We start from the raw sequence: 57,316 nt of genomic DNA on the forward strand, positions 1-57,316 counted from the left end.
TGTGAATGACAGAAGTTGCCTATGAAACAAGCAATAAAACTATTTACACCCTAAACCCTGAAGATTGCTCGTCAGTACACATTAAACTGCTTTTTATAAGCAACACGTTGGATAGTGTTGCTATATTCATATCAAACATGTTGGATTAAACATGAAGTTTGGTTACATAATCTGCTTGGTGAGGCAATTTTAATGCCTGCATCTTAGAGAGAGCATACTGAGTCCCACTTATCAGGTTACTGAAAAGCAAATATAAGTTCCGTTTAGTTACGAGGTTAATTTACAGTGGTACAGTTTTAATTTCAGTGGGTATGTTAGTAGACCAGCCATTCTGTTTTCAAACACATATTTCAAATCGTGAATAGACTAACTGATCCAACTAATCCAACTAGGGCTGCGGTAAATGCAATAGCCTGTAAGTTTTGCCAATCAAACATTGGAGGCTTGTTTTTAGCCATAAATGATATATCAACGATTTTTTATAACTGTTTCAAATTTTGGCTCATTATCTAAAAAAGCAACACAACAGACTTGATAACTTTATACAATCCTTTGAGTAGCTTTTATCTTACTAGACCTGTTCAAACACGGTAACCATTTTTAAAGGTTCATTGCGGTAGATTTGCAATACAAAAAAAAAACGAATCGCAATCACTTGCCACTAAGTGACAAGATTTGAACAAAAGATTTCTGATGGCCAACTTCAGACATTTTTAGCAGCTGCCGTAGCTAATTAATTACATGTGGTAGTGTATCTAAAACTATCTATACTAGCGAAATATGTAGTTCGCAGCTCTCTACAACTTTGACATTCGGTTGAGTCATAAACAGAACTTTACTTCATGCAACAATTGACAGCTTCAAACTTTCCCTTTTACACATGTAGGCATGAATTCCCTTGTACATGTGGATGATCAATTCCATTTTAAGTACATCAACTCCTTATAAGGCAGATTAACTTTTATAGTCATTGATTTTTTGAGGAAACATTATTTTCTCACACTACGATTCAATCTCCAATATATGATTTCATTTCCCGATAGGTAATCAATGCGTTATGAAGCCAATATTAACCAACAGAAAACAAAGTGGTAACTTGAGAGAAAATGCATAGGACTAAAGGCGCGCAACTTGTACCGAAGAATCCAGATCTTAAAATAATTGACCATGAGACAAATACAGACCTCAGAAATCTTCCCAGGTATGCAGCATGAGTGTTTGGCTTACCAAATGTAAAATGTATTTACTTATTGAAGCAGCTAGCAAATGAGCACAAGGGAGACAATGCAGAATAACCATGTCAAACATTTACAGAAAAAAATGGTAAGCTAAGTGCACAACGAGTTCTATGAAATTGAAGGGTCAATCTTCAATACTAATAAGCGCACCAAATAATCTTTGAATAAGTTTGAAGCATCTCCAAGACCATGGCTAAATCGTCACATGAGACAAGCGTACAGACTATGAAAAAGAAAAAAAGGAACCCAGCATGCGCAACAAAAAACTTGATGAACATTTTAGCCAGCCCCGATACCTAATTCAAAAAAATGCATGTTAGGTAGAAGATAAGATGGCTGGGCTATCTGGCTATTATACTAAAATATCTGTTGTACATCCAAGGAAAAACAAAGGGCAGAAAGTACACGCTAATAAAAACCGACTGGACATTAAATTAATCGCAAATATACACATCCCATCATTTTCATTCCATTCCTTTATCAACAATCTACATTGCTGTTTCAACATCACAGCACATGCACACAACACATGCATTCATTTACGCTCTTTCATACATACACCATACCAATTTCACATCATACCTCTTCCTCTGTTCTCATACCACTGGGCCATTTCATACTGCCAAAACAAGATTGCTCGCTCTTGCTCATTTTGAAACAACCGTATCATATCATAGGTAGATGCGTCAGCGCGCGGATTCACAAGCACACAAATCACAGGGTGCTGCCGCGAGTTGGAGATGACAGAGTGCCATGGGAGGCAGCACCGTAGGCCGAACAGCCCAAAGATCTCAGTCATTCACTCTCTCACAGCTCACAACTTTCACACCAGACATTAAAAAGCAAAGTCTTTGCCGGGTGCCTGTTGGCTCGGAGGATCAAACTGAAAAGCCACTTCACTCTGTTCAGGCGCTATAGCGGGATCTTCTTCATCCTGAAACAGATGAGAATTGAGATTACAAGAAGGAAATCATACCCTATAGAGCCACGAGGAAAGATGATTTATGCTATGCACAGCGCAGTGAGCATATTTCACAAAATATGTGCAGCAGTTTCTCCCAAAATGCATTACATCAAATTCTTATAAGAGAGTACGATAATTGTGAGTCACATAACTGCATCCCGAATATAGTCCAACATCTACACCTACATACAAACTATAATTGTAAAGACATCTTCTTCCTATGTTAACACACCATGTGCCAGAGCTTTTAAATATTCTGTTACACGACTTCACTACTGTCTTGATGCAAAAGCGGAAAAGACTGGAAACCCACATTTGTGGTTTACTCTTCAGAATTTTAGATTTCATTAGATTAGTGCATGTTGACCAATTTTTTACGTTTTTCAGTGTTACACACAACTTTATAAACTTAGTCCTAAAGTAAGATTTTTAATGCTTTGTGCCTAGTTTGACAATGAACATTATGAGTATATGCTGAGTATATGCTGAGTATTTTTAAGAGCTAAACTCGGATGAAACCGAGTGAAAGTGTTCGAGTTATCAGAGCGTTCGAGTTATCAGAGCGTTCGAGTTATCAGAGCACTGTCACAAGTGCACGTAATTATCAGTAGATATTGGCAAAACTTGATCGCGGTCAAAACGCTAAAAAAAAGGCATCTTTTTCTCCTGAGCGTTTTAAACAAGATCAATTGTGCCGATTTTACTCTAGGTTCATCTAAAAGTTACCTTGGGTTGCCTTGCTTTCGAAGGGCCATGGCAAAGCGGATGTTTGGTAAAATTTGATATTTTTGCAAACCTTTAGAAAAATCGTTAACGAAAATATTTTGCCGATGATGGTAATAACGACGCTTAAGTACTAAAAGTTGATGTTTATCTCTATGGCTTGGAATAAAGTGACAACAACCGTCTCGGTAAAGCCAATGGGCAAAAAACTGTTGGAGTTGATAGAGTTCAGGTAGAGTTATCTAAAGCAATTTATCATTGCGTGGGAGCGGACCAAACAAATCCATTCGAGTTAACCAAGTGTTCGAGCAATCCGAGGGCGAGTTATCCGAGTTTGACTGTACTTAATTGCTAGTGGACTTAACATTTGATGAACTATTTCATTGTTTTTGTTATATGTGAACTTCTGCACTTGGCTCTCAAATTGATTAAAATTGTTGAAATATCCTACGTTTTACAACGAAATTCATGTCGAGTGCTGCCTTGGTATTTTAAGAATACTTACCATGTAAGCTATGCGGAATAGGTTTGTGCTGGGATGAGCAATCTTATGCTCCAGGAACAGTTCAGTAAAAGTAACGTAATTACAACAGATGTTTAATTTTCAATGAAGTTAGGTATATGGCATTGTCAATAACTTGTACAATGTTGCCTGTCATGTATAGAAATACATGACTTCATATACTGTAGAGGCGCTTATAGAGATTCATGATCTCACATACTGAAGCTTGAGTCAAATTCAAACTATTTTAGCTTAAATATTGCTTCAAATTTTATTTTTACATGTTCAGTAAACGGTCCTAATACGTATACCTTCTATAACGTAAATTCCAGATAACGAAGAATTATGTGAAGCTTTTGCTTTGTACCCCGTAAAAGATTCCATACAACGTAAAGTCAGATGAGTTCTCAAATTTGACTTGAAATGTTATCTATCTTAACGCACATGCGAGAGAAAAAACGCTGTGCGCACAGCGGTATATCTTTTTATATACAACTTCTCTGACATTCTAATTCGTCGTGTTAACTCATTCGCACCCAGGCGCGAGTTAACTCGCATATTTATAACGTAGCTATGCACCCAACGCGAGTTAACTCGCGTCTGAAATTTACCAACTCCTTGCATCGTTATTTTTAAATTATAAAAGAATATTTTTGATTAGTTAGAAAGAAAAATTTATGGCCAATCAGACAAACTTTAAAATATGCCTCTACGACGTCTCCGGCGAAAGTTATGACCAAATTAGTACACCCATCTCAGTTTCTATCAAAACCGGAAATCGTCATGCCGACTTGAAATTTTATCGTTCGTGATAATTTTTTTCAACTCCAGAAGTAAATATGCAGATTCAGAAGTGGTAAGACATTCAAAGACTGCATAAATCAAATCAAAACATTATTTTTAGTGTTTCAAAGTTTTTATTAACTTTTAATTTTGCCAATTTGTATCGTTATGCTTGAATAAAAATGCACTCTTCATGCTGCCAGCCGTAGTCGGACTAACGTTATCTTTCAGTTTCGATAGGATCATATTGATTCTTAGAGCTGTCTATGAAGTCTGAAAAGTCAAAAACAGAGTTATTGAACATATTTTTATTATTTGAAACATTTTCATGATGTTTTATTTGAGTTATATTGGCATATAGATTTGCTATGATTTTGTTTGAAGGATGATGCTCGTGAGGAAAAGTTCGAAGTTAGAGTTTCATGATTTTCATGTTCATCACTAACTGCATATGTATGAATAATAATCATAAATATGTATTGTCTGTAATAAATGAGTAATCTCAGTCAAACTTTGTATATTTTGTAATTTTTATGGTGCAAATCTAACTTTGTTTCAGCAAATGACAATTTTTTCAAAATTGGAAATTTCCTGAAACTACCTTCTTTGAGGCACGGATCTACATAAAAGTGATACAAGGTGTCTATATAAATGTAATGTATTTTGAAAGAGGAAACTTGGTTGGTTCTTTTGAAATTTGATTGAATAAATTATCTCAAGGCTGTCTCCTGTAGTAGTAATTTGAATTACGACAATTTTCTGAAAAATTAGCGGTATCTGGGGCTGATCGCCTAGAAATTCGTCGGGTGCGAATGAGTTAAGTCATAGGAAACATTGACAAAACAGAGAATAGGGTAGCTGTGCAATTGTTAATAAATACTTAAAGGTGATCAATTGGTGCAGGTGTTACAACATCGGTCCACCAATCTGAATGTCGCGAGATGGGAGTATTGTCAAAAGTCATCTTTTATCTGAACTTTGAACCCAGGATACAGATAAACAATGAACAGATAGTACTGATCTTGTAATAGTAAAAAAAACATTTTTTTTTAAATATTTGTTATTAATTTTACTTTGCGGTTTAGTAAAAATAAGCAGATTGTTGTATATGAACAACAAAAATGTGCACCCCAACCAACTTGATGTAAAATTACCGCAATAATTGTCTATAAAACCAATTAAAATAATAAGAAAAAGGAGAAAAGTTGTCGATGCAAGCCAATAATACTGCAGTTACGGCACAGCTCACCAATTAAAAAGTCAAGTCCAGGTTTTTCTTTGTGCATGGCCAAAGGGGTGAGTTTGAGATAATCTTGGAACAGATTAGGCAATTTCCATGTATTTTACTGTTCGTAAAATGTAAAATCCTATAACGTAAACTTTCCTGGAACGGATTATTTACACGTACGTTGTAGGAGCGCTTACTGTAATTTTACATATTTGTGATATGCTATTGAGCACAGCCACCTAAACTCCATCAGTCTTTACACTTTCACTCATAAAACATCAATGCTTTGAAAAATGTCAAGTTCTGTACTTTGAAAACAGCTTTGAATGTGGAGTCAAAAAGCTGTTGAAACTTTATCTAGCATTTCGGCACACTTGGATACTGAGGCTATCATAGGTAGAGGTTTGACTATAGTTCTATGTAAAGCATCTAAACTGGGGGAGATGTGGACTACGCCACCAAATGGAGTCGATTGATTCAAAACCAAGCTCGGTTATTCCAAGTCACAAACCCCCAAGGTTATAACATGTCCACAACTTCAGCGTAAAAAGGTTGGCCGGGCCATCTCAGAGATGGCTTTAACCTTGTATAGCAGTACAAGAAATTAGCACAAAACAAGAGATGATGCACTCACATCACCAGAGAAGAAAGTGTCGATGATGCTGAAAGCCATCCTATAAATCTCCTGATTGTCATGATTCTGCAAGGCCTCAATTTTGTCGAGGCCACCACACTCCTCAATAAGGGCACCCACATCTGGACTGTTCTCATCGGCAGTGCTCGGACCGGCAACCTTAAGGATGTTGTTTAGACCGTCCAGGACCACCTGCACTATCTGAGAGTCCTTTACGGAGAGCATGTTGCAAAATGGCAAAACCACCCCCTGGTTGACAATATAGTCCACCTGCTCCTTGCTGCCGCTGATGGCCAGATTACTTATTGCCCACGCAGCCTCCTTTTGGGTCTGGAAATCACTCTGCAAAAACCTCAGTAGAGTAAAAACAACGCTACATCTCTTACCTGATATTTACTTAACTCACATCTCAAAGCGCGAGTAAAAATAGATGAGATGAAGAATCATTGAATAACCCAGACTATAGCTCAATGAAAGTTTGCCTCTCATTGATGTTGTACATATGTATCTGTAAGGCATTTGGCTCTCCAGTAGTCCACCACTTAGCAAGACAACATTACACGGGAGTAAACGTTTACAAGAAGATATATACCTTTGAAAGATGATGTATGACAAGAGGAATAAGCCCTGAGTCAATGACCAGCTGAATCTGATCCCTGCTACCGGCTGTTATGTTGCTAAGGAACCAAACAGCCTCCTTGTTAATCTTCTCTTTGTGATGCGTGAGGAGGGCAGGGAAATGTGTGAGGGCTCCGCTATTAAGCACATGCTGAGTCTGGTCATCAGTACCAGTAACGATGTTTCCAACGGCTCTCAGGGCAGCAGTCTGCAGACAGGAGATTCCAATAACCGTCTTTGAGAATACTAATATTTGAGAAGAGCTCAATAAAAAGTGTGTTAGACAACCGCAATTATTTTAATTAAGTAGAGTTGATTGGGGACTGCCATATTATAAACACAATATAATAAAATAATAGTTTTCGCAAATATCTCTCAAATTGAAGGTATTGTTCAAATTAGTTGAGCAGATAACACAAGTGTTACCATGTAGCCCTGCCAGGGCTAACTTCACATAAGGACGCAAAAGAAATAAGGTGACGAGTGCCAGTTTTACATTTATGCACGGCGCACCAACTAAAGTAAGCTCAATGTTCTTACTATCAATCGCTTACAAACAGAAACAGCTGAAATTTTAGGAAAACTAATAATTCCCATTCCGAAACAGTTTTAGTTATCGAAAATGCTACCGAAAGAGCCAAAATCATCATTTCAAAGTTTGTGCAATACCCCTACAATTTTTATTATTCATACAAACTTAGCTTTCACTAAGATGGGTTTTAAAACTTGTTTAATGTGCTCATATCTATTAAAAGGCAACAGTTATGGCTTAGAATAAGGGCAGCAAGAATGAAGCGATGTTGAGCATACACTCTTGGGCTACAGTTCATACCCCCTTAGTCTATAGTTCATACCCCCTTGGTCTACAGTCTATCTGTTGCTGCTCACACGAGAAGTTGAAATTTACACAAGGAAATACTCCACACAGGCTACACCTTCATCGTACATGATACAAACAGTATATAAGCTACATGTAGATATTGCTGGACTAATGATTCACAAATCCTGTCTTTTTTAAATAGTAAAGATACTACTACGCTAAAAAATTTAAACTTCGTGGCCTGTAGGTCTGGTCAGTTGTTTACGAGAAAATGTGTTTGAAAACTACTTAACTAAAAATACAACCTGAGATGTATAGTGATACCTGATAGCAGAAGTAGCCGACAATTAGATAACTATGTAGTTATGCCTTGACCATTAAAATAATATAGGATAAGAGCGAGTGAAGAGCCAACTATGATTCTTAAAGTTTGGAAAAAAACAAATATTGTGATCTACAACTGCGATAGACATACCTGTACTTTGACTTCAGGAGACGCTAGAAGTTCAACAAGCTTTGGTACCACTTGAGAGTCGATGACAAGCTGAATATACTGGTTGCCTGCGTCTGTGAGGTAGGAAAGAGCCCAAACTGTGTCCACAAGTATCTGGAGAGGACACCGAGCCAACAGTAGAATATAGAAACCGAATGATCAACCAACTTCAGACTCGTTTCAAGCAGTTTGAACGCCGATCTTAGCAAGTTAAATATAAAGAGCATAGCCATATTTATAATGATGAAGCCTGTCACCTACATGAAATTTGATATTCTGTTATTCCTGAAACACAGCCAGAACATTCTTGAATGTTTTTATTGTCTTTACACTTGAAGGTTGACTTGCAACAAAATTTACATTACAGTTCTTTGGTATCAAAAGATTCACCATGTCTTACTCTGTTGAGCTGTAGGTGCAATATATGTGGAAATGTAATTAAAAGCTCTTAAAACTTCAAAAACGAACAGTTAATCACAGCCATCACGAAAATGTGATAAGTTGGAATCTCCTTATTTCGACGACGTACTCAAACTTATTGTTTTGACACGTGATGTTATCACGTGAAATTAAAGGTTCAATATAAAACATCTCGTAGCACTAGTTTATGACAAACAATTTGGATTCTACCAGAAAGCCCATACCTAATATAGATACTCGCTACTTTACAGTGTCGTTTCAGCCTGGTATAATTATTTAGTCGTAATCTGACCATGTGACCCATACTTCTGTCAAATAGCGCGAACAATTTCTGCAGCATTTCTCGACTATCACAGGTGACCAAGGTCTCGACATGTTTGTCAGAGGATGATATGCACTCCTTCGAGTTAAGGTTAAAAAATTGAACGAATTGTTATGGTGGGTTTTGAGATATCAGGGCTCAAAGTAACAGCATTACAATGATGATGAAATAGATGCGTAAGAACAATAGACATGGTTTTATTGAATGCATGAAGTATATTTGTGAAAATATTTTGACGAATGAAGTTGTATGAAAGTGTAAACAGAAGCCATCGTTCAACTACGTCCCATTTGAGCCATTTTGAAAAGGTATTCCACTCTACGGCGTTTCGTGATGGCTGTGTTTTTGTGACATCATTATATCACGGTCCGCCATCTTTGTAGACAACTTTTACCATTGAAAACACGAAGCTTCTGCAATTAATTTTTGTGAACAATGCTGTTGTTCGCAATTTTGCATCGTGACGCTGAACACTTTTTTTTTCGAAATCTCAATATAATATCAAAATAACACACAAAATACTATTCAATAACGTAAAGTGAATCACGATTTTTTTGTCTACAAATATGGCAGCGTTTCCGCGAGCAAGCGCATGCGCAGACGAATTGATGACATAAAAAAAAAACGATGGATAGTTCTAAATGAATCTCTGAAATCTCTTGCTCATACTAGTCAACACTTACAAGTACTTTTGTGTTGACACTTGAAAACTGGAACATGTTTCATGAGCCTACCCTTAACACATCATTGGACTTCAACAAAGATAAATTTGATTTATGTACTGTTTATAATCATATTAGCATGTGAAGACCCAACAAAATGAGCTTACAATGAGTAGCAGTAGTAATCTATATATTATTCATACATGTTATTATATATATGTTATTATATATGTTAATATATCTTTTATTACATATTTCATGATATATTTATTATATATGCTTGTAAATGAACAATTTAGTATATTATCAATCTTATTTATTAAAGAAACTCAACATCATGATTATCTTAGTTCTGCCGCGAATGCCTTTTGTACATCGAGAATACAACTCCAAAGCCCGCTAGAGCGAGAGAAAAGAGCAGAAGAATAGACATACATTGGTGTCAGAGTGGTTGATGAGTACGCATAGAGCTGGTAGTAGCCTAGTAACTGTTTCTATTGGAGGTGGTGGTTCCTTGTTTCTGCAAAGGTTAACTATTACCCATGTGACGTTCCTGAGAAAGGTCATAGGAATGGCATCGTTGATGAACTTGAGCAGTGGCTCAACCACCCCTAACTGTATCACATAATCTCTGCACTGCGGACCATCTCCTACAATGTATAATACGAAGTTGAGCACGTGAAACAAAACACTGTGAAACTCGGATAACTCAGACTTCACGGGACCGAGCGAGAGCGTTCGAGTTATCAGAGCACTGTCACAAGTCCATGTATTTATTAGTAGATACATGTACATATACAAACTATACATAAATCAAAAGCATTGACTGCTTTTTACAAGTTCAAGGGCCTCTCATTGGAAGTTTTAAAAATTTTTATCAGAAAGTATAAATATTTTGCCATCACTTGAGATTTGTTGTTTTAGGTGATGTGACTGCCAGGCCGTTCTCAGGTTAAAATGGCAAAACTTGATCGCGGTTAAAACGCTAAGAAAAAGACATCTTTTTCTCCTGAGTGTTTTAACCAAGATCAATTTTGCCGATTTTACTTTATTATTATTACAAATTTATCCGAAGGTTACCTCATTTTTCCTTGCTTTGGAAGGGCCATCGGGAAGCGGATGTTTAGTAAAATTTGATTTTTTTTGCAAAATTTAGAGAAGTCGTTAACGAAAATATTTTGACGATGATGATAATAACGACGCCGAAGAACTACTAAAAGTTAATGTTCATCAAAGTGAATATCAGAATAATCAGAATAAAGTGATATTCTAAAGTGATAACAACCATCTCGGTAGCCGTTGGGCAAAAAACTGTTCAAGTTAACGATGTTGAGGTCGAGTTATCTAAAGCAATTTATCATTGCATGGGAACGGACCAAAGAATCCGTTCGAGTTAACCATGTGTTCGAGTTATCCGAGTTTGACTGTACATTCTTGAAACTTTGTCAAAGTGTGAATTACGAAGTACACCAAAATTCTGCAAATGACTGCTTGACAGAAAAAAAAACTAGCAAAGAACTAGCCATCAGGAATCTACCATACCTGTTAGACTTGGACCAAATGTGAAAATGACTACTCAAGTGTTCTGTGTGCACAAGTATTAAATGATTTAGATGAGATTGACACGCAGCAATCAAGTGTTTTTCGAGAAGACAACTCCACAAAGAAAAATATTAGGCATCAAATGTATTTACTATAGCAGTAAGAGTGCATATAGAAGAATTTGCAATGACCAAGCCTATGAATGTGTAAAGCAGCGGAAATGCTTTCAAAATAGACAACCTTATTTCACTCTGTGATGACGAACTAGCGGAAAAATGATTTAAGGCACAGGCTATACAAACAGTAATGTCTGTGGTGCCGTTGTTCTTATAACTGCTTAGAACCCTAAGTTTACTTAATTGGAGCTGACAATACTGAGCTAAATGGAAACACCCTCTTACCGAGTTCAAATTTCTTTAGCTGCATATTGTAAAACAATAGAGAAATGTTATGCCTTGTCATAGTTACAAACCATTTTCTGTTAGCATCGCAAGAGTTTCAATGTCATAGATGCTGATTAACTGATCGTTGTCTCACACTATTCTTTTAACATAACGCTAGATGTTTAGCAGAGATGTTTATGAAGCTTTGAAAGACGCCTCGATTAATTTCAATTCGTATCAAAAAATTAACAATTAAATTTCCAATTCTTTTGCATCATGTCGTGTAAGAATTGATGCAATTCATAATTAGTCGGAAAAACATCCCAATTCAACTCTCAATTATTTAGCTATTTTAATTTCAATGATTCAATTCTCTCAAATAAACTAAATAAACTTTAGGAATTCTTACAAAAATTGACACAATGCAATATAACAAAATAACAATGAGCCACAATCGCTAATTTAGCTAAACGCATTAGCTCAGTCTATAGACTGTTTGTGTAGCAAATATCAACTGTTTCACTAGGGATTTGATTGCTTTTTCAGGTGGAATTCAGTCGTGTCTATCATTTTTTTGCGGGCATACACTCAGTACTTTTGCTGTAAACGCAGAGTTTCTGTCACATAACTATCAATTTAAAATTTTTAGAACCAGCAAAATTCTGCACAAGAATCAATGCGTTTGAAAAACTAAAGGGATGTTTAATATTTTTGTATCTTAGAGAAACCGGCTGCAAAAGAAAAACGCAGTTTGCCTTTGCGGTTTGACCAAAATGCCTTTGTAGTTTGACCAATATGTCTTTGCAGTTTGACCAATATGCTTTGCAGTTTGACCAAAGCGCAGACACACATTACAGTAGACGCTCCTATAACATATCTCCTATAACTTAAATTCCAGGTGACGTAAAAAAATTATGCAAAGTTTTTGCTTCGTTTTACGCAAAAAAAATTCTATATAAGGTGAAGTGTCAAGTAGGGGCAACTTCTCAAATTCGATTTGAATGGTAATATTCCCTTCCTTGAATGGAAACTTCCTAAATTTATTGTGGCAAAGTTTTGGGTGGATCTGATAACTCTGCAATCTGTGATCATTGTTTTTGCATAGATACAAAGGCAAGTCATTATAAAGGCTTTTCAGGAGAATGAACAATATTCGTGAGCAACTATAAAGCCTATAAATAAGCTTGTCAGTGCACAGACAAACCATAGAGCGAGTGTGTAGTAAATATTATTGACCAATAAAACATGCGGGGCGATTTCAAAGTCTTTGAAAACGTGTGCCGCGGGCAACATGGGATTGCAGTGACATCGTCGCTTTGGCGCACATAAAGTAACAGAGTGTGTTACTTAAACATCACTGTCTGCGATGGAATTTCCGTCAACGCGGTAATTATAAAGGGAGGGGCTGGTGCATTTTGAGTTGTTTTGCTAATTGAAAATAGAGAATCGAATCGATTGTTCTATGGTGACAATAGAGGACTCAATTCTAACTGGTAAGATGCTCTGACTCAATACAATTCTACAATAAGTATAAGATACCAGAGAATCAATTATTTTCAATATATTTGTGAGATGAGCATTAAGACTTGCTCGAGCAAGCATCTTAACTCGAGTGTCTATCTCTCATTGTTAGCTCTACAGAATTATCCACACCAACTGTATATGCACACCGAAAGAAAATTCTTCCAATTCTAATTCACGTAAGAACAGAAATTGTGTGTTTAGGCTCTAAGTCACCTTGAATAAATAACAAGTCCCTAAACCACCATGATGCACCCGTCTTACAGCTATGGTTCTGGTGTTATAATGCTGTGCAAGTCTAGGTGATGCAACAGGTTTGGCAAATGAGTGACAGTTAGGAATGGTGTCAATTTAATGCTGTAATATTTGCACATTATCTAGACAACTTCCTAACCATTGAGAGATAAATATATTTCACGTATATAATACATACCGTACATGTCAGTTCCAGTATGCACATGAACTTTCCAAAGCTATATTTTACTGACCAGATTTAATTGGAACAAAATTTTTTAAATTATTCCAAAGTAACTCATAGCAACAATAATTAATAGCAAACTAAAAGAAAAATTTTCAAACTTAAAAAACTTTGTTGTTGTTAGTAGCCTTTTTGTAAGAGAAAAATGAGTAAACAACTCCAATTCTGTGTTACAAATAGTCTCAACTCATTCGAGAATTTCTCGGCATACAAATGTCATCAAAAATGTGAAATTTTAACAAATATTTGGCTAGTTTTGTCAGTTAATGAGAAAACGCTGGAAAATTTAGCAACAAAAAATACGCAATTATAGAAAAATAAGACATTGACCAGCTAAGTTTACTTGAACTGGACCAAGTTTGAGTAGGAGTGAGTCACACCTCAGACCTACATTATCTACCACCATACCTACCGAAGCATCGTCTACAGTTTTGCAAACGCAGCTCTAATAAAAATCAGCAACGAAATCCTCTTTTCAATGTTTAATTCCTCGTCAATTTACTTTCTCATGCTTTACTTGTTTGCTCTCACGCACCACAAGCCAAGAGAATCACGGAATGAATTAACTTAATGCGCAGAATTTTCTTCTACACTACAGAATATTTTGTTTGATATAAAGTATATAATTTAAGGTAGTTAAAATAATCATTTACATAAGATTTTTTAGTTTTTAATGTTTTGTTGTAACTGAATGCGTACTTTCCGGTTAGCGAGAGAACTATTTATGAAACGGATTCACTTCTACTAATACGAGTGGCCCCTAAAGCTGTGCAGATATATTCTGTTCATTATCACTGATTCTAAGTCGGCGAACCTTTTAATCAATTCTGCAGACAAACTAAAGGTTCGCATTGAATAGCAAATGGAACAATAAAATTCTGACTAGTTGTCTTTGGAACATCAGAACAAGATTATTTTCCAGAAGAATTTGTACATATTTTTGGTGCAGTAATTTCCAGAGGTTTATGCTTTGAGAATTTTAAATTTTAACCCTTTCGCAGGCGATTTTTCTTGGGCTATTTGAGACCCCATGGGCAAATTAAATTTTCACAAATCGATTTAAAAAATCATTGATACATTCTTATTTATGATATTGTAAACAGGTATTATGTTTTTATGATACAGGTAAATACAAATAAACATGTTTCATGTTAATTCTTCATATAACTGTTTCTCTAGCTAAGGTACTTTTGGAAGCATTTGACATTGCAGAGGCCTACATCGCAGTCTTGACACCATGTGCTTATTTTTGTTTCTCTATAGCCTTGCCTTTAGCTTTTGGAGGATGCCATGACAGTAAAAGAAAGTTTTTTGCACTCTTTTTTTGCAAGGAAAACATTCAGAAAGCAGAAACAAGCTAAAAACAAAATTCCCAATTTTATCTAAATACGTTTTTATTTCAGATTTTTCATTCATTTAGTATTGCAAAAACGATCGTTTTTTTTCTCAGAACGGCTTATTTTTTATTGTTAACAGAGACCAATCTAGTTTACTGGTGAAAATAAATTAAGCAAAAAAGACAATTAGCTAACCAGAAATCAATTTATAAAAAACGTTTATGTGGCAACATAATAGTCGCTCTGCCCACTAGCGTTAGTATCGCAAAACACCAAAAATGTCACTTTGCCTGCAAAAGGGTTAAATAAAATTTGTAGATATGTCGTACAAGAGAAGTTGATGGGACGTATTGACAGCCATTTGATCTGAAGCTCCATCAGAGAATGAGATCGTTACACAGGCCTAACTTTAATAAAAACCAAGACTTACCTATAATATTTCCTAGAGCCCAAACTGCTTGCTCACAAACATTTTGATGTGGAGAGTAAAGCAACCTTAAAAACAGCGTTACGGCACCACATTCAACCACAGCCCGCGTCTGTTCAGATGTACCCGAAGCTATGTTGGTGAGAGCCCAGGCTGCCTCAAACTGTAGACTGGCGCTGAAAAAGAAGTTGCTCATAGAACTAATGTATGAAGATAACTGTACTGCTCATAGAAAGAAAACATCTATTTTGAACATTTCCAAAATATCTCCGAGACAAAAAATCACAACTGAATAACGGTGGCAGAAAGAACTGCGAAAAGCAGAAAAATGACCAGCAACTACAAACTTTGATAGCAATTCTGAAAGAATCGTATAGCAGTTCTCCTTTGGTTTAAGGCTCGTACACACCGTATCCCGGTATATCGACAGTAATGCCACACTACATCGGTGATCGCGTGTGAGAACATCGTTTACACTATCACAAACACATCTGTGTTTACACCAGCGAATAGTCTGAAGCATAACATTTTTATTATGCAATGGAGTCGGAGAAACAATGAAATACTGGTCTCGCAGCCGCTATCATGAAGGGAAATATAGATCAAACAATCTGTGACAGACAACCGCCATCACACCGCTGTTGTGGATGCATATTGCACTTGCTGTTGTGGATGTATATTGCACCTGCTGTTGTGGATGCATATTGCACCTGCTGTTGTGGATGCATATTGCACCTGCTGTTGTGGATGTATATTGCACCTGCTGTTGTGGATGTATATTGCACCTGCTGTTGTGGATGTATATTGCACCTGCTGTTGTGGATGTATATTGCACCTGCTGTTATGGATGTATATTGCACCTGCTGTTGTGGATGTATATTGCACTTGCTGTTGTGGATGCATATTGCACTTGCTGTTGCGGATGCATATTGCACCTGCTGTTGCGGATGTATATTGCACCTGCTGTTGTGGATGTATATTGCACCTGCTGTTGTAGATGTATATTGCACCTGCTGTTGTAGATGTATATTGCACCTGCTGTTGTGGATGTATATTGCACCTGCTGTTGTGGATGTATAATGCACCTGCTGTCATGGATGCATATTGCACCTGCTGTTGTGGATGCATGGTAAAATATCAGGAAAGTTAGAGAGCTGGAATGTAACCCGACATATTTGCAATGCCATTGGTCTACGGTGTAAAGGTGTATGAATAATGGCCGAAAGTGTGTACCAGGGATACAGTGTATACCAGCCTTGAGGAAATTAAAAGTGGCTTGGAAAAGACAAGGCACTGAAAATAAAGGCATTTGTCACACAAAACTAATTGTATATTAGCCAATCAGCTGCCTTATGACGACAGCGCCAGACAAAATAGTGGGGACCCAATCAGCAATGTATGGCATTTCATCTTTCGACATGAATTACTTTCCAAGTCTTTACAGATAGATCCCAAAACTATATAGATTCTGATTCCTTATACTGTTAATAATCTAATGAGTATAATTTTATTACTTTAATCAAGTTAAACACCATTCAACTGAGCATTTCAACAAGCATCACCGATTGTAATAGTTTTAATAAAAAAGTTTCTCTAATTAGAACTCACTAGTATTCTTTTTCAGACCTTTGATCAGTTCTTTGTAATATGTTGGCCTTGAAAAAGGTCGCTGGTGTCAGGAAATTAGTTTTAGTATTTGGTGCACTAACGCTTCAACAAGTGCCTGTTGACAATCCTCCAAAAATTTGAGTTACAATGAAAATTGTTCAAAAAAGAGAGAAGAAATTGAAAAAAAATTTTTAAAACAAGATTGCTTGGGTTCCTTAGAGTCTAAGCATTCTATTGATATATGAATATCCATAATATCTGGACGAAAGAAACCAAATATATTGAGATAACAAACTTGGTCTGCATTGCCTATCAATAGCATTGCCGTTACAATAGTATTTTAACAGACTGGAACTGTTCTTGAAAGTGCCGAGCAAGATATTTTCCAAAGATTTAAACATTTATGAGATTTTCATGACTTATTGATTTCATGTACAAGGGAAGGCCAATGATAAGCATGTAGATTAACCAGTGCAAAGAATTCCACCTCCACCCAATTAACATGAGCCAGCTTGGACAAAAACCTACTTGTCATCCTTGTTGAGACACGCGACGAGGATTGGTAGAATTCCTGATGCAATCAGCTCATCTATTGGTGGATTCCTGTCACTGGAAAGCAGCTTCCTACATACACATAAAAATGTGAGTTACCAACAACTGCATACCACCACCTACTGAAGCCTAGCATACAATACCTCTACACACGCACGGAGCGCCCCACCAACCTGGCACTTTGAACTGCAGCTAGCTGAACTGACGGATCATCACTAGAGGCGTTCATGACAATATCAGAGAGCTGAGGCCTATCTCCAGCCTCATCTACCTCATCAACATCTCCCATCGGAACATTCCTCCTCTTGTTAACCGTCTCATCTCTCTTGTTCTTTCTCAACTCAACACTCGTCTGGGTTCGTTGCTGCCGGGAGGACTGCAATTAAAGTACAGTATAGATTAAATACTCTATTATGTAATTTAATTAAACCTCCATTTATGATCAGCTTTACGACTAAAATTTTCAACAAAATTTCTCTCGAGATGGGAAGTAGTTTAAAAAAAAGGATAAATATTGGGAGTGCTGCTCCAAATAGTACACCAAGTTGCTTATCCAATTGCTATGATAAGAGAAGACAGGTACGAGCTTGATGTTTTATGATTAGCAATATATTCAAATCAATGAAATTGCTTCCTTATTTCATTTTAAGCTCCACACTTTTATGTTAGCATCACCTTAATACATATATCTATATATATAATGCATATACGAAAAATAATGGTAAAAAGGCATGTGATAAATTTAAATACCACAACTATTAATAGTCACTTCCTGTAGACAATCAATGTTGTAAATGACGTTAGCCAACTACCAGGTGGTAGCAAATTATATTGCCACGTCACATATGGTAAGTTATGATGTTATTTTATCATTAATTTAAGGTTGTTGTCCTTACATTAGAAGACCAATTAATTATTGGAACCTTAATAAGGCAACACGTATCTCAAGTGTACATATAGTGGTATATTTTGTTACAGGGTAGCTCTGCATGATTACATGATACTGGCCAACTTCTCTAGTATGAAGAATAAAAATGGAAACATAAAATGGATTTCATACCGATGAATAGAGAATACCTGATCCCATGATACTTTCAAAGAAAATCTGCTGACAAGATCAATACGATAATGTAAGACTATTTATATACGCAAGACAACTTGTGTTAAAAGGTAAATAGACAACTAATGTACAGTGACAGCATAACAAACAGCAAATAAAACCAGGTTGAAACTGTGATTGGGCAATCAATGAAGTGCTTTGCCATAGCAATTCTTCTAAAAATACAATTATCTCTCATTTGTCGCGGTTAACAGGGAATTGGGGGCCTCGACAAATAAAAATCCGCAAAATAGAAACTAATAGACTCGCATGTTATGAAGTCACCTTTTCATTAATCGTAAGCATTTCTCTCTATTCATAAGATTCATTAAACAATTTGAGGGTCAAGGGCGTTTAAGAGACGTGACACACGCCTTGCGGTTAACGAAATGGTAACAAGAAAACTGATGACCACTAACACAATTACGCTCATACAGAGATCTCACTAGACAGAGTATAAAAACGATTTATGAACTATAGTTTTTTAGTTCTTTTTTAACAGCTTCCAATTTTTTTAACATATTTTACTCGGTGGAGTATCGAAACCACAAAAGCTGAACCCCGTAGTAGCAAGGGATTACTGTTCCAATTTATATTGTTTTGGAAATTCTTAAATACTGACAGTAAATCCCAGCAAGAATGGGGGCTATTAATTTCAATTAGTAACAAAAATAGTAACAATTAAGCGTTTCAATTAGTAACAAAAATAAATGGAGACTGATAAGATAAAGAGACAGGCCAATAATGTTATCAAACAAAACTGAGCGACTCACAGAGTTATCCTTTCCCTTGTTTTTAAAGAAAGCGCTGCGGTCCTTTGGATCTGCCATTATGCTGCAACAAAATGCATAGATGAATATCCAAGCGATAGGTAGATCAAAGTCACAAAACATAGTCCTATAAATTTACAACAGGTAACTGCTTTCAAATTGCAAATTTGAAGTCTTCACGCAGCTGATCAATTAAACTGCCACCTTATTCCGGTTCTGATAAGTTTTCAATTATATATCTAAGAATACATCTAGGGAAAAAACTGTTTTTTCACCCTGGTTAACCCATATGGGTGGTAATTTCTACTCTAGCTCGGGTCTCTTACCAGAGACCTGGGAGTTTGAGCACTCGCCTCAAGAACTTAGCTGTTCCCAATAGCGCACTTTTCTGCAACTCACCTGAGTTGATTACTGCCGGTATCTGGGCAAGCCACATTTTATGTGCAGGTGTTAGTGCGCCCAGTGCCCCAATGACTACTGGAATTACAGTTGTTTTTACATCCCAGGACTTTTACTCTCTTCTCCAAAAAGGAGATATCTCTCCACTTGGAGAAGAGATTGAATATATATCTTATATATACATATAAGATATATATTAACATATATATATAGTATAATGTATAATATGAAGAGTACTTTGCTGTTGGTAATCCAAATAAATCTGTTTCGAACAGATATTGGTGTGCTCCTAAGTTTCAAGTTATCAAAAGCTTTTTCAAATTATCACCTAATGAGAGCTGAAGTCAATGTCACATCAAGGTCCACAAAATTGTCATGAACCTTCGTGTGACATAATCCATGCCATGGTACAAATTACCTCACAATACCAGTATAAATATCTTCCAGAATTTCCTTTTGAACTTATATAAAGTTAGTTTAATTTGTTTTGTCAAATTAATACACATAAGCATAAAACTATACCTGACATGAGAATACTGAAAAGGCACTAAACTTAGTATAACACCTTTGTTTTAAATTTAAAAATTAGTTGACTGAAGAATAGAAAAAACATAGTTTATTAAAAAAATAAAATAAATTGAAATATTTTACCTACGCACTGCACAAAGAAATGGTAAAGGAAAAATAATGACTGATATCTTCTCTGTATATAAAATCTGTTCAAAACAGATCGGCCGTGATTACCAACAGCTAAATACTCTCCATTGTACATTATATTATTATTCACTCAACACATAGTGTATTGAGTGCTTTTTATTTGTTATTATTTACGAAACTAGCATTTTTAGCGATAATAAGTATACATAGATATATATCCCCAACAAAACACAAGTTGTACAACTCGCAAAAAATGCAGTATACGGAGCAAGAGATTTGCAACAGCATCAACCCATGCACAATGAACATTAGCCGTTATTTCTGACATTTTAAAATACATGTACTACATTTGTCAAAAGACCAGTTTAAACTACAACCAAAATAAACAAAATGTTACTGTGAGGTGATCCATCTAAAAATAATTCAAGAAATGTTTGGCGGTTTATTTGCTTTAATTTAATTAATTTAGGGTGCGAGTACATGTAGTTGTCATATGTACATGCAGATTTTGCTACATCTCTTGACTGGATAATAAGACAGTTTCAACAATTGTTGTTAGTGGCTGTCCTTCTTAAGCAATGCATGCTTTGCATTTGCTACATTTTAGCAGGTAGTAAAGCAAAGTTCATGGAAATATACTTTTATGAACTATTATCGTAAATTGATAGATTATCCTCAACCATATTCCCAAATTATATTTTTGTTGGTTACCATATTTTATCTTTCAAAGTTTTTCAATAATGAATTGCCATCTTGAAGCAATTAAATCATCAAACGTTTCTTGAATTCTTTTTAGATAGATCACCTCAGTAAAATTTCATTTATTTTGGTTTAAACCAGCTGAAAAAACCAGTTTTTATTTTTGTGAAAAACAATATTTTCATTTCCAATTGGTTCCTGTGTGATAGAAATGCAATTCTATGTAATTATTAGCTGTGGAAGTTCAATTAGCACGTAGTAGTAAGGTGGTGGTAGTAGAGCTCCAGTTGCAACTACATGAAACTCTAGCACAATGAATTATTGAATCGCATTTTCAATTGCTTTTATCAAGTGATATGATGGTCCCTTTACAGGTGAAATATGAAAACCGTATGAAATCTAATAACCTCATCATCGTCTCAAATAATGAATGAAAATTTGCTCACGTCTGGCCAGTGAGAGAGGATTCCTTATAATTCGAAATCAAAATAACAAAATCCTTCTGGGTAAAACCTTTAGGTTTGCAAACTAATATTTCATTTGGTGGACACAAGCCAAAGTTTATGGATTGTTAGAAATCAGTTTATCTAAATTTTTGCATTTCAAAAAATCAACTCTAGTGCTGGCATTGAGCGGATATTATCAACATTTGAGTTCATTCAAAAGTCAGAAACCAACTGGGCACAGACAAAGCTGCTGGAAACTTGTATTTATTTATCGTATGACCAATACCTAAGTACATATTCAGTCACACATTTTATACCGCTACGGATTTACAATTTTTTTGCTTCAATTTTAGCAATAATTGTATATCATTATGCTCTACTTTTCACTACCGCACAATTAGTCACTGGGAGTAAAATTTTTACTTATACATAGAGCTGTCAGTAATATATTCACTTTGTGTGATAAGATTTCTGCTCTGTATTACTTCATTCATGTTTAATTGAAGGTTTTCTCTGAAATTCCCACGGTTTCTTTCATTTTTCTCATAACAAATCCCACAGTACCATCTTTAACAGATGATTCCACATATGTATGTTCAATACTCAATCATGCAGCTATAGTAAGTGATGTTAATTAGACTTGAAATTACAAAAACCATGGTAAAATTATATAAACCATAAAAACTGGTGCAAAAAAAACCTGGTTTATTCGTTTTTTTTTCATAAAAACCATGGTTCTTCCCAAACCTGTTAGTGACGGAGTGACAGATTTTCGATCATCACAACTACAGCCTGAATCGAAGTCACAAAGAATACGGAGATCTTAAAACGTTTTGATCAACAATGAGAATGCTATTTAGGAACACTGTATGATGTAATAATAGCCATTTTTAGTATGTAAGTCCAAAGCTTTACAGTTTTTTCCTAAATCTTTGAAAGCAACGTCATAGAAACAATTAATGACTGTATCCGTCTAACATGTTCTACTCATAGCAGTTCCTTGGTTAACTCAGTCTGATACTTAGACGTATATGAAAATCGGTTTAGCAAAAATGCTGAGGTCGGCGGTATTAATGTCGCTCTGCTCAAAGGAGAGGGCAAAACATAGGCTACATTAGCTTGCTTCACCAGGAAAAGGGCAAAATTCTGAGCAGCTAAGCAAAAACTGAAACGCCATCCTCTATTTGAGTGCCAACTCTAATAGAACGCAACTATGGAAGAAGAGTAGAAAAATACATTGCCATTGCGCTCAAATAGCAGTCTTACGCTAAATGTGACTCAATATTTGAAACAACTTCTAGCATCTAGATTCTAAAAATGTTGGGTTTCTAGTCCATCACATAGGTACACAGTTTCAATTGCATAGTTCAATTCTAAGGAGGTTATTAATATTAAAAAATATTTCAAATCTTCTTGTATATGGTTAGAATCATAAACCCTCAGAAAACTAGTGTGGGTGGTGGTAGTCATTGAAAAAGGAAGAAAACAATGCTTTCCTTACAAATAAAACCAAAAATTTTAGAAAAGCACGAGTGAACATCTTTCGATCAACTCCATAAAAATTATATAGTTATCGTAAAAGAAAGTGACAAGAAGAAAACAGAGCTAGCAATGAATGATCACAGAGAGGTTAGAGGTGACAATTGACTATAGAAAAACAAAAACAGTTTATCAAAGTAAAAAATACAAATATAGACGTTTTATCAAGTGAATGTGGTCAATGTTAGACAATCTCGTACGTCACTATCTGTATCTCAACCTGGGTACTGTCGGTCTCTCGTATCACCAAGCTACACCTCCATTGACAAAATGACAAGAAACCATTTTTATAGTCATTGCATAGTCAGTAAGTTTCTCACATATAATTCACTTTTCTACATTTAGGTTTTAATAGCAATGTTTAATACAATGGATGTGCTTTAATTCTGCATATGATTACATGAGATAAGTAACGTTCAGTTTTTGATTCATGAAATGAATGAAACAAGTGAACGTTTCAAGTTAAATCTACATTTACTTGCTATAGAAACCTTGCAACTAGATTTTTATGAACCGACCAGAAGGAAAACGTGATTCAAACTATGTCTAGGTATCCTTATTCACTGATTGCAGCATTTAGGTTTAAACTACTTTTTCTAAATCACATCCCTTTCAAAAACTCTCTATTAAGTAACATAATAACTGATATGGTACAACCAAAACACAACATAAAAGCCTGCGAAGCACTGAACGCTGAAGGACTGAACAGATTTTGCTTTTACTTACAACCTTTATAATACCAATCTGGAAGTTGTGGATAGCTTTAAATATTTGGGCGTGATTATTACAAATACATTGAGCTGGGACCACCATATAACATCGATTTGTACCAAAGCATTACAAACCTTGGGAATGATAAAACGGGTTCTTTTTAATGCTCCTAATAAAGTAAAGAAAATCGCATATTTGACTTTATGTAGACCCGCCTTGGAGTACGCTTGTGAGGTCTGGGACCCTTTTTTAGTCAAACACATATCTCAAATTGAATTTATACAAAGAAGAGCCGTGAGATTTATATGTAATTTGAAAGGAGTTGCTAGTGTAACGGAAGCTCGAGAGAATATCCAGTTGGAAGTTTTAGAGATCAGAAGAAAACGAGCAAGACTCAACCTTTTAATAAACATTTTATCTAATAGCACACACTCAGCGCTAATTGAAAGTTTTAATTTTTTAATGTCCCAACCACACCAGTATGACACCAGATCATCTCGGTCTAACGCTCCAAAGGCAATCGCCTGCAACACAAACACATATTTTAACAGCTTCATTCCACGAACTTCTCGGGATATTAGATTGGGAGATCATTAGAACAGGAAAGTTTTATTAATTGATGTTTTAAATTCACTTGTTCAAATAGATAAATTTTTATTCTTATACAATCTATGCAAACGGTCTCCACTTCCTCCTTTTGAGGTCTCGAGACTCTTTTTAATCAGAATCAGAATGACACACTTTTCGAACTGATGACTTGACTGACTTTTCTTGACTTTTCGAAGGCCTTTGATAAGGTATCACATTCTCTGCTTATAGTTAAACTTTTAGGTGCTGGGGTCCATCATTCGATTGTTTATTGGATTCAAAATTTTTTAAGCAACCGATTTCAAAAAGTTATTATAAACGGTCATGCATCAGCACCCTTAAAAGTCCACTCTGGAGTGCCGCAGGGCTCCGTTTTGGGGCCCACACTCTTTTTAATATATATTGACAATGTCGGATCAGTTTTAAAACACTCCACCATCAGACTGTTTGCTGATGACGCTCTTCTGTACAGTCGAATTGATAATCACCATGATTGCATAAATTTTCAGTCTGACCTCACTGCCTTGGAAAATTGGGCCTCTGAGTCCAAAATGATTTTTAATGTAACAAAGTGTCAAATTGTAAATTTTAATTTCACGTCAGACTCTGGCGTCCCAGCTAAGTACAACCTTTATAATACCAATCTGGAAGTTGTGGATAGCTTTAAATATTTGGGCGTGATTATTACAAATACATTGAGCTGGGACCACCATATAACATCGATTTGTACCAAAGCATTACAAACCTTGGGAATGATAAAACGGGTTCTTTTTAATGCTCCTAATAAAGTAAAGAAAATCGCATATTTGACTTTATGTAGACCCGCCTTGGAGTACGCTTGTGAGGTCTGGGACCCTTTTTTAGTCAAACACATATCTCAAATTGAATTTATACAAAGAAGAGCCGTGAGATTTATATGTAATTTGAAAGGAGTTGCTAGTGTAACGGAAGCTCGAGAGAATATCCAGTTGGAAGTTTTAGAGATCAGAAGAAAACGAGCAAGACTCAACCTTTTAATAAACATTTTATCTAATAGCACACACTCAGCGCTAATTGAAAGTTTTAATTTTTTAATGTCCCAACCACACCAGTATGACACCAGATCATCTCGGTCTAACGCTCCAAAGGCAATCGCCTGCAACACAAACACATATTTTAACAGCTTCATTCCACGAACTTCTCGGGATATTAGATTGGGAGATCATTAGAACAGGAAAGTTTTATTAATTGATGTTTTAAATTCACTTGTTCAAATAGATAAATTTTTATTCTTATACAATCTATGCAAACGGTCTCCACTTCCTCCTTCTGAGGTCTCGAGACTCTTTTTAATCAGAATCAGAATCAGAATCAGAAACTTCCTGTCGGCATTATGGTGCCAACACAAAATTACAGGTTGCTTTAAGCAAAGCTCTTATAAAATCGTAAAAAAGGTAATTTAATTATAAATACTGTAGTAAAACAAAAATAACAATCAATCATCATTTCAACACAATTCTGATCTAGCCAACACACCAACTGAGGAACGCGTGCTTCGGTTTAACAGAGCAGTGCGCGAAGTCCCAAGAAGACAAAAGACGCATGCGCAAGAGCCAAAGGGAGGAAGCGGTAAGAAATCTACGTCAAAGCATGAGCATCCATAACAATGCTTTTAGAGGCTACAGATTAGCTGAGCTTCACTACATTTAGGCTGTCTGTGTAAGTTCTCAATCGTATTGCTAGGGCCTCTGGAACGTCTGGACGTCCTCTCAGGGCGTCCTAATCCATCGTCTATAGAAATCTTTTATTCCTTGGTCTATAGATAAGTTGAGTTTTCGGGCTATCATTTCGCGGCACTAATTATGCATTTATTTTTTGCTTGGAAACATCGCAAATACATGAATGTACTTCTAATTACTACGAGCCTCCGCATGTATTTATTGTATTTATTTATGTCTTTCAAAAGCCATGTACCATATATTTTGCAAGTAACAATTGCATTGCAGTTTACATCCGATAAGTTACTCTAGTTTCGTATTATTCTTCAGATCTTAGAAGGCAATGAAAAAACTGCATTTTAAATTTAATTGCAACGTTTGTTGAGTTATATAGGTTTCACTTTCAACATGCATTCAAAATTTACAAAAAGTGTTATACACAATTTTGAAAAAAATATCAATGAACTTAAACAACTAAAGCATCGAGTCTTGAGTATTACCAGTGAAGAAAACTCGCAAGAGTGGGGTGGGGACAACCCCTAGCTCTAGTTCTCTGCGCTTTAACCAACGCTACAACCTGCTGAACCCAACAGGAGGGAGCTGAAACCAACTCATTTATGCTCTGCTGAACCCAACAGAGTGCGCTGAACCCAACGCTGCTGACTGTACAACCTGCTGAAACCAACAGGAGGGAGCTGAACCCAACTCACTTCCGTTCTGCTGAAACCAACAAAATGCGCTGAAACCAACGCTGCCAACTGTACAACCTGCCGAACCCAACAGGAGGGAGCTGAAACCAACTCACTTGTGCTCTGCTGAACCCAACAGAGTGCGCTGAACCCAACGCTGCTGACTATACAACCTGCTGAAACCAACAGGAGGGAGCTGAACCCAACTCACTTCCGTTCTGCTGAAACCAACAGAGTGCGCTGAAACCAACGCTGTAACCTGCTGGAACCAACAGGAGAGAACACAACTCTTGTAAGGATAATTATTTAATTATCCTATTTATTTGTAGTCATTTTGTGTGAGCTTGCTGTTAGTGACGATTATAAAAGATATTTCTCCAACAATAACGACTTTATTATAGTAATACTAATCATGCATCCAATTCAAGAGTCACATCCAAGCTGAGCTGCCTAAAAATTAGTGGCAGTATTTATATTACATAAGCGATTGGCCTAGAGATTGACGGTTATCGTTCAAACCGACCAATCATATCGTCTTGCTGACTGCCGAGTTTCTAAGAATTTTCACATACAAAACAATAAAAAATTATTCCTAGACAATGAGCCATTATAGCATAACAATCTAAACACTAACAAAAAGCCCAGGAAATTCTACATATACTGGGTAGCGAACAGTAAGTGTAAAAAAAACATTAAGACATATTTTGATAATGAAAAGGGCTAATTACAAAATCTTATCTCGAGAAAACGTAGAACAAAAACGGAAACAATATTGTTTAAGTAATCTTAAACCACTAACAATTAATTATAACAGAAACTTAGAATATTTTGACATGTAACCATGAACATAAAAAATGTCTTCCAATGAGTGAACGGTAAGAAATAAATTATAGAAGATTGTTCACTGCGTAAAAGCCTTAATAAATGGCGTCTGTTATCTTTTCTAGGTCAACCACTATCCCAGAAGTCTCTTCTCTATATACGGTATATATATTGGCTACGTCACCTTTTCCCTTTGATCACTTCACCATGTTTTTCTGCGACGGGTGTACGGAGCGCCTTGATGAGCCTGACGTCCATGAGACCGATAGCATCCAAATAAGACAACTCTTCGGAGTTATTCTCCCACGGTCTTTTTCATGGCCACCACTCCTTTCATAGAGTTTGTTCTTTAGAATATCTCGCTTTATTTTTACGTTTACAACACTAGCCAACGTTAATAGATTGTAAAATAATTAAGTACGAGTACGTACTTTGTGTTTATGGCAGCTAAAACCAATTAAGAGACATTAGGTTTCAAGTAAACTTATTTGACACATAGAGGTCTAACAGGTAATATCAATATGAAGTAGTGAGGCAAAAAATTACGACCCTCACGTACATACCCAAAAGGCTATATGTTGTATATGCAGATGTCTCTTGTGCGTCTGACTATGATACAGGAACTTGGGCTAAGAAAGCCAGGTAGGCTTTGGGAGGCAAAGCTTCTCCACGCAAACTTGCAAGATTATGAAACTTTCTCAGCTTATTGATAAAGCTAAGGAACAGCTAAATAGAGAGTGAGAAGAGTGTACAAGGGCGTTCTTCCTTCTGCTACATGGGAGTGAACTTGTGGTAAGTGAATATCCAACACTATATGGCTTACAAAAATCAAACAACGTTGTAATATTTTTGGTCCATAAGTAGGAGATAATTGCATGATTCAGAATGTTCTATAACGAGCACTTAAGTGGCGTACAGGTCTTGAGGGGTGACAAAGAGAGATGTGAATTAGACTTCTTATCTACACTGGTGTATTCCACTAAGGCTGGCAAGGTCATCAGCCAAACGAAAGCCTGGCTCACGACATGATGAAATCCAGGTTTTATTTATTTTCTTACCAATTACAAGCGACTGGACAAAACTACTGAAATTCTCATAACTAACAAGCTAAACGATACATGTATAAAAGGCAAACAATTCCTTCGTATCAGCTTCCCTCAACACAATGATAGACATACACAAACTTTTAATTTGATTCTGAGAATAGCTATATAATTTAGAAACATTCTGTTCTACACATAGTTTTTTTTCAGATTTTGTTGAACAGCATCGAAAAAGCATGCTTTTTTTATCGTGTTACTCACATACCTACTCACTAATTAGCAAACAGGCTGATGTTCATAGGGCTGTTAGTTTTTGTCACAGAACCTTGTACGAAATCTTACTAGTATTTAGACTAGTTCTCTTATACATAAAAGGTAGCAGTCATTTTTTTACCATATCTCCGTGCCATGCATAGGTTGAATATTTCAATTTATTTCATGTTTTTAATAAACTTTATTTTGTTCTATTTCGACTCTCAACTAATTTTTAAATTCAAGACAAGGGTGTTATACTATATTTAGTGCCTCTTTAGTATTCTCGTGTCAGATATAGTTTTGAGCTTATAAATTTGACAAAACAAATTAAATGAACTCTATATAAGTTCAAAATGAAATTCTGGAAGAGACGTATACCGCTACGACGAGGTACTTTGTGCCATTGCATGAATTATGTCGCAGCAAGGTTCAATGTTTGATTATTTATTTGATGGCTGAAAAATATATTTAACTGCCCTCACAAGCCTTGGCCGGCATCATGTAAAATCTAACTATGTGCTTCAGATTAAGCTATCGCTACAATTAGAATTAGACTTTTAGAACTTTTCAATGCTACTGTTGGAATGATAACTAAAAAAATATGACAGCTGGTAAATAGAGCAAGGCTTGTGGGCACCAACAGAGCGTCACTCAAGAATAGAGCGAGGCTTGTGGACACCAACAGAGCGTCACTCAAGAATAGAGCGAGGCTTGTGGACACCAACAGAGCGTCACTCAAGAATAGAGCGAGGCTTGTGGACACCAACAGAGCGTCACTCAAGAATAGAGAGATGCTTGTGGACACCAACAGAGCGTCACTCAAGAATAGAGCGAGGCTTGTGGACACCAACAGAGCGTCACTCAAGAATAGAGCGAGACTTGTGGACACTAACAGAGCGTCACTCAAGAATAGAGCGAAGCTTGTGGGCACCAACAGAGCGTCAATCAAGAATAGAGCGAGGCTTGTGGACACTAACAGAGCGTCACTCAAGAATAGAGCGAGGCTTGTGGACACCAACAGAGCGTCACTCAAGAATAGAGCGAGGTTTGTGGACACCAACAGAGCGTCACTCAAGAATAGAGCGAGGCTTGTGGACACTAACAGAGCGTCACTCAAGAATAGAGCGAGGCTTGTGGACACCAACAGAGCGTCACTCAAGAATAGAGCGAGGCTTGTGGACACCAACAGAGCGTCACTCAAGAATAGAGCGAGGCTTGTGGACACCAACAGAGCGTCACTCAAGAATAGAGCGAGGCTTGTGGACACCAACAGAGCGTCACTCAAGAATAGAGCGAGGCTTGTGGACACCAACAGAGCGTCACTCAAGAATAGAGCGAGGCTTGTGGACACCAACAGAGCGTCACTCAAGAATAGAGCGAGGCTTGTGGACACCAACAAAGCGTCACTCAAGAATAGAGCGAGGCTTGTGGACACTAACAGAGCGTCACTCAAGAAGGTCTGTAGTAGAGGACAAATAGGTTGTGAAATCACTAGTGCTGTATGATGAGTCTTAATTGATAAGGATGAAGCATTGATAGTTAAATGCTAGATGACTGATTTTATGACCAATGAATGCCACATTCTTGCTCTTCAGTATGTCATATATAATGATAAAAAGTTGTAATAATGATAGCAAGCTGGTAAGTTTGAATTTACCTACTTTTAGACATTGAGTGGTCTACAAACTTCTTAGTAAAGAGCACACCCTTTTTAAGAAAGCCAAGAGAATTTCCTGGCCTATTAGGCAAAATGTAACAAAACGGTTGTGAGGAGACTTTAAAAACATCTCACTAAGATTATGTCAATATATATCTGAATACCTGTTCCAGAACAACTAGTCTACTGAATTATCTAAATATAACATTTTGCAAACAAAAAAGCGGACTACACAAGATTAAAATCTAAGGCTATTTCTGTACCATGATAGTTTAAACACAAAATATGCATGAATAGGCTAGATACTCAAACGGCCTATTACAGATTTAATTAATTCCCAAGACATCTACAACTTAGATGGAATTTATATATTACAACCGTTCAAGCTCCTGGTAGTGTAGCGTAAGTGACAAAAAACAAGTGGGTTCAGTATCTTTGCAAGACAAAAAGCTAGAAACTGTATTCTGTGTTATGAATGCCAGTTGAAATCATGCTTCACCATTGTTATTTACTCGAAGGTATTTATGAAACAGAAGTTGATGAAGAGATAAACAGTGAACCTAATATAAAAGTGATAGTCTTTCGGTCTACCATAGTTTCAAAATCAGTCATTCATATATTTGGCCATAAGCATTCAATGAAAAACATGTAGAGCATTAGTCCATTTTTAGCTGGCTCTTCTACTGTCTATAGTAACCGATGTATCAGCTAAAAAGGCTACCGTCACATCATTGCTACAAATACAAACCATCTGCTATTGTATATAAACTAGCTACTCTCTAGAGCTTAGAATGAGGTTTGGTTGACTGAGTCTTGGGTCTCTGCCTTTGGTTGTTCAGCCAAATGTGGCTTTCACTTAGGTGTGTTGTAATGAACTCTGGGAAAACTTTTGCCTGGACGATATTCAGAAACATCTACAAATATGTAACAATGTCATCATTGGGCTTGTCATCGTGTTGATAAGATGAAAAAGCCGATCTGTCATCAGACAGAATATAACTAAAGGTATTTACAACCAGTGTCTCAGCCAAATATCAAGTGACAGGGTTGAACAACATCGGAAATACAATTGACTCTTCTGTAAAGCACTGCCTGCTTATAAGCAAAGACAAAACTTCTGGAATACTCCTGAATGAACATGACTACTCCGCATCAAATGCTCGATCATGATGAGTCATGCAGCAGTTATGTACTGAGCAGAATCAAATAAACTATGCAGTAGTCACAGTAAACCGCGCTACATGTCTATAAACAACACAAGTGATAGCCACATGAAATTATCAGATACACAAGCAAAGATGAATAATATTAAAACCACACACACATCTATATTTACCAAACATGTACAGGTAGGCCCAAAATTGTGACAATGCGGTTGAAACTAGAATTAGTCCCTGACTCAGCAAATTTGAAAGTGCAAAATATATGAACTTTCTATCTGAAGTGTTGTCTACACATGACTAAGCGAAGGAGCACTTGTAATGGTGTACTAGCAATTGTCTTTTGTGTGTGGCAGAGCTGTGCTACTCGAGTACAAATTCGAGTACAAGTACTACTCGAGTACCGATTTCAACTACTCTCTACTCTACTCGAAGGGGCCATAATATGGGATAAATATACTCTACTCGTACTCCCTTGGGAAGAAAGTACTCGGAATCTACTTGCAAACTTAAATACTCTACTCTACTTTACTCTACATCAAATATACTCTACTTTACTCTACACCAAAATACTTTACTCTACATCAAATATACTCTACTCTTACTTGCACCAGGGAGTTGTCAACTCCCTGTGGACACATTATATTTCTCTTTACTTTACTTAGACTGTGATCCAATTTGTATTGTGTACTACCGGCTTTGTTCAGCACCACAATTTCTCTGTTTGTACTTTGTACGTGTGTAATGTATGTTGGAACAAGGGCTTTTTCTTATTGAAATGTCAATCCAAGGTCACATAGGCTACTGAAATGTTGTGCAAGTAACATGGTATGATAGTTAAGTGTCTGTGAGAAGTGTCTGGCATCTTGATGAGGCCACATCGCGCCTCGATGAGCGATGCCGTTCTGGAGAACCTCATTTTCTGCAAATGCAACAGGCTGCAGGGCCTAGTATAAATTAAAAAAACTAGAACCCGGGAATAGTTGGACATTATACTCTTATATTATCATATTATTTTATCATATTATTATCATACCCTAATCATTATCATATTATATATAGGCCTACCTGTACTGGTTAATTTGGCTGTTTTACTTGTTTGTTCGTTTTACTTTAATTTAATAAAAAGTACTTGATATTTGATTAATGTACTCTATACTTGTACTTGAAATTCAGAAGGAAAACTCTACTTGAACTTGAAATTTGAGAGATAACTCTACTTGTACTTGGAACCAAGTTGTGATACTCTACTTGTACTCGGAATCAAGTTGTGATACTCTACTTGTACTCGGAACCAAGTTGTGATACTCTACTTGTACTTGGAACCAAGTTGTGATACTCTACTTGTACTCGGAAGGCAGAAACATGTGTATACTTGTACTTGTACTCGATTTTGTTTTGAGTACTCGCTTACTCTACTTGAACTGAAAAAAAGTACTTGAGCACAGCTCTGGTGTGTGGATGTTTTGCCAGTTTATAGTTTAGTAATACCGTTGTTACGTATAATGCTGATTGGTACATGTTACTAAGTGTACCTTGTCAGAAGATTGTTGTTTTTATGGTCTTCTCGTAGAAATCTAGTAGTAGTAATAGTTCACTTGAAGGTTGACAAGTAACAAAATTCACATTACAGTTATTTGGTATCAAAAGATTCACCATGTCTTACTCTGCTGTGCTGTAGACCGCAAAATACAGTACGTGGAAATGTGATTACAAGCCCTTAAACCTCGAAAACGAACAGTTAATCGCAGCCATCACGAAAACGCCGTAGGTTGGAATCCCTTTATTTTGACGACGTATGCAACTCCACATGGTTATTGTTTTATATTGAAAAATAATTTGCATTATGGCTCTTTTGATTATAAGGCATTTTATTGATCATCCTGTGTCAATCTTTAGTTCTCAAAAAAGTAATGATCCCATAGTTATGTTGTAACGGTAAAACCAACAATGCTTAAATAAATTTACATTGAAACGCTAAATCAAAGCTGTGACATATTGTTTTAGAGCTGATATTAATTGAATACATTTTATTTTTTTACATATACATGTAGGCTATGTAGTAACATGATAGAATATTAATGTACAATGATGAGATGGTAAGTGGTTTTTACATTTCTTTTCACCCTGAATTGATTTTATACCTCTAGATTTGGTAAACTTCACAAATCAATCATTTTGTCTTCCAGTATCCACTATAAACGTGAAGTAATTTTTCAAAAGAAAAAGGAATTACTCCGCACTGTTGTCTTGGATCTTTAATTATGCTACTATGGCCTAGTGGTCTAGCATGTCTGACCTCCAGACAACAGGTTGGGGGTTCAATCCCCAATAAAAGTTGTTGGTGATGACTGGAATGATACCCAACTATAAATTGCTCTCCACAATTTGTCCACATGTCACGGTTCCCTTGTCCTTGTATGTCCAGCCAAGATCACAGAACCATTGTTTACACAACATTGCTCTTAAAAACATGTACAGGCTGTCTTTTCAGTAAGCTAAGCTGACATACTCATTGCTCACAGACATACAGTATTAGGTTGTTATGGATAATGTTATCAAAACCTGTGGAAATGCCTTAATAGATGTTATCGGCGTTTGTTTTTCCTAAGAAGAGTTGTCTGCCCTATACAAACAAACATATCTAGCTTCACAGAGAATAATAATGACTCATTTTATAGTTGCTCAACATAGTAACAGTTTTGCTTAAAAACCCTAGAGAATCAATGATTTATGTGTAGTCATTTATTGTGTAGTCACCTGTTTGTGGGGTGCAAAGATGATTCGAAGTGGTAATGTCATGCCTAACCACCAACAGAATCCTGTCTGTGGTGGCTTCTCATCTTTTGTCTTAGGCTTAGTGTGATGTTAATTTACTTAGCCTATCAATTATTGTGACTTTTCTTTTTTGTAAACAAATGTTAGTAAACAAACAAATTTTTTGCTATTAACTTCCTTAATATTGAAAGAAATTAAAAATGTTGCATATAAAATAGTTCATTTAAAATATTATGTATTTCTTTTCAACCTGTCAATGTGCTTTCTTTCAGGTTAGAAGACAATGAACTTCAACATGCAATTGTTAGATATCCTAGAATTGAGTCATATTGATACAATTCACAGGTGCATGACCTTTTTTGACTCACTTGAAATATTTAAATACTCTCTGTTGTTTTAAATACTTCAAAACTGTTGTTAAAACAGTATTCGCTGAAAGTTACACAAAAGTATTAATACAACTTTATTTTGGTATGTTGTTAATTGCTAAAAAATATGTATTTTGGTTTTGGTTAGTGAGCCTTTAACAGAAGGTTGGTAAAATCATCATACAATTAGAATATGATTGATAATCAACTGTTGAATGGTTTTGAAAAAAGTTCAGCAGTGATGCAAGTTTATTGCAATGACAATGTGCCTGCCTAACTACAGCCATTGTAAGATAAAAACAGCCAAAAGCAGCAATGCTTGCAGAGAAAAGGCAGATAATTTCATGTAGATGGTTCACTAACAGACAGACTGAGTGTAGCTGCTAGACAAACCCAACACAAGTTGAAGCAACCCTATCAATTGGTTGAGGTACTCATGCTTCACCAACTAGAAGTGTAAAGATAAAAATTCATCAATTCAGAATAATTGAAACCAAAAAATGAACATACCTGAGAAGCTGTAACAAGAAGCCTGAGCTCTGCACTGGACATATTCTTGTTCAGTAGATATTCCTTCACCATATTCTTAATATACTCCACTATCATGGGACGGGTGATCACCTGCCCCGTCTCTTCCAATACAGATCCGTGTCTTAACCACTGCCAGACTTGTGAGCGAGAGATTTCTGCTGTAGCCGAGTCCTCTACCGAGCCATTGTAGATGAAGACTCCATTTCCTGAGTAGCCATGGCAACACGTAACTAAAGAAATGCATGGATGGTATTTTCCTTAGTCTGATATTACCTGAGAAGTGGTAAGACTCACCCTGCAGCCAGTTGAAGATGAACAGAATTCCAACAGTGATGTTTAGTGTGAGTCCCTTGATGGTGACTGCCCCCTGTCAGAGATAATGAGAGTCAATATGCTTTATTTATACTAATATATATATATATATATATAATCGTAATTATTTATATTATTGTGTATAATAATACTTACTTATTTAGAATAATATAGACATATAATCACAATTAAACTATAATATAAATAATATAAAACATAAAGAGCATTTAACTGTAAGTTAATCACTACAAATTTGTTTCAAGCAGATATAGATCTGCTCTCATCAGAGTATAACTTCATTTATATAGGCTATTATTGAATAAATAAATTATTTATGTAATCCTAATTAAATTTGGCATTCTATATAATTTTTGTACTTTTGTTATCTTACGAAAATGCTGCAAAGCAAAAATTATAGAATAGTGTTATTGCTAGTACTATTATTATTTCGAATTTACAAAATCTTTTCGGTGTACCTTATAAATTTAGGTTATCTATGGTTCTTTCTGACAGCGTTTTATTTTAGTACTTTTAATTTTCTTCTCATTTGAGGTATCCTTATAACATATGTTAATGGTAAACGAATTCCAACCTCAGACAGTTTTATAAGAATGGTGGTAAGTTTCACGAAGATTGGAAAAGATGGTGGTAGACGATAATCGAGTCCATGATGCTTCTTAATGCATCATTACAATTGATTAGAGATCTGTGTAAATAGCTTATGTTAGTAATCTGTGACAACCAACCATTTACTGTACAGCAGACGTGTTTGGTGATACTCATTACACATGATCAGCTCTTACTGCGCCTGGGACTTTCAGCATACTAATACTGATAAATATGGAAAAAAGGAAATGTGAGACAGAGAATGCACATTCCTATAAAACATCACTATTTCAACAGTCTACCATCACATTCTGCTTCTGTCTTGTATGTTCTCCAAGGATGCTCGTACATATGCAAACTAAATTACCTCAGGTAGAGTAAGGAGATCACTCGGTGTAATTGATGACGCTATAGCTGGTATTCTGTGGATCTGATTGTCACCTGGAACTAATTCGTTTATCATCTTGAGGACAGCCGGAACTAAGGCTATGTCATGAACCATAAAACCATCTACTCCGAGTTCAACATCGAGTCTCTTTGCTCTACAGATTTGCCAGAGATGTTACCAAGTGTACGATATATTAGCTAGTATTACCTATATAACAAATATGTAAAAATACTGGTTATAGATATTTGGAGAAATTAGTAGTTAAATAAATTAAGTGTTAATTAAATGTTAAACATTTTGATTCATAAAGATGCTGTGTTTTAAGACATCTAACACTGCACTCTGTATAAAATAAGTGTTTTAAAATTATCTCAGGTAAATATACAATGAATAAAATGGCAATTCTCCTTCTTGTGATTCTGCTAGAACCAGTGCATAGCAAAGTACAAACTTGGGAAATCCCACAACCATATTTGTTTAAAGGATCCCATTTAGTAGGTCAAAAGTTGGTTTTTGTTTTGTCTGTTGACTGGAGTATGATTAGTCAAATGGAACATCTGTACAATATATAATATTTAGGTATCGTCTGGGATAGTACCTGCAGACTTGTGAAGTTATCTCCTCCCTGAGACTTCTCTCAGCTGCTGGAAGCATACTCGCATGCATTCCACCAGTAGCCAGAGCACCTCGTTTATGCGACACCCCTATAACCATACTGTAATAGCTTCTTAAAAAATGTTTGCTCATGTTCACGTACTTATTCCTGTCGGGTAGGTTAAACTCTGGTCTCGTGCCTACAAGAGAATATTAGCTATTTTCTATCAAGACCACAAGGCTGATTTCAATAGAGGCCCTATGTGAGTAGAAGACACTAGGCTAAGCCGTTGACTGTACATATATGATTGAAGTCTTCAATAATACAGTACTAACCTTTTCACATTTAAGTATGTTTAGATTAAACTTAGATTTGTCTCCCTTGGTGTGCGCGAAAGCATATTGAAAAGCTGTCAACTACGCATTTTTACGCTTGCCTTCGAATAAGAGCTTCATCAATATCATAAAGTGTATTACTTTCATATTTGAATTCATATCAAAACCAACTTAAGATTTTCCCTTTCCTTGGCCTGCCCGTTACAAGACGGGATGTCAAAGTTTATCCAAGAACAAAACTTCTGCAACATATTTTCTTCGTTTCCTGACAATAAAGAACTCAAGAGTGAACTTACCAAACTTATTAATGAAGGAAGCACAGTAATCCCAAATGCCACAGTTTAGGCCTAGACTGTGATCTTTTAATTCATACAATATTTCCTCACATTCAAATGCAGCTAGCACGTTCTCTATCAGAACACAAGCTTTGATCGTGCCGATTGGTAGACCCATCTAAAAAGGAGACCAAATACTTATGTCCAAATATTTTCGCAGCTCGAATTGATGAACTTGTCTGAAAAGAACTTTTGACAAACTTCATGTCAACAACAAAAACTTTTCTTTTTTCTGTCAAAAGGTTTAGCTAAATAAAAATCAACATTGTTAAACAAGTTTGATTACTGTAGAACCCCTATTTCAATGCCATGGCACTCCATTTTTTAACCCTTTTCTTGTAGTGACATTTTATTAGTGGAGACGTTCAAATAGAAGCTGCTGTTGTATTTTTCAAATAGCTCATCAGAATTTTGGAAGCTAAATTTAACGTCTTTACAAGTGAAATGAATGTTGTTGACATTTTGCACTCTCCTTTTTGCAGACCTTTTTGGGTGCAATAAATCTGCTATAACTTACCTCCAACTTGTTGTAAATCTCCTAATAAAAATGCATTAGAAAGCAGATAAACATCTCTATCAGGTAATATCTATTGCTTGCAATTAACCTACAATGATCAGCCTGTGTCGCAATTTGTTGGAGCTTTAAATTTTGTATTTCATTTTAACTTTGAAGGCAAAATCTTATTTGATAACAATATTTAACAACATTGCATGAAAGCCCGTTGCACTCATTGCTATGTTTGCTACAAATTGCAGCAAAACTGGCTTTTCATGTGCAATAGAAGAAGAGTTCTGAGTGTGGATCTATTGTAAGCCGAGTTTAGATATCCGCTATGATGCTATCAAATAATATGCTACCTAATAATATTCTAATAATAAAAACCACAAGCTTTGGAGTTAGAAAACAGACTTTGATACGAACAGCAACCACAAAAGAATTAATTTTTAATCATACAACCGAGTCATTATAAATACTATTTTGTAGAAAACTATTTAAAGAATGCCAAAGTGGCAGCCAAATGGAGGTGGTGTTCAATTAAAGGATAACGCTCTATCTTTCAATTCTCCTATAGTGGCCAGCAAATAGAGGTGGCATTCAAATAGCTTACTTAATAGTTCAAATAGCGTTCAAATAGAGGTTTTATGGTTGGTTGCACTCAAAGCAATCATAAGGAGTTGTCTTCTTTTCAAAAACATTCCCAACGAGTAGTGGTGTGAAGTATTGTGAATCTTTTTGTCATCTTTTTGCTAATCTTTTTCCGTTTATTATCCGTAATGTGAAGAATATTCTTTTATTCCCATCAACAAAAACTGGTACTATCGTAGTTGTTGAAGCGTGCACTACATTGATGTCTAAAGGAGCTCCAATTGTGCAGAGTCCTGAGAGTCACAAGATGTTTTAGAGATCAGTGCGCTATTGATATTTAAGGAAAGAAAGCGTGGATAGGCTTTTTCTTCATCTATTTTCTACTCAGCAGATAAGTAAGTCCTATCCTATTATACAGCATTACATCTTTGACAAAAATTTAGTTTATTGTGATCGTAAACAAATAATCAAGCGAGTGGTGGCTGTTTAAAAAGTGTAGTGAATGTAGGTTCCTTTTTATAAGCACCTAGGTGTAGGTCTAAGCTAGTAACGGCAAGTTATATATCATGCGGATGCAATTTGCATATGCAAATTGTAGCTGATGTTTTAGCCTTTTATTGGTCTTAATTTCATTAAATCGACTTTTTTGATGCAACCACATCTTTAACAGTGGGTTTCACAAAAAACAAAAAAGTTTTTGTAAGAGAGGAGTTCGGTAGAAAGAAAGATGAGGCGGCGCAGTCCAAGTCAAATTAAAAAGTTAAGTCTAATGAAATACTAATAAAATGTGTTATGCTGAAGTTGGTGATTAAAAGGAATTCTGGTCTGTACGTTGAATATAAAATTGAGTGTTTTGGTAGAGGTTTCTGATAGTAGATTAGCGTCAGTGGAGCAGAGTCACAAGACATCCTATAGACTAGAGCAGAGAGGGTGTATAGATTAAGGTCAAAAGAACAGACCTCTTCTTTGTCTCAATGTGTTTTCCATGTTGTGTTGGAATGGTCAATGAACATCCGCAGCATTTAACGCCATCGCTTGACCCCCATAGGTCAAGTATTAACCTAATTATTGATAACTAGCAGTCTTGTCATGCTAAGCTTAGCGGCATTCGTTGGAAACATTGGTGCTTTGAGACTGCTCAAATAAAAATAAAAATAACTGAAGCGTGAAAACATTTAAAATAGAATAGCCTCTACGATATTTTAATACGTATTTTTTGCAAGTTTCTTTTCCATGATTTGCAAGCAAGATGAATTCAATAAAGCTTTGTGAGTAGCAAAACTTGGTTAGCTTGCGGATTTATGCCATTTCCATGATGCGGTTAACACGCGAATTGACTCAACTTTGCCCATCATGCGCATTATGGAAACATAGTGGAAACATGAAAATAGTCATTCCAACTCAACAAGCAGAATGTAAATTCTATCTTATTATACATATTATACATATTATATATTATATCTTATCTATATTATACAACAGAAAAAAACAAGTTTAAACACAACAATTAACTTTAAATAATTTTTTCTTATTTTGGTCCGACACCTAAGCTCAAATCAGCAGATACTCCATAGACCTATTAACTATACTGTATAATGTAATACTATACTATAACTATACTATAATTTATTGTTAATAGGTCTATGAGATACTATCATAGCTGTTTCTTCACATGCCACTGGCCGGCTAACCAATGGCGAGACTTCACTACAGCTGTGCTTAACTGACTGGTTGTTTAGGTGCTGTCCTAACTATCTCATTACCTCAAGTTGACCAATGAACTAATTCTTTATGTACTAGCGCAGTTGTTTTTCACACCAATATTAGAAAAAGTATCTCAAAGCTTTTCTCATAGACCATAATTCCTCAGTTTTACCTGTGGCCGTCGCGAGTCACATAAGCATTCTAAAAATTTTATAAGAATAAAATTCAAAGTGTAACACAAAGTCAATTAAACCAAGTCTGGTCCTTTGTATGCAGTTTTCCACCAGCACAATCTGTTAGTCTACCAGTACTAATAAGCACCTGACAACACCTGTCAGTAAGCTAGATAATTTGTAGAGTTGTCTTACAAATATTTGTAACAGTAAAGTTTTTGGTTATTTAATTGCTTATCTATATATGTAGATAAATCTCAGTGTTGGTCTGTATTTTGTGTGTCTGTCCGTGTGTCCAATTACAGCGATAAAACTTTAAAAATGAAAGATCCACTTTGTGTTGGATTTGAACTCGGATCCTCTAGTTCTGCAGATAGATATTTGTCTAAAGCACTACATTTTCGAAGTGACAATACTATGGAATAAATTGTGCACATATTTATTACACCTGCTAATTGTTAATGGCTTCACACTTAACAACTCGGCTAGCATTATGTGTTAAGCCATACTAAAAGAAAAATATATGATCACACATAAAAAATACTTAAGCTGATGTGACCAATAAAATGGTTGCAATGAATATAGAGCCATAGTAGACACTGCAGCCGGTACAGGATGAATTACACAGCAATAAACACACTACACAAAAATAAACAAACACCTTCATTTAAAGGTTAGAATGGTAAATGTTGTGTATGTTGATTAAAAGCAAGTTTTCTCTGCGAAAACTTTTTTGTTACCATGCAACACCGGGTATTCATCTAGTTGTAATATTATATTTTAGTTTTGAATTTATTAGTCTTTTTATAGTACAATTAAAACTGACCTTTTTCTCTGACCAAATAAAGATTTCCTTCCAAAGTCTCGCTTCTTTGTATCCTTCCAACTGCAAAACAGAAAATTCATATGTACTATTTGACTCCGACTTCAACTAGTAGTACAGAGCTATTTGTTTCTGATGCTACGAAACCTTTAAATAATTTTATGAGAAAGACTCAAGTTTTATTTTTAGTTGTAAGTTGTAAACAGCAGCCAAATCTATCACTTAATTGGGTTGTGAATAGCAAATGGTAGACAGGAATCAAGAATAGATCTTTGAAATTCTAAAATATATTTATATACATGTTAGTATTTGTGTTTATATAAATGTATTTTGAATCATGTTAAAAAAATTAAAAACTTACTGCAATTCTGAGCTGAATGGAACAACTACAGAATAGGTGTTTTGTTAAAGAGGAATTGTCTGCCCTATTTGCATTAGTTTATAAAAAAGAAGACAAGTCTTAAATGTTAAGCAATTGTTTGGGGTAGGTAATGCACTCCACTCTAAACTAACTCTACTGAAAAAAAGCATTCCATTTCAAAGTAAGAAATTTCTCAATTATTTTTATTTGATTAAAATAATACTTAATGGTTTTTAGAACATAGTTTTCTATCTATAACCCTTTCACATTCATGTAACAATCAATGCGCTCTTCTATCAGACTCACAAAACCTTCGATGTGGTTTACTGTTATCACTACACAGCCATTGTTTGACATGGTTGTGATGACATTGTGATGACATGAATTTGAAATTGTGCGCACTCTGAGTTCCCATGTAATAAGTGTTTCAATGAGCGTACTGTATGCATGTTGCGGATTAACATGAACGATTTGTTAAAAAAGATAACAAATTTGGGTCAAATTGAAGTAAGAACAACGGAAGAGTAGAAAATGTTTAAAATAGAATAGCTTGCATAGCATTTTCTTGCACATCATCCGCTAGTGCCATTTCCATCTTGCACAAGCATGAAACAATCCATTAAAATTTCTATCTTGTGGATGATGGAAACTTGCAGACTAACAGCGTCATGGAAACATAATGTATCACTTTTTGCTATGGTTATGCCTGTAATTAATAATAATTACTGTTTATAATATGTGTATTGCATAAGCAGGATGTTTCCATTATTAGATGAGCGAATTAAGAGCTAATTGGCATTTACATAGTAGACTTACGACCATTGCCGATACTGTGATTATAAAACAACGCCACCAATAGATTTAGATTACACCAATAGATTACACCAATAGATTTTGTGACTATAACAGACCCATTACACAAGCAATGTGAAAACAGACCAACTAATAAAATCTTACCTTACCATAGAGTCTATGAGCACTACTAAAGCTGCTGTATATGAGAATGCTAGTTTAATACAGAGTGCATTTTAACCCAAGGATTTTCAATTTTTCTATGGAACTTAAGTTTGGGGCGTCAGCAAGAGCTATCAAAGTGTAATCAAGTTTTATTGCTAATAGTGCTCCGGCAGTTTAGTGTGATGTGAGAGGTCGCCGGGTGTAATAAAAATATATACAAATATAAATGTACAATATAAATAAATGTAGGCCTACAATATAAAGCCAGTAGGCGTATAGTGTTTGTCAATCAATCTGAAAGTCGTAAGTTTGAACCCTGTACGATGCAGTATTTCTCCAACAGGGAAATCATGGCTTCCGACAGCTGGTCGGACAAACAGGGCTCAAATTATGGAAAAAGATATTGGAGCTTTTAGAGATCTCTGATTTTGCCTCAAACTCTTTAATTGTTCCAAATTTAATGGCTCTGAGAGCAAACCATCCATCTAGTTTGTGCTAAAATCAAAAGAGGCAAATGACTCACCAAACACGAAAAAGAGCTGCATCTTGTGCCAATGCTTTATAGATTGTAAGGAGAATTTTTAACTCTTGCAGATGTCGTTTTTTTTAGCTGGAATGATAATTGAAGTTGCTGGTTTACAGAAGAATTAACAAAGTTAATAATGCCAGAAAATGATTAAAAACCTTTTGGTAAGACTCCTTCTGTACAGCTCTCTTAAACTCATATAGTTTAACTCTGGCTTCTTAAGTTTATAAATTTACAGTAGACCCTCCTGCAACGTAAATAATCTGTTCCAGGAGCGTTTATGTTATAAGGAATTTACGTTTTACGAACAGTAAAATACATATAAATTGTTTAATCCATTCCATGATCTTTCCAAACTCACCCTTTTGGTTATACAAAAAGACTCAACTTGACTTTTTAGTTTGCTGGCTGTATCGTAAATGTAATATTATTAGTTTGCATCGACAACTTGTCTCTTTTTTTCTGATCAATTTCACTGGTTTTATAAACTATGATTGCAGTAATTTTACAATAAGTTGATGGGAAGCGCACATCTTCGGTGTTTATTCACAACGATTTGTTCATTTTTTAGACAGCAAAGTATATTTTGGAAAGTAAAGCTAGTAGTCTGGTAATCTAATAGCAATGCAGGAGAGTTGGAATAGTGAATTAAAGGTTGTAGTAACAGAAAGTTCTTAAGCTGAAACACACAATGGTGGATGTAGTATGTTGGTATCACGGAATATTTACTTTTGAATGCCTATCTGTGTGATTTCTTAATCAATATATAAATTAGAGGGTTCAGAGTAGTGCATGGTCATAGCAAGCTGCTGATACACTACCACTCAGCTGTTGAGGAAGTTGGATTTGTCTCCACCCAAATAAAAAGAGAGAGCTCAACGTTTCTAAAAATGGAAAAAAGGATCCAACTTTCCGATTGGAGAATATGGAACCTTTCATCCCTCTGTTTCACTCTACTGTTTCATATTATTTACCACCTGTACATGTGAACAGCCCAACCCTAAACGTTACACCATAAATGTTAAATAATAAAATTTGTCTTCCACTGTACAAAGAGAGTCCGCTGTTAGGACAATTTCCTACTGATGGTAGTAGTTTACCCCAATTATTAGAATCGTCTTTGATCGTTGTAGTGAAAATCAAAACTTTGTTAGTTAACTTTACTGTCTGACGGAGGCTACTGGTGAACCTATGGAACAGAGGCTACTGATAAAAATGTTCTATAAAAAGAGTCATTATCACATATCTATTGATTTATGTGGATCTATGCATCTATGAAGCTTTCACTAACTTTTTTTGACCTACTTTTTAATAATAATATTGCATCAATACAATTTTTTAAAGTAAATATTTAGATTGTTTGCAGTACTAAACAGCTTGGCTCGAAGACCTGTCATAAGCATGTTGCTGTTAAAAATATAGCCGCAAGTATTGCTTATGACCATAAAATTAGGAAAGTTTAATGTTACAAACTTTAAAGTTAAAATAGCACTGACAGCTAAGAAGAAATAAGCAGAAACAAATAAATCAAATTTTTGGGCAGATGTCATATGTTGAGCATTGTCGCCAGATGTGGAATTTGATCAATCTCAGCAAAAATGCCTATAAAAGTCGATTTTTCTGGTGCTGTATGCGCTATTTTGTCATATCTGTTGGAAGCCTAATTTTTGTTTGTCATAACTTTTCAAATTCTAACACTATAAAGCATTTGGTGTTGAAAAAAGAGCATCTTTCGAGAGGAAGAATGTTATTTCCTGAGAAGAAATTTTCTTCATATGCAAAAAAATTTTTTTTTTAAATATATATCTAAAAAAAAATTATTTGTATCCAGCTTATAAATAGAGACTATTAATAATAACATAGAAAGACAAATGAAACTTTTAGAGAAGAAGAAGGTAACACAAGAAGTAAGCAACCTTAGAGAGGTAGAAGAAAGGGCCAGATTGGCAGCTGTAGAGCTTCAAAGCAACATGGTACATGAGGAGTCCAAAGTCTAGAAGAGGTCCAGCGACGGGGACTCCATCAACGACCACATTTATCTCTGTCATGTTCCAAGCCCTTGGTCTCAGCATTAGTATTGGTGCTGCTGGAACACTGGGAACGCCTGTAAAATGTATCACATATTATCAGCGTTTGATCCAAAGCAATGTTGAGAAATACAAGCTGTAAAAATCATTTGCTTTCTTTTCTTTGATGAAACAGACGCACTGAAATTGTTTTAAAAAACTGTTTTCTGTATAACCATTGTGGGTCAAGAAAAGCCACAAATTTTATAAATAGAAACCAGCTAAATATTTACACAGTAGGTGCATGCTTTGTACTTACTTATAGGTATGTGCTCTATGCTTGTTTTTCACATGCTTTTTTATAGATTTATATTTCCATGTCAACATTCATATACACAAGATCTATGCTCATAAAATCATACTCTATGTTTTCAATACAGTCAAACCTCCACTTACGATCACCTCTACATACAAACTTTTTAACATGTAACATAAAACTTTAGGAAATATTCAACTTGACATGTAAATTAATTTTTATTACATGACTTTCAAAACATTTCAAAAGATTTTATTTTACAAGCATTGAAGAAACTTGTGAAAATTAAAATAAGCATTGAAAATATAAAAATCTCTAATATGTAACGCCTAAGTTAGTTCGGATTTGAATGATTTCATGTTAGAGTGAGTCGCACTGTGTATCGCTATCACTACCTCTGAACCTATGGATTGCCAAACCTACACTTCTATCGGTTTTTAAATTTAGCTTTTTAAATAGTTTTATGTAATATAATAGTTTCAACACAATGTTATCCACTTGAAGTATTTATAGGCAAATCTCTTGGCTGTAAAACCATTCATATAAAATATCTTGTACATATTTTAATATTAATTTTTGTTTTTACAAAACAAATCTGTCGACGAGTCCACTTCATATGCCTAAATTTGGCTATATTTCAGTGTAATTTTATATTTATAAATACATTATATTGCTATAACAAAAAAAGCTTAGGTCAAGCTAATATTGCGCTATATATCTAATAAATAAATACTTTGTTTAGCTGTTTATTAAATAGCCATAGCTAATGGTTATATAAACTAGGTGTTTAATGAAACAGTTCATTACATAGTATGACAGTGAATAAACCACATTTGTTATAGCTTGTGTTATTATTCATACAAAAACACAACAATATTTGTAGATATGTTTACAAAGATTTTATGTGCTTAGATCAGCTAAAATAGTTTCACCTATTTAAACTAAATCAGTGGCTTTATCTACTGACATATGTGGCAAAGCATCGCAATGGCAGCAATGCCTTGATCTGCTTGAAATTGATTTTTGTCACATTGTAATCTGACTGTCTAAACACAACCCTTAGATCTCCTCCTCTGCTTATCTCTCAGTATTTACTGCTCTATCTGCATGATGGAAGGACTAGTTTGGTATTCAGTTAGATTATTTTTGCAGGAATCAATATTTTAGTCAGGTTTATTAAGTTCCTGCTTCTATTATAGAACAGTGACTTTTACAAAATTATGTAAGTAAATTAGGTCACCAGAATGTGATTACAACTCAGAATTAATGCGTATAAAAGTCATTGCTAGACAAATCACTTTACGAAGTTCGTCGTTTGAAAAATGCAGACGTCAACAACAGTTTCTCTGACTTTATAATAAAAATGCTTTATTATAATTATAATAAAGTGACAACTAAAATGTTTTTTATTTTAGTAGTTAAAATTTAGTTTATGCAAAAAAATAAAATGTTTTTTCTCAAATTTTGCAGACTAAGATAATCTGTTTGTCAGTTCCATAATGCCGTCTAATCGAATGCATGTGAAATAATCAGACCGATGTCCAAAGCTCAACTCACTAATACTAGGAATGGATTTGCTGTTTCAAAAATAGAAGGTAGATGTCAGCAAACAGACATATTTACAAAGCCAATATTTTTACATTGTAAACACATTTACGACGCATGGTGTGAGACACAACATTGATTTATCATTCTGTATTCATAGCCAACCTTTTATATAATGGTTGTCAAAAGATGCAATTAAGCTGGCAGATATTTTAAGCATGAATTGATGCACGAATGACAGAGGAACAATTTCATATGTAATTCAGCATGAAACAATGCCGATGTTGCTCATGCATCATATTCTCTTGTTTTATGGAAAGCCAACCTTATGGGTACATATATGGTATATATGGCAACAATTTAATATTATGCTACATACTTTTCATATAATAATCAGCTGATTTAAAAATTTTTAAATACAAATTGTGCATTTTGCTAGATTTGAAGTTATAAATTGTATAAAGGTGTATCCATGATGTTGTACTTTCTTTGCTGACTCGTTGAAATATTCTAGCTGATTAGCTGATTTCTAGTTTTTTAGCTGATTAGCTGATAGATATTAAGTTTTCTCTGAATGTTTGATTTTACATTCACTCCTCTTCAGGCACCACTGTTTATTTACAAGCAGCTAGATGCATTTGCAAAAAAGTTCTTATATGAAGTTTTAAAAAATTGAGAGGTGAAGAAGATTGGAGGGTTGTTGTTAGTCAGCCAGCTTAAAACATGATAAAAAATCTATTTCAAGCAGAACGAGGCACAGATGCAAGAATAATGCATTGCTACATATTCCAATACGTAAAGCCACCTGTCTAGTTTAAACTTTTATTGTCTCTCTTATGTACATAAGTCTACTGTATATATACACTATATCTCAAAGTTTGTGTGTATGTCGGTAGTTCCAACTATTAAAATCTTGAATTAAAGAATCCGTATTACAGCAGATTGGATCTCAGACCCTCCGCTTCACCAATCTGACGCCTTACCAATTCAGCCACACAAGCTGGATGGATTAAATAGGCGAAATATGTCACTATATGAGAACAAACACGCTACCGCTCTCTGTCACAATGCAAAGTGATGGCCTAACGTCATGAGAAGTGGTAGCTCTTATTAGTAAGCTTACTCAAATTGTCAATTGGCAATGGTCAGACTAATAGCAAGCGGCAGGCAACTCTCATTGTCTATACGCTGACTTTTTATTACTCGGGCAACACCGGGTAGCACAGCCATCTTTTATCAAAAAGTTATCTTTAAATATAAATAATATATCAATGATTTAAAACGATTATGCAATTATAAATATAGAATCATACACAAGTACAGTCAAACTTTGACAGATTTTTCCTACCGAAAATATAAGCAGCCTTTGTTAAACCAAAAGTTCTATGAATTATTTTTATGAATTCTATGAAAATCATAAAGATCGTAGCTCTAATATCGCTTAGCCATTGTTTGCAGCTTATTATTTGCTAGTTATTACTTGCTGGCCATTCCTTGCTAATTGCTACTTGCTAGTTAATACTTGTTAGTTACTACTTGCTAGTTACTAAATGCTGACTATTACTTGCTAGTTACTAGTTGCTAGTTACTACTTGCTAGTTACTATTGCTAGTTACTACTTGCTAGTTACTAAATGCTGACTATTACTTGCTAGTTACTAAATGATGAATATTACTTGCTAGTTACTACTTGCTAGTTACTATTTGCTAGTTACTACTTGTCAGTTACTAAATGCTGACTGTTACTTGCTAGTTGTTACTTGCTAATTATTGTGTCCTAGTTGTTACCTGCAAGCTGCCCCTGTACAAATCTCACTATGTTCCAGTGTCCAGCAAGCTGATTTGCCCACGAAGGGCAATGGCCATCATCAAAGTCTACCTGAAAGCAGTGAAAATACTTAAAGAAAAAGTGCATTATATGCGGAGCTACAACCTTCACATCTTAAATGAAAATTTTATCAATATTGTCATCAGTCGCTGTTTAGAAAAGCTGACTATGTGCACAGTTTCACTTTTAAGTTTGATTAGCAAGTTTTTTCAGACCTGACTGACATCTTGTCAAATTTTATCTCAACACAAGTTTTAACATTTTGACTATTGTAGATATAGAAATTTGTGGTTATTACATTTTTACATTAATAAAGTTTGCCAACTAGATATTTTTCAACCCCAAAAATACACAAAAATCTTGGTTTAATAAATTTTCAACAAAAACCAGTACATAACATTGAGGGTTTTTGAAAGATTCTCACAGCTATAAAACTCACATATATAACATTAAAAACAGTCACGCATCAAAAATCAGGAGAAGCAGACAAAGCAAAATGTATCATTACAGATTTTTATTACAGACTTGAACGAAGCCGTTACACGCCAGACCACCGGCTCCTTCTAATTATAAAGTATGCTAATTGTAATTTTCTGTGATAATACCAAACAATTATTTCGAGTTCACACCAGATGAAATAACCTCTTCTCCCTCTCTATACCACTCTTACATAAACCTGCAGCTTGCAACGCTCAAAGTTTTGTCACTAAGGCTATCATTACCAGCTTCAAATCGATAGCAACACATGCGCCTAGTACCATTATATGGCTGCAAATCTTAGCACTTCAACCAGTGGGCAGCGATGGAGATGCAGCGTCAGGTTGTATGACGGATACGCTGATCTATAAGCGAATAAGTCAATTTAATAAAGTATTTATAACAGATAAGAATTTTATGTTAAAAGGTTTAAGGCTTTAGTTTGCAGGTAGCGCAGGTAGATCGAAGGTAGATCGCTAGTTCAGAGCAAGTCTAATGCAATTTCTTCAAGTTCATGCGATGTCACATTTAAAAATATTTGGCTCAGTGTGTCTGTAGCAACTGCCAGGAATAGAAGTCGCATAGGAGATGGCAGAAAGTGTGAGTTAAACCTATTCTTTTATCAAGTTTACATTTTTATAGAAACTTTCAGGGTTTAAAAGGCCTGAGAGTTAACAAAATGGGATATATTTGTAATGGTTCACTCAGAACACTTCTTCACTCAAGGCTAGGAATAACATTCATATTTCAAAAAATGTATAATAAAATCGAAAAGTTATCGAATTAAAAAAATGTTTTATTCATCAATATCACCATTTTATTGTTATAAAACATAAATTTTTCGTAGATCTATTAATTTTATTGTGTGAAGGTGATTGTTTGTAATGTAATGGCAATGCAATGTAAATGAAATGTCAATGTTTGGCTGCTATATTATCTTAGTGTGTGAGACTCTGTGAAAGTACTACAGAACATGTCATCATATGAGGTAGCATATGCTAGGTTAAAGTAATATAATTTAAGACATTATCATAAGATAAGATATTAAATATAGTGTGTAAAGCTTTGTAAAGCTTAATAAATAATGTAATAGATCTTTATCTTGTTACATATGCTAAAATATAGTAATATGATATCATATAATATTCTATTACAGTATACATTATAAAATAATATAATATATTGATATTATAATATATATTATATATAATATATTATATATAATATATAACATATTTATATATTAATATACATAATATAAATAATATTATATGATATAATGCAATATAAAATAATATATTATTGAACAATGTAACACATAATACAACACAGTACTCTGACTACACAATCAAGTATAATTTGTTCAAGCACAATATAGCGTAATTTAGTAAGATAAAAATCTATAAAACATTTCGTTCTATTATATTGAGTAATATAAATTCTTATGTTCTAAGAAAAGTATTATATAATATATAAGTTAGTCTTATAGAATAATATATAGCCTTGTATTCTCTCATGTAATATACAACAACATGCAATAATAATATTATTGAGTTCACTACAAAAGAATACCAGATATTATATAACATAGTTTAACATAATGTAATGTTGCTGAAAGTAATATTGTATTTTATGATATTATATTATTTTTTCTTGAATACTTTTATTATTACCAGTCATTTTTCAAGCAATGTAATATAAAGTTGTATGGTAGAGCATAACAATGTAATTTAGAAACAAAATAAAAATATTATATTATAGTACATTATATCAAGAGTGATTTGTATCATTTAACCTAGTGTCATGTTTAGTGAGTTCTTATGGTGATCATTCTGCAGTTGAATAGCTCTCTGAGTGAAAAATCACATTTTCATAAACAAATGTGAAAGCGTTCTGTTTTCTTATTTTAAATTTTGAAACTTCTAACAATTGGCTCGCTAGCTTAGCAATTCTTTATCAACCAAGCAGTGGTTTGGTACCATCACAGCTGTTAGAAATAAAATCGCAACACTTAGGTATGACATGTAATACCTTAAAAATATCATATTAAAGTTTTGGTTATAAACCAGTTTAATTTTGATTAATATAAGATAAAAATGACATGAACACATCTGGTAAGAAAGAAGGAGCTGGAAAGACCCTCTCTGATGATTCTCGTCTTCTGGCCAGTATCCTAGTGAGGTCATGCTTTACTTAGCCATGACCACATTATGATACTTGGCTGTTGGGGAGACCTCTGACACCGATTCCATAAACAATGCCAACGCATGCTGCCTTCACTCTCACCTCTACCAGGACTGTTTATTTATAGACCGTCTCACACCCTAGTGGTTAACACTTTGGGAGAGTTTGTGCCTCAAGTGTGAAAAACACCTTTCCTATTATTAGCTATGGGCTAACTAGACAATGTGGGATGGAACTGCTTTTGTATTTTGCATATAATACTGTGAGAAGACAACTCTTCAACTACAAATTATGTGGCTAGCTTTACACATAATGAAAATTTTGAATTAGCAAGTAGTTTTAGATATTACCATAGAAGTAGATGCTAGGCTTTAATAACCTAGAATCTATTTACTTTTAATGGGGGATGCAGGCCTTCACCAACTATTAACCAATAATACTTTTAAACAGCAACATTCTTTTCATTTTGTATATTCAGTATGGATTTACCAAAATATATTTATTTATGTTTAATTTTTAATACAAAAAAAATTTCTTTACCTAAATTAAAAGTTTTGGTGTTAAAACAACAGGGTTGGTACTTAATTTTTATTTCCAAAATATTTTACACAGATTTCGAAGGGATCACCGACATGGAAAGAGTATAAACATTTATGAAAGCATGAAAACAAGAGTGAGTGCTGGTAGAAAAAAGAACTTGGGCATATGGAAGGGTAAAAGTATGAGGGAAGTACAGACATTGGAAGGAGCACAGACATGGGAAGAAGCACAGACATGGGAAGGAGCACAGACACAGTCAGTTTGGTGCCTAGACTATGGTGTAGACATTTCCTGTTGATGAATGAGTTCAACGGGCAATACCTACAGCAATATCTAGTTAACAGCCAAGGCTTCAAATGACAGCAAGGGTCAGAAGTCTACTACAAAAGTAAGTATGCTTGGAAAACATTTGTTAGGGCCTGAGTGACATTGAGTTGACATCTGTCGCTGAGGGCTCTGCTTTTGGATTAGCCATGCTTTTGGCCACCTGCAATTAACGCCGCAAAGGCCATCAGTGTTCATCTTTGGCCTTTATGACAGAACAGATAAACAAAAAGAAAAACATCTACATTTTATTTACATTTTCAATATATCAGTTTTCATCAGGCAAAACGTAACTGGCTACAAATTTGAAAGCAGTTTAATTAAACTCTGACCTTTGCATCATCTGTTCTTGTTTTATATAAACACCTACCTGAATTCCATTAGCCGGGGAGTTTAAAGCATTCTTAAACAATTTAAGGCTGCTTGGTGATACGTCTCCGCAGTCTACTTTTCTGCATCTGGCTCGTCTGGGTACGTTTGCCACCTTCCACCTATGATCTTTTCGTATGGACAGTGTTTCTTTGAGGAAATCGGGTGTAGCCTTACTCTGGTCCATTAGTAATCGTTTTGCCACACGCCTTTGATACAACTAAACAATAAACGTTTCCATAGTGTTGTGTAAAGGATCAATGCAAACAATCCATATTCAAGATTTTGTGGAAATCAATGATTACAACATAGTAAAGGTTAAACAAGCTGTGGGGGCACAGCGAAAAAAATTAGCTATACATAAGGTGGTGGCAGGAATAGCAATCCGGTAGGAGCACATGCTATCAGCAGTCATAAAAACAAGATTATTCGGTGCAGAAGTAGGTTTTGTGTCGGAAAAGCAAAAATGAAGTTATAACAACGTATAAGTCTTTATTGGTAACCATCAACAAAATGATGTTTTTCATTACACGTCAAAAATAAAAAAATAAAAATACAGACATCAGGAGTTATGGAGTGAGTTGAACAAACGTGCTTTGAAGTTGGTAATCTAATAGTACTGAGGAGTCAAGATATTGAATTGAAGGTTGTAGTAACAGAAAGTTCATGAACTGACACATACGATAGTGAATGTACTATGCGGTGTCACGAAATAGATTACGATGTTTATTATATCTGTGGAAAAATAAATATAAATTTACTGGGCATAGTTTACGTAGAAATTTGAAACCTGTAACACAATTGCAGAATCGATTAAGTCTGGAATAGGGCAATATGTTTCAAGATTTTGTGCTGTGATTGGTGGAAGTGTGGTAAGCTGGAATACGTGATCGGTGGTGCACAATACTTAGTATAGATATCTGTAAGAGGATCTTTTTTGCTGTCGGTAGGGACAAGAAAATGTATATCAACACCATTGATCAGATGACAAATTGAAAATACAATAACAATGATGTCTTTTTGTAAAATGTGGAGAATTCTGTAGAATGTAAAATTTTAAACATGAAGACTTACATGTTTACACATATGTAGAATAAAATTTATCGCTTGCCTTTTCTATAGCTGGTTTGAATTCTTGATGCAGTTCGCAAATGAACTCGCAACATTCTTTTGTAAATAATTTAGCATGAGCAATCTTCTGTTCATCTGGGGGTGCTTCCACATGCACCCTCATTGTTGAAACAGACATCAGAGCTACTTGACTCCTGCAAATTGGAGATTTACATTTAATTTGACATTTTCAGCTGACCTCATGCGCTCATATCATAGATAGCTTTTGCTATATAATATAATACCAATAACAATATTAATAAAATTAATAATAATATTAATAACATTAATAGCATTAATGACATTAATAACATTAATAACAATATAGTGCCAAAATGCTCATCAAAACCTATAGCCTGCCCTACTAAGAGAAAAGCATATCATGTTTGTGGTTAGGTTATGACAAACAAAAAATATTTAAATTGCATATCTGTTTAAATTAAAAACAGAAAAGATGGTGGCAACTTATGAGTTTTCCTTTTCAACTAGTTTAGCAAGCAGTTAGCTTGTAGCTACTCGAGTTATAGCATAGTTTATAAATTCAAATTTATTTATTAAAGATCATTACGAAAACAGACATGCTTTGCTGAAAATACTTTATTATAAGAACGCGTAATCGACATTACCATTCATAACAGAATGTTCCGTGTAGTCAGATTTTGACAACTACTGACAGGTTTCGCTTATGCCATTGTCATCTTTGGCTGTCAGAGTACCAGACTAAAACTGTGTGTATGAAATTGATGTTTAGAATAACCTGCTATCACCTTCTTTAGATCTCGCCTTGTATTCTGATGCACATGTAGATAAACTTTCTAGCACTGTGCAAGTGCAGGGCAATGTGCTTACGCTTTCAGCAAGGCAGATAAATTCTTGTAGTGTAACATAAGGCTGTGGCACAATGAAATCAAAGCTGTGTTTGTGAAATCACGAAAAAAGTAGATCTAATTTTTATACTCAACACGTTTTAAAATCTCTAAAAATTTCTAAAAATTTCAAAACCTCTATCTGTCTTATTTATTTACTAGTCTTTGAGAACAATACTCTAGCTGTTGCATTGCTAAGCAGTGTTGAATATAAATATTTTATCACTAACAGCTGTTTTAAAAAACGAATGCTTAAACTGTCAGAAAAAAACTGAAAATATACTGCTAGGGGAGAAGAAATGTCAAACATTTGAGAAAACTAAATAATCTAATACAATGGCTTGAAATAAAGAATTCTCGCCTATTAACTTTTGCTAATTTTTTATAAATACAGAGCAGACCTCATCGCATGAGAATATTATGTAGTTAAAAGGAATAAATTATAATTCGCAGACAATGCAATAATAACAAAGAAAATTTTACATTTTTAAGATTAAAATGATATATAACTTTTTTCTATTGAAGCTAATTATATTGGGCTTATTGAGTTCTATAATTCAAGTTTATAAAAATTAACAACCGATCTTATACTTTTTTACATGGCTGTTCAAATACGGACAGCAAAATAAAGCGTTGTATTTTCTTTTATTCTTTATATAATGATGAAGAAGTGGGCAACTCTTTTTGAAGTTTGGTTGCATTCGTATCTACTCATTGAACTCATAATTTTAAAACGCTTGTAGTTTGAACTTTTGACAAACAGTTGAAAAATTTTCTGATAAACTGGTTTTTTACTGCTTACTTGATGCAGTTTTATAAAATTCCTTATCCATATGACAGCAAATGGTAGAGTATGCTCCTTAAGTATACGGTATGAACAATAACTCCACTTTAAAATATAATTTCTGACCGCTCTTCATCTGTATCAGCTACCATACCGAAAAATTATAATCATAGGACTAATTAAAATAAGCACATTATTTGTTAACAATTTCATGTTCACTAAGTATTTATTAAAGGTTGACTTCCAACAAAATTTTCATTACATTTATTTGGTATCAAAAAGTTCACCATGTCTTACTCTGCCATATTGTAGGTCCCAAATATTTAGAAATATGGTTATACGCTTATAAAAACTCAAAAACAAACAGTTAAAATAAAAGGCTGCAGGTTAGAATCTCTTTATTTTGATGACTTACTCAATGCGACTTCATTATTGTTTAATGTGTCATGTTATCACGTGAAATGGAAGACCAATAAAAGGCTTAATATAAAATGTCTTGTAGCACTAGTTTATGACAAACACGTCGGGTTTTACCAAAAAACGCTTTTCAAATATAGATGCTCGCTACTTTACAGTATCGTTTCAGCTTGGTCTAATCATCTAGCCATAATCTGATCATATGACCCATTTTCTGGCCAAAAGGCCCGAACGATTTCTGCAGCATTTTTCGACGATCACAGGTGACCAACAGGCTCTTCATGGTTATCAAAGGATGATGTGCACCCCGCCGTGCTAAGGTTAAAAAATTAAACTAATTTTTAGGCTAGGTTTTGAGATATCAGTGCTCAAAGTGACAGCATTACTATGATAATGAAATAGACGCGTAAGGACAGTAGACATGGTTTTATTGAATGCGTGAAGTATATTTGTGAACCTTCGACGAATGAGGTTGCATAAAAATGTAAACAGCAGCACATCGTGTTTAGCTACGTCATATTTGAGCCATTTTAAAGAGGGACTCCAACCTATGGCATTTTCGTGATGGCTGCAATCAACTGTTCGTTTTTGAGCTTTTAAGAGCTTGTAATCACATTTTCACGTATTTGGAACTTACAAAACAACAGAGTAAGACATGGTGAATCTTTTCATACCAAATAACTGTAATGTGAATTTTGTTGCAAGTCAACCTTTAAAGAAATTATGGCAATATTCCCATCAAAAAGATTTAATTATGTTTCACATAGCGATATTATCAACTATCAACTGATATTCACATTTTAGCCTTGTTTTGGTGCAACATGACAGTCTCTCCACATTATGGCAAAGATCTAATAAAAACTAGGTGAATCCAGCATGGTTGTTGAACACACATGTACATGTAACAATATGGAAGTAAATTGATCGCCTCCTGAGAGATTATTAGTCGCTCATTAATATTTAGTTGATCAGCCCTTACTGTCAATTATATTATAGAATAAACTGGGTGCCCAATAACTAGGTTGTATTTTTGCAGAATACATTTGAGGGCAGACAGAGTGTCTCCACAACTTCCTTATCAAATATGTATAGCAAGTATAATTTGAGCATGGGTACCATGTGTTTTGCGAAAAGCTGAAAAGAAGTGAGAAGACTTTCTTTTTGCCGCTACCTTTTGAAACACACG

At 35.0% G+C, this 57,316-nt stretch overlaps 3 protein-coding genes across 3 annotated transcripts; 1 reads left to right on the forward strand and 2 right to left on the reverse strand.

Annotated features, from left to right (window-relative positions):
- Nucleotides 1-1,217: 1,217 nt before the first annotated feature.
- Nucleotides 1,218-25,724, reverse strand: LOC137406638 (importin subunit alpha-3-like). Its single transcript, XM_068093245.1, has 10 exons — nucleotides 25,679-25,724; nucleotides 19,128-19,188; nucleotides 17,429-17,631; nucleotides 17,232-17,327; nucleotides 15,099-15,271; nucleotides 9,843-10,057; nucleotides 7,986-8,117; nucleotides 6,665-6,898; nucleotides 6,073-6,414; nucleotides 1,218-2,172 (listed from the first exon to the last, which is right to left on the reverse strand). Exons 2-10 carry the CDS (start codon nucleotides 19,182-19,184, stop codon nucleotides 2,074-2,076), a joined length of 1,551 nt encoding a protein of 516 aa, XP_067949346.1. The 5' UTR covers nucleotides 19,185-19,188; nucleotides 25,679-25,724; the 3' UTR covers nucleotides 1,218-2,073.
- Nucleotides 25,725-28,256: 2,532 nt separating this feature from the next.
- On the forward strand, nucleotides 28,257-30,174 carry LOC137406904 (putative surface protein SACOL0050). The gene is made up of 2 exons (XM_068093504.1): nucleotides 28,257-28,364; nucleotides 29,278-30,174. The coding sequence occupies exons 1-2, from the start codon at nucleotides 28,257-28,259 to the stop codon at nucleotides 30,172-30,174; spliced, it is 1,005 nt and encodes a 334-aa protein (XP_067949605.1).
- Nucleotides 30,175-30,467: 293 nt separating this feature from the next.
- LOC137406905 (malate synthase-like) lies at nucleotides 30,468-54,187 on the reverse strand. The gene is made up of 11 exons (XM_068093505.1): nucleotides 54,065-54,187; nucleotides 52,955-53,173; nucleotides 49,020-49,110; nucleotides 45,282-45,469; nucleotides 41,525-41,584; nucleotides 37,696-37,852; nucleotides 37,068-37,263; nucleotides 36,449-36,623; nucleotides 35,458-35,530; nucleotides 35,143-35,369; nucleotides 30,468-31,240 (listed from the first exon to the last, which is right to left on the reverse strand). Exons 1-11 carry the CDS (start codon nucleotides 54,185-54,187, stop codon nucleotides 31,106-31,108), a joined length of 1,644 nt encoding a protein of 547 aa, XP_067949606.1. The 3' UTR covers nucleotides 30,468-31,105.
- Between the last annotated feature and the right edge of the window lie 3,129 nt (nucleotides 54,188-57,316).

Source organism: Watersipora subatra, chromosome 10 (genome assembly GCF_963576615.1).
Source record: "Watersipora subatra chromosome 10, tzWatSuba1.1, whole genome shotgun sequence".
Classification (NCBI taxonomy): Eukaryota; Metazoa; Bryozoa; class Gymnolaemata; order Cheilostomatida; family Watersiporidae; genus Watersipora; species Watersipora subatra.

Bases quoted from the DNA above. Each gene is read 5' to 3' on its own strand.
- LOC137406638 (XM_068093245.1), bottom strand. From the start codon at position 19,184: ATGGCAGATCCAAAGGACCGCAGCGCTTTCTTTAAAAACAAGGGAAAG. The intron at 17,328-17,428 runs GTTGGTGGGGCG...ATGTGTATGTAG, and splicing joins GCTGCAGTTCAAAGTGCCAG to GAAGCTGCTTTCCAGTGACA. The intron at 8,118-9,842 runs GTATGTCTATTC...TGTCCTCTCCAG, and splicing joins TCAACCACTCTGACACCAAT to ATACTTGTGGACACAGTTTG.
- LOC137406904 (XM_068093504.1), top strand. From the start codon at position 28,257: ATGTTCTATAACGAGCACTTAAGTGGCGTACAGGTCTTGAGGGGTGAC. The intron at 28,365-29,277 runs GTCATCAGCCAA...AAAATATGACAG, and splicing joins ATTCCACTAAGGCTGGCAAG to CTGGTAAATAGAGCAAGGCT.
- LOC137406905 (XM_068093505.1), bottom strand. From the start codon at position 54,187: ATGAGGGTGCATGTGGAAGCACCCCCAGATGAACAGAAGATTGCTCAT. The intron at 35,370-35,457 runs GTGAGTCTTACC...ATGGCTACTCAG, and splicing joins CATCTTCAACTGGCTGCAGG to GAAATGGAGTCTTCATCTAC. The intron at 31,241-35,142 runs GTATGTTCATTT...ACATATTTGTAG, and splicing joins TTCTTGTTACAGCTTCTCAG to ATGTTTCTGAATATCGTCCA.